Below are 68,131 nucleotides of genomic sequence, written 5' to 3'. Positions count from 1 at the left end.
TGCAGTTGTGCCGCCCGCGCGAAGCTCCCAGGCGGTGCGTGAACTTTTCTTAAACACTTTTTTCTTCAACAGTAGCCTATTCTTTACTCTTTCCGGGGGCCGTATTTTGTCATACAGCAGATTCCCATACGTGGCTGCTAATGGGCAATAGCTCACATCGATCAAGTAGAGTGTTTGGAACAGTGCGCTTCTTCCTACCCGCTAATGTGTACATCTATAGGTGGAGCTTGCTAAACAGGCTTGAGTAAGCTAAAATCTGCTTTCCGATTGCGACAATAGCTACGTGCTTCCTGAAGAAGCCGAATATCGTCTGCTCACGTTCGGCCGCGGCCGCCCGCGCAGGATTCGAACTTTGGTCACCCTTATCGTCGGTGTCACAGCCTTCGGTCTGCGCTGATTTCGAGTGGTTTTGAACACCCAACTAGCCTCGAACCACGCGGACCTTAAGGTCAGACCACACCCCCTGTTGCCAACACGCGATCACTCCTGGCCGCTCCTGGCCGCTCCTGGCTAGACACATAGGCACATTTGGCTTCGCACTGAGATAGCGCTTCAAAAATGATCAAGTCGTGTGCAGCTACTATCCGTCGGCCAAGCTATTGGAGGACAAAGCCTGTCCACACGACGTAGCACGGCACAAGAGCGCTAGCACGCACTCAAGCCCAGTCGTGCAGATGGAAAACGCGGCGCATGCGTGCTGCGTGCATGCGTGCATGCAAGTTGCAAGTAGCTGCCGTCTGCTGCGCAGCGTATACATACCGCGGCCGCCGCGGGGTGCCGCGACGAGTCCACTGGCTGAGTGCACTACGGCCCAGTGAGGGCAGCCTTGTTTGGCCCGTCGTAGGCGCCAAAATCAGAAATAGTGGCGTCTACGTGACTACGTAGACGCCACTAGTCTACGTGAAATCAAACTTAAAGTGCCCGCCACGGTGACTCTCAAGGCTGTGCGTTGTGCGCACGCCCCATTCTTCCGTAGCTTTCGCAGTGCAAGGCAGTGAAGAAGGAGCGGGAACACCGCGAAGGAGACCACAGGTGACCTCTTGATTGCGAATAACTGCGCTTCTGCTGAAAGCACTGTAGCACTTACTGCGGCAACATATTTCTTAGACTAAATTAACTTAAATGCATTACTCGATGTCGATAAAAAGCGGTTCAGGCCCTTTTAATATCTGCGACTAGAGCATGCGAAATTATTTTCGTTTCCTTATTTGCCATCTTTCACTAATAGCTGTGTTCAGCTTGTGCACCAGCGTAAGAGTTGGTAGAAAGATGCGCGAGACAATTCATCTCAATTATTGAAGAAAAGTACTGGACAAAAAAAAACCGCGTGCTCTCCGGGTCAGTGAACACCACTCAGAGCATGGTTACACAAACTTCCAGGGTAGATTCTTGGTATGTGTCTCGCAGATTCAGCTGTCCTTGTTTTTCTCATGTGTACTATGCAGTATTATCTTCTCTTGCATGACATCTCGTACAACAGTAATCGCCGCATGCACATGTATGTTTCGTTCATTTGTTTTGTAAGATGTGGAATATGTCTGTATTTCTCATTACGGGTGCTTCGTAGCATAATATCTTCCGTAATGTGAACTGCCCGTACGCCCAGCTCTCCCGTTTTCTAATTACGGAAATGAGGGTGCAATATTTTAGCGGCAGCTATCTCCGGAATCCACAGAAAAAATAGTTTTACCTTGTACGAAGGCACCTTTGGCCCTCAAGCAGGACAGAGACCTTAACGGAAGTTTCCTTCAGTAAGGCGCCTTTGTCGCTTATTGCTTACTTGAAGTAATAGTAGCACACTCACCGCGCCCCAGATGTTGGTGTTGTTATCACCGCTGTTGTTGTACGGCGTCGCTCCCGTTATCCAGCACGCGGGGTAATTGGCCTTAAACTCGTCCTCCGTGAAGTGCGTCCAGGGCACGAAGCCGTCAACTGGGAATTGCCTGGTAAACGGAGGCAGCAGAATAATCAGGCCAAAGGGTATTCCTTCATTTCTTCGCTCCCACCACACCGACCCACTGCAGTCTCATATTAGTTAACGAAATTTGATGGATTGACGCTCCGATTAGAAGATATGCGAAATTCTGCAATTGCGTTTCGCCGCACATCTCGGTCGATTCCCCACGTATTGGTGGACGCCACCCTAACGTTGGAAAAAGGTGGGGTCTGAATTGGTGCCCAAACAGCGGATTTCTCTGAGTACCAAAATCGGATCTCGAAGGCCTGCTCCGTGCACCGGAAGCTAATATCAGGACCGGAAAGACGTCATATACGCTAGGTTTGGACACCACCTATAAAGCAGGGGAACATTTGCTTGTGGCACCATCTTAGCCTCAACTCTTCCTGCCGAAGACCTCGCTGTTGGGATGCTTTGACCCAGTGGTACCGGAAGCAGGAGGGTGGTCATATTGTGTAATAATAATAATAATAATAATAATAATAAAGTTTTATTTTCATCAAAGCGATCGAGGGGCCGTAGGTAAAAGGTGCTGAACAGCTTGACTAGAGCCCACGGTCCACTCTACAAGGCAATACACGAGCATACATGAAACATACAGGAATTTACCAAGGGCAACGCAAAATTGGTTCAGTTTATTGCATTACAAGGAAATCAATATTAAAATAGTTTAAAGGCATAACATATCCCGTGACGCAGTTCGCGAACTGTAGTACGACCTAACTCAATTCCACATTTATTCAGATTATTAAGAAATTCAGGCAAAATATACGATTCTGTACCCATAGAATAGTTAGCACGGGCAGTGACCACCTTCCATAATTCAGAATGACGTATAGTACAGGATCTGGGCTTTATTTCCAGGTTGGCTAGGTTGCGAGAAAAATTTCGATTTTCTATTAATTCGCGCTTAAAGGCAACAATTAGTCTATAGCTGTATAATTTCCAGACAGGCGTTATATCTGCTTTAATGAAGAAATATGTGTATGAGCATTGTAGGGGACATAAAAAAGAAGCCTATCTTCTTTTGTAGGATGTACACCTTCGTTAAGTCAGTCACTGTGGTAGATCCCCATACTAAAAAGCAATAAGAGAGCTGAGACTAAAAAGGAGAATTATATATCAGCTTTTTTTACGCTGAACGGTAACATCGACTTTCATGTAAATAAAATACCAACGACACTTGACAGTTTAGTGCGAACAGAATCTACATGAATATCCCACAGTATATTTTGCGAAAACGTGACCCCAAAAATTTTATTACTTCTAACTATTTCTATTTTTCGGGTACCGTAAGTAAGATCTGTGTTCATATTTACCTGCATTCATTTCGGTCTAAATGATAGCACAGCCTTGGTTTTGTTGGTGTTAAACCGTAACTGATTTGCTGCAGACCATTCTCGCAGTTTTACAAGAGTGTAGTTTGCTATGTAGCTTATTTGCTCACAGTCTGTAGCTGAAAGAAAATATGCTGGCATCGTCGGCGTACAATATATATTTGCCTTCAGCGCATGTATTTGTAAGATCATTTATATAGATACTAAAAAGAAAAGCTCCAAGAATGCTGCCTTGAAGCAGACGTCTTGCAATCGGTTTTAGGTCGGAGCAGTGCTCACCTATTTGAACATACTGCCGCCGATAGCCACAGTAAGATTTGATGAGATTCCACCAATGGCGACGCACTCCATACAATTCGTTTTTGAATGAAATGGAATGAATAATTCAGTAAAATGCCTTCGTGAAGTCAATGTACAGGTCCAGTAAAACCATCTTACTTGAAAACAGTGATAAGCCCTTTTGTTTTATCAAGGCTAGTTCTGTAGACTTATGCTTTCTAAACCCAAATTGAGCTGGGTTAGGTCATATTTCTGGAAAATGATTGAAAGGCGATCAACGATAATCTTTTCTAAACCATTCGAAAATATTGGCAAAACTGAGATAGGGCGACAATTCTTGATGTCATTTGGATGGCCTTTCTTGATCAATACTGTAACCTTAGCCACCTGCATTATTTGTGGAAAAACGGCACTGGAGAAACAAAGGTTAAATATATGGGTAACAATCGGTGTGATGAGATCCATAATACATTTAAGAGGTCAAATTTGTGTACCGTCAACGTCACAACTAGAGCTGTTTTGAAGAGACATAAAAACAGAGTCTGTGGAGGAGTACGTTTACCTAGGTCAACCAATCACAAGGAACCCGGACCATGAGAAGAAAATGCACAAAAGAATAAAAGTGAGTTGGATCGCATACGGCAGACATCGTGAGCTCCTGACGGGGAGCTTACCGTTATCATTGAAAACGAAAGTATAAAATCAGTGCAATTTGTGGGTGCTAACATACGGCGCAGATACTTGGAGGCTGACAAAGAAGCTTGAGAAAAAGGTAGTGACCCCGCAATGAGCGATAGAACGAAGAATGCTCGGCATAATTTTAAAAGACAAAAAGAGAGCTGTTTGGATCAGGGAGGAAACGGGTGTAGACGATAGGATAGTAGACATTAAGAGGAAGAAATGGCACTGGACAGCTCATGTAATGCGCAGACTAGATAACCGCTGAACCATTAGGGTGACAGAATGGGTACCAAGAGAAGGGAAGCGTAGTAGAGGAGGGCAGAAGGCTAGACGGTGCAACAAAATTAGGAAATTTGCGGGTGCTAGTTGGAATCGGTTGGCGCTGGACAGGGGTGATTGGAGATCTCAGGGAGAGAGAGGCCTTCGTCCTGCAGTGGACATGAATAGGCTGATGATGATGATGAAAAACAGACCGAACTTGTTCTTCGCTAATGGCCTCAAGAAAAAAGTAGATTGGTTTCTAGGGGGCATGAATCCTGAAAATTCAGACATTGGAAAATAATCGCCACCACTGCACAAAATCGTTATTAAATATATTCGCCAAAGCGTCACCGGATATCTCGACTTCACCGATTTTAAGTTAATCTATTTTTGGGGACGAGTTACTATGATTTAAAACAGTGTTAAACATTTTCCACAAAAGATCAGGCTTACGAGAGTCGGCGTCAAGTTCAACATGAAAATAGTTTTGTCTGCTTAGCTTTATCTCTTCATTTAGCTGATTTTGGTACATCTTAAACCCCTTGAGTTTTGGTGGATTTTTAGTTTTTGTGAACTGGTGTTACGTAGCATTCTTGTCGTTGATCTTTCTAAGGAGTTCTGGCGTAAACCAAGGCTTACGTATTTTCCTACCAAGTTTCAGTTGCATAAGCGGAAAGTGCCGTTTATATATTCAGTGATGTGATCAACGAACTTGTTAGACGCCTTGTCAGTGCAATTAATCGCAAGAAGATATTCGAAGTCAGAATTTCTCACGTCATTCCTGAACGTATCCAGGCGAGTAGGAATTATTATTTGAGCGTTTATAAGTTATTTTTTGCTATGATGATTGTTTCTATCATTATATTATAAAGGTAGGAAGGTGGTCACTCAAGTCGCAGGTCATCACACCCACAATATTATTTTCACTGACCGAGTTAGTAATAATTAGGTCTAACAAAGTTACGCTATGTTCTGCGATCCTAGTAGGCGAATTGATTTGGTTTGAGCACCCATTTGAAGTAATGAGCATATGCACAGCATTTTTGGCTGTGGAATATCCTAGGAAATCAATATTATTGTCGCCAGCAGATAGAACAAAGTAGCCAGCCTCAGAAATAAACGATAAGACCTCTTCGTAGAGCGAAAAAAGTGTTCAACATTTCCGTCGGGCGGGCGATAACATGCAGAGAAAAGACAATTTTTCACTTTTTCTGTCAGAACTTCGTAATCACAGCAAGAAACACAGAAACGAGAAAGCAGTTCACAATTTAACCCTTCCTGTAGTAGCATCATTACGCCGCAGCCACGGTGATTGAGATTTAAAGGAAATGACTGATAAGGTGTAAATCTGAAGTGACCATGATTTTTTTACACCACGTTTCAGTGAGCATTATCACATAAACAGAACTGAAAAATTCGAAATAAAATACTCGATAGTATCTTCTTTGTTGCAAAGGAAACTAACATTCATGTGAAGGCATTTCAAAGCGATTGTCTGATAGCCCGAGACAACATCATTCACTTCATGTGGCAAGAGAAAGTTTTGACGTGTTGATTGCTAGTTGATTGACGTGTTGATTGCTATTCACACATAAAAAAATTAAAACAAGCAAGACGATCAAGATTGAGTGTTCCGATAGATCATGCCGGAAGGTCACGATCACTGCGCACGACGACTGAAGAATCGCTGTCTGCCTTACTCAGATAAATCTTGCCGTTTCTGAGCCAGACATATTTGTAGCCCCTTTACCTTGCCAACGCCTTTGCTGTTAGAAACAGTTGCCGGCATCGGGTTGTTGTCATATTCTCTAGCATAAAAGTACTGCTTGCATTGGCTGTCGGTTTCTGCCTATTTTCCAACCATTTATCCCTGGTGGCTTGCCGGGCATATCGAACGATTATTCCCGGGACCTTGGCAGCTTTTGCTTGCCGGAAGGCGGTGAACAGCATCAACATCCAGTTTGGTCAATTCTAGGGTTTCTAACAAACCTGCCACTCTGTTCACTTCATCAACAACTCTTCGTTCGGAGTAACCTGAGCAACCGAATAAGGTGAAAAGGGGTACTGCAGGTATTTCGCATATAACGCGTTGCATCAGCTCCAATTAATTTGCAACCATTGTATACTGAGGCCAAGGACGCCCCGCAACTGTGGCCTAGCTGAAATCGGCCGAGACAAGGTCGTCTACCACGTGACTCAAAAGAGATTGCTTCAGTGTTTCACGACAACGCTGTGACTCCCCTGACAATATGTGGCTGCTTCAAGTCTTGAAGCCTTTGTTGGTTTTCTTGCATTTTATTTCTGAGCCATTTTCTCTATGTATTATTATTATATGAATAGAAGTTAGAAAAGTGGTCTCAGAAGAAGCTTTCTGTGCTTCTTTCGCAGAATGTCCGGTCGAACTTAGGTGAACTGATATGTCTGTAACACACTTCGAAGCCATATAAAAAGCCCAGAAATAGTGTACTTAAGAAAACAATTTACAGAAAAAGCTAGTTCAGAATTTGCGAAATTATCTCTAAATAGTAGTGCAGCAGCACACGCTACAGCGTTTGGAAGTATTTGCATTTACAAGACATCATAATCATACGCTGGGTACTTATACTTACAAAAAAAGCTTTCGAATTTTTTTAGCTATAGTGAATGAACACGCAATACGCACGCAGGAATAGAGTACGAACAAAGAATTGCAGATACTGAAATGAACCTTTCCGATGATCCTAATATAATGCTCCTTGCACAAAATTTCGGACAGGTGTCTAATATCTCAGAGGGCACATACAGCCCACCCCCCCACCCCCTTTTCACTTGATACGTGAGCTTTAGTTGATAGACAAGCCGTAATACTATATTACTATCATGATAATGTTGGGCAATTGTTAATTTCAGTTAGCTGCCTAATTGAAACTATACCCACCCGAACATTGTATTTATTTATTTATTTATTTATTTATTTATTTATTTATTTATTTATTTATTTATTTATTTACTCGTTTATCTATAGAGTGCCGTAGACACAAATGCCGCCCTGAGCAGGAGGTGCAGACTGCATGACTCTACATTTGTACATATGCATCTACGTGTAAAAGAAAGACAAAAGCAATGCAACCTATAGAATGACCAGAAAAAAATTGAAGCCATTCCACTCAATGTTGACTACCAGCGGATCTGCAGAAAGGACAAAAGACATGACTGAGTGTTAAGGTTTACTTGTGTTGGTCCTTTTCCCTTCCGTGTTTGTAGAATACCCTGCGAACACGCACAATCGCTGCTAATAACGGCGCAACCTGTCGAGGCATGCAAATTGAAACGCGCCAAGCATCAAGCGTCTCGAGACATCTGGCTCGCCCGCAAGAAACTCACAAGGGCGTTCTATGCCGCTTGTCGATGCAGGCGTCCGTGGCGTAATGGTTCCAATGTCTCGCTTCCATGCTAATCTAAAGTAGAGTTTCCGCATTTCTCCTATGCTTCGAATCGCGGCCGCTAACGGCCAGAAACGATCCCCACACCTCGAGCTCAACAGGACAATGCCTAAGCCCCCAAAACTATCGCTGTCGGTGCAGCGGCCTTTCGCTGATATTTTCCGCGCTCATATTGGGAGATTTTATTTACCTTGTCATCGAGGATCAGCGGTTACGAAGACTCTACATGTGACTACCTCACACCTCTACGTAATCACGGACTTACGACACACTGATTCTTACTGTAGATTCTTGCCCACTTCCTCGAGAAACTCCTGGCTGTTCGCTGGCCAAATTCGGATGCCCAGGATGACGAGGCTGAGCGCGGGAGAAAGTGGCTGTGGATGGTCCTTCTGCAGCTGCTCTCCCCTTTTACGTAACTTCTGCACATGCGAAAGCATTATATGGGTTACATTTACATGCGCATGCGGCGAACTGTAGTTACAATTACGTAGCCTGCTAGAAACTTCTCGCGTCTCGTTAACCTCTTCGCTGCCTGAAAACTCGATTGTTTTACTACGATTAGGTAAAATCTTTATTCTTTCACCTCAGACCCGAATACAACTATCAGACACAATCGCTCATCGATATGGTTTTTATCGCCTTGTGGTATATGCACGCGAAGAACATTTTAAAATTTGTGCACCACGGTTAAATGGCAAAAGCAACATCTCTATGTACGTGGAAGTGGCCATCTCCTCTTGCTGAATATGGTAAAAACTTCAGTTCATATTGCCTAAGTGCAGAGATGTAGTTCGAACTAAATGTTCTACATTGCCACGTTGCTGATGCATCATGGTATTTCACTTAACCTAAAAGAAATCCAAACACACGTCACTGTTGCATTCCGCAGTTTGTGGCAACACAGAGGCCAAGCTCAATTTAGTGTCAAATTTTTCGAAAGCGCATGACAAGAATATGAGTTAACCAATTCTGTACAGTTCCAGATGCACCGCGGTACATATCCAGAATGAATATTTTGAATAACAGCTTCCGGCTAAGCACTCAGAAAAAGAATAGAAGGCAATGTACAATACATTGTAGAAAGGTTCCTAGGCGGATGTAGTCTTTGTAATTATGCTACATCGTGTACTCAGAGAAAATAGAGAACGTTCATTGCAAGCCGCCGTGCGCGACTTCTTTATAGGAATAAAGTAAGTTTGGACGTGTGGTTCTTAAGAAATATGTTTATGGCCAGTTTATTACGTTTCAGTGAAGTTTGGCGTGCTTGAAATATTTTCTCAGAATCTTTGAATTAGTGTTGTGGCCAACCACGGATGCAAGGCTGACGCGGGATGGTATACATTAGTTGATACGACCACACAAGAATCCAGGGCCAGGATAACGTAACAGGGCTATTCTCTTTCGCTTTCTCAGTGATATTGGCATTACTTCGCCCACTTTTTAGGAGGATCGGCTGGTCGGCTGATACTGCCCCCTACGTTTTAATTTCTACTTCAACGGCATTGCAGTGATACTACTGATACTGAATATGTAATATATACTGGTGATGATTTTTGTCATTTATTGGTGATCCATGGGAATTCATGGGGACATTGTTACAGCACGTTAAAATATTTTCCTCAGGAACACAATAAATTCAGTATAGTAACTCTAATGAAACCAAAATTACCCTTTTTGCGTGTACTTAGTGAGCAAACACATTCACACGCTTTTACACTCATTCAGTTTTCCATACAATTAGCAGGGACAGGTGAATTCCTTGGTGTTCATTTTCCATAAATACGCAAAAGGGTTGTGGCAAGTCAAGCGTGTAATTAAGTGATATCAAGATCCCTTGACATACTGTTAAGTTTAAGCTCTTTTGGAAATGAGCCGCTAAGCTTCATACAAATATTACACTTTTATCTCACTTTAACAACTGCTTTCAAATATGGGGAAAACCTAAACTAAACAATCTAATTTAAATGGATGTGCTACGAAATGAAGCACCTCACCGGAAACCTCATCCGATATTTTCAAACGGCCAAACGTCATTTAAATTCATATGATTATCTCAGGAAAGATATCTAAGCGTTATACACATGGAAAACAGAGCTCTCGAAACGTTAAAATCCCTCGAAACGCTGGCACAGAATGCGCATGTACCGCATGTTGGATGTAATTGGCACCAATCAATAAAACTAGAGTGGTGCGCCTCACTAAAGTAAGGCCAGCATTATATTTGTCGTAGTAGAATTTAGTTAATGAAGTTGTGCTGTTACTGAAGTTGTTCGATGATGTTAGTCCGTGCTTGTGTGTCTGCATTACAGCGCTCTCAATTTTGTATTTGAAGAACAGCGCCTTCTTTACAACTTTTTATAGTTTCTCTCAGAAATCGTTGATTAAGCGTTAAAATTTCCCTTTTGGCCCGTAAGTTTGTTCTAGGAATGAATCTTGGTGCCGAGTTTACTTCCGTCAGAAAACCTGAAAACTCAAGCAGCCTTCGGTGTAAGGGGAAGAAGACAAGTATTAGTGAAGCGTGATTACGCAAAGCTACAATAATGCTATGCACGTTCAAATTTGCACATCATAAGTAATGTGAGCCCTCTTGCACCACCACCTCTCGAAAGAGTAAGGTGATAGCCAGTGATAGCCAGTGATAAGTCAGGCCAGAAATACAAAAGACCTTCATAAGAAAGTGAGCTGCACATACTGCCCAGCCCTCGACGCTTTAAAAAAGAGCTCCCTTAGAGATACCACCTCCGCAGCATGGACGAACCCCAGCTGTTCAGCAACAAAGGGCGCGCCGTAATGACGCGCCACAGTCCCAAAGAGGCAAAACAGCCTAGTGTAAGGATGAAGTAGCCTTCCAGAACAACTTTGTGAAATGGCTCCGGAAAGGCATTAATGAGGGTATAGTCTTTCCTTATAAAACCTCAGCTGCCCTTCATATATAGTAATCCTTTCAGAATGAGGCGCTTGCTTTGGGTCTCACGAACAACCCGTTACACTGACCATGGTGAATGACGCAATCCCTGAGAGAAACAGACTGGTGGTCAGAAGAAATAATGCGCTGAGGATGCACGAACTTTCCTTTGAGTGTGATTTGCGGTTACATTCGTGATCTGCCGCTGACGCTCTAGCGGCTGGGCCGAGCTGCCCGCCTTAAAGCTTCAGTTTGCCTCCGTAACTTACCTTGAGCATATCGAACACTGCCGCCACTTCACTCTTGATATCTGCTTTTATCCATGGCTTGCATTCGAGGTCCAGGACAGCATAGTGGTAGATCTTCCGAACTGTCCAGTATTCAACCATTTTGGCTTTCCCCGCATTGTCTTCCATGTCTTGTTTCGCCTTCGAGATGTTTCTGGGAATTGAATAGGGCGTGAAAAACCAGGATAATTTATGTGTAGGCAGCGGAAAAAGTTTTACATCCTAGTATTCTTGTTTCCTGCGGACAGTGAATATTCCCAAGAAAATCCAGGAGAGTTAGCGCCAGAATTTTTCATATTTGAGTACGCCATTCTTGTTCGCTAAAGAAGAGTTTTGTTCGTGTTGTTATTTTTTCGGAAAAGAGGGGGGGGGAGGCATAAGCGCTTACCCATACCAACCTTCTTTATTTAACTACTCTTATAGTAAAATCAAGGAAAGTGCACTCCGATATGATATAAAGATGCTGATATCGTTTGCTCTACGCAACACGAATGACTCGAGCAACATCGCGCATGTCGCACACAGCGCGAGGTAGCTCATATCGCTAAGTTCAATTAACAGTTATTTATATGGATTAAATGGCACATTTAACTGTGATGGCAATTATGCGGAAACTCCAGGCGCACTTATGCCGTCGCCATTTCTGCCTATGTTTAGCAGGAAGTCCGAGGGCGGTACCATTGTCCCCGCATGCCGTATGCTGTATGTGCGAGTGAAAGTGCGAGGATGACCCGACGATGGCGGCTCAATCTGGCCCGCGCAACGGAGCAAGCGCGCCATCTTCCGTCGCACGCAAGGTAATGCGGGGAGGCGTTCTATAACGGCAGCTGCTGCGTATGACACGACCGCGCGGGACCTATATCTTGAAAGCGATCTGCGTCGGAGGCTGAGTGTAGGTGTCTAGGTGCACTAAGGACCGATATCTGTGTGTACGGTGTGGCCACAACTTGAGAGCCAAAGTTCTGCGTGGAACCAAGGATCGACATCGTCGACAGGTTAGCACTCGCAAGGGACGTTGCCAGGTGTGCACCAGAGAAAGAAAAAGAACGATGTGTGGTGGAGTGTGTGGACGTGGTGGCCGAAGCTTCGGTATGCGATAGATCCAGACCCAATGTTGATAGGACTGCTAAGTATTTGGTTGAGAACAATCTGCGTGTTGTTCAAGCAGGCAAGGAAGGCTTTCTGATTGTTGCACCAAATGATTGTTACTTAGAAAAGGCTTTCCTAGCCGTGAACAAGTGCTTTAAGAAATATTATGTGAATGTAGAAAACGTAAAAAAGAATGCGGTTGAGCTATTGAAAAAATGTGACCAAGATAAGCTTGCGTCACGTGTAAAGAACTCAAAAGGAATGAAATTGGAGATATTTTTTACGGCAAAAACCCACAAGCGAGAAATTCCGTTTAGGCCAATTGTGTCTGAGCGAGGGTGTTGGCAGGTTCTGGTCGCGGAGTTCCCGCAAAAAATGTTGAATTCCCTAGAATTACGGGATCCGTACTTATTGAAAAACTCTGAAGGCCTTGTGAATTGTCTGGCATCAGATACTACAAGCTGTAGCTGGGGATTCAGCATAGATGTTCACGATCTTTACTATTCCTTACCGCATGGGCCCCTAATGTGCAGTGTTACAGATTGCATAACAAATGAGAATGACGAAGTGTCATTCCGCAATACGGGCGGCATGGCCGTTGAATCCTTTCTTGAACTTCTGCATTTTTATTTAGTGAATACACATGTAGGATTCTGTGGTGAAACGTATATACAGGCAAAGGATGTGTGCATCGGGTCAAAGGTAGCTCCCATCCTAAATAGCAGTTTTTTGGGAAGCATAGACAGAGAGTTCGCCAAAGATTTAGAAGGTGTAGTAAGTAAGGTATATAGATATGTCGATGACTACTTCATTTTAGGACGTCATGTAGACAAGGGTGCTTTCAGGCATATGGTTGTAGAAGCCTTCAATTCTCTGGGCAAGGGCTTAACATTTACTTCGGAAGTACCGGTAAATAATAAGCTACAGTTTCTTGATGTCAATTTAAAATTCCTACCGGAACATGTGTGTTCGTCATTCTCACCCGAGCTGGAAAACCGCTAATGAACTATGCCTCAAGCCATTCCAGGCTTGTGTAGAAGGGGATAGTCATTTCGTGTTTCCGGTCAGCGTTGTTGAAGTCATGTCACCACACTGTAAAGATTGCATTTTTTGAGCGAGTTAATAGGTACAGAAAGGCTGGGTACCCGCTCGCTGTGATGCTGGCATCGTGCGCTAAACTAATGAAAGAACTTAAAAAGGATAAAGGACAATGCACAAAGAATCAAAGGCAGAAGGATGTAGCTTCCAAGGTTTCAGTGATTCCATATGTGCATGGCCTTTCACGCAGGCTTAAAAAGGTGGCTGGTAGTTATGCAGTAAAAGTGGTAATTTCGGCAAAAAACAAAATAGGTAGTGTGGGTTTTAAGGTTAAAAAGAAGTTCGAAAGTAAGGATGATGTAAAGAACGAATGTAGTGTTAAACATCCGCGCAAGAACCAATTTGTTGATTGCGCGAAGAACGTTGTTTACCAGATTCCTATGACGTGTGGTCATGTGTACATAGGCCATACTGCGAGACGCATTAACACGACCTTAAGGGAGCTCTTGTCTAGTCTGAAAGGTCACCCTAGTACGCATTTGACAATGCATTGCCAAGAACATGATTGCTCCGCTTGTCTTTGTAGCACAGACATTTTGTATAGGCATAGAAATCAAATCGCTAGGGAAATTGTGGAAGCACACTGGATTGAAAAACAAAAAAAATGCATCAGCCAGCCCTCTGTTTCATTGTTGGATAAAGAAAATTCGCTTCTATCATCACATCGTTAGCGCATTTTATTGTAAGTGGTTGGTTTATGCACCTTGCTGTTTTTATGTTGACCGGGTGGCTTTGGTCCACGTCTTGTTATCACAAGTGTTATATGTACTATTGACGCGCTCTCTTGACTTGATCGCGCAGATCTGCGTGCATCATATGCGCTATAGGCGTGCTCTGTTGACTAGATCGCGCAGGTCTGTGGGTATTTAAGCAGGTGGTTCTTCAAAAAGAAAACCAGTTGTTAGAACGCGTTCGTCCTTGTGTTGCCCCTATTCTTCGTTCCTGTTTGTTTGCGCCAAAAAAGTGTTAAGAGGTATAAGCCCTTATCGCCTTTTAACACCTTAGCCATCCACGTGGAATCATTATCAACCGTAATGAGACCCACACAAATCCTAATCAATCCTTATCATCATTATGGACTCACTGATTGCTTATATCTTTGTATTGCGCCGCGCGAAACGCATGACCGCTCTGAAACCGGCAGCATGTCGGTCAGTCAAGGAACGAGCTAAAGGAACGCGCGTCCCGCGACCACCAAAACGCATCGGGAATGTGTCGTGTTTCGCAATAAATTTAGTCAAAACAAGAACTTTTCTGCGCCTACAAGGTTCTATGGCGGCTATTCATCTGTTCCTAGAGATGTCACCAATTGTTTCAGCAAAGCCTTTATTGAAACCTTCTTGCTTCAAAATTTGATGTGCACCGCCGGTATAACATATTCGTATTGTTAAAACATATTCACCTTATGTAAGCCTGCCTGTTTGGTCCAGGAGGGCAAATATTCGGCTCCTGAGCCACGTGGAATGGTAGGCTCGAAACTCACCACCGCCAGCTTTCTTTTTTTGGATCTTGTTTTTTTTTATGAAGCGCATCGTGTAACGCATTACGGACGAACGGACAGACAGACCGAAGAACGGGCAGATTTCCTTGGTGAGTAGTCGGTTAAATACTGCGCAGTCTCTTATTTTCCCTCAGTCGATTTTTCCACGGACTTGACGCATTTTTCAGAGCTCATGAGCTCACGAACAGTTTTGATCCAGATCACATTGCATTTCATACTTTAGCCGATGCAAATCGCCGACTCCATCAACCAAACCATGCTTTAGGTACCTATCTTCTATGCACTCAGGGCATTATGCAATTGTCAATTATGTTAAGCGTCACAAGAATACACAGTCATGGTTAAGGTCTGTAGGTTAAATCATACAACCAATGATTATTTAATCTGCACCCAAACCTCTGTACGAAATATGTTCTCCTGGGGCGCCATGGTGATGTGGCATCCACGTAAGCAAATTGAACTAGCAATCTTGTACTCGGCAGAAGGATATCATCGCCGCACTCGTCCACTCTGCACAAGTGGACGAGCATGAAAGGACGTGTAAACTAAACGCAAAGTGATAAGCATCAGTCACCGGTGGGACAGGTGGATGGCGTAGCTCGTCCTGTTCGCTTTCTGCGCGTTGCCGAGCAGCTTCTGCACGATCGGGTTGCTGTCGTCCACGAAGGTGTCCTGTCCCCGCGTGTAGAACGGTATAAAGGCGTAGTCGCAGAACGGGTCCAGGTCGATTTTCTCGTGGGGATAGTCGGTGTTGAAGGTTCCGAAAGCACACCAGACCAAATTGCGCTTCATACGTCGCGGCCCGATGGTTGCTGCGGTGGTAGAAACATAACAGCTGCCTTTGCATTCTTTCTTTTTTCAGCGCATATTTCTTTCAGCATTCATGTTACTGTAAAATGAGTTTAAACACTGCGTTGTCGAGTGTGGGCCAGGGCGCGCACAAAACTAAATATTTCACCGATTTTACGATACTCTCTATGCGAAATTTGAGCGCCGCTCTATACGGGCTTTTATTTCACGTGTCAATATTTTGTACTCTGATTATATAGCTACAAGGTTTTTACTAGGAAGAGAACGCCGAAAGTAGCGTAGCTGACGTGGGCATTCTGTCTCGTGCGGCACATTGCAAACGAAGCGAAGTGTGGCGCGCGACTGCCTCGCTAATCGGGAGATCGCGAGAGGCAGCGCGTGGGTGACGCGTGGGCACGATTTACAGCAGCGATCGCAGACAGACCCCCGCTCATGCAGCGCTTTGTTTCCATACAGACGATGAGCGCTACTGTAATGCCATATCATAGCCGTCGTCGCCGCACAGCCCGTATTGCGCAGCACTACGCTTTTCTCGCGCTTTCGTTTCACCAATCACGAGAGCGGGCGTTGGTCTTGGGGAAGTCGTGCCACAAGCGTCAGTGGCTACGACACCCGAAAGAGTGTAACATCAAGCCTTACTCGTAACCGCTCGCCATCGTCCCTTGCAGGAATAGCAATCCCCGTCACACACGGTGGTACCGCAGACTGACCTAAGTTGCTGACGTCGCGGAGGAGAGTTGCCCTCCCCACGTCACTGCGCCCTGGCACCGCCCCCCCCCCCCCCCCCTCCTCCCGGGAGCGCAGGTCAGATCACCCACGCAGCTGCGGATGCTGTCGCCACCGGTAACTGAGCGCATGCGCAGGCCGTCTCCCTGCCAGTCCTCCACCACTTTCCGCCTCGAGCTTTCACTGTAGTCTCCTCCTCCGCTTTTTCCTAGCGTAGTCTTTGCTCTCGCCCCCGCGAGAGCGTAGAGATTTCTTGCGGGGGTGAGAGGTTACTTTAGAGCGGAACTCTGAGATGAGGCACCTGTTCCTGCGTTGGGCGTCGGCGTGCCTCGTCGTGCATCGGTGTCATACCTCGTAACCGAGCGAACGAGAACAACGAAAGATGAAAGCTACCGCGGATAGCAGTGGGACGTGAAAAAAGAAGTCATATATGCCATGAGGTAAGTAATTTAAAAAAGTAATAAGTGATTTTTTATTATTTGATTAAGTATTTTTTCGCAAGTTATGTCCACCTCTTGGAGTACACGAGCCCCTGGGATATATAGAATTTTGCTATCTGTGACAGTCAATATAAAACAATTTCGAAATGTTCGCTAAAACACCCGGTTTACTAGTAATCCAGTAATCTTAGGCAACTCAGGAGCACAGTGCGTAGAAATAAAAAGTGTCTACTCACTTGATGTGGTTGTGGTGGTAGTTGTAGTTGTGGTTGTGGTGGTAGTAGTTGTGGTTGTGGTGGTAGTTGTAGTGGTTGTCGTAGTTGTGGTGGTAGTTGTAGTGGAAGTTGTAGTGGTCGTTGTGGTGGTTGTGGTCGTGGTAGTAGTAGTGGTGGTTGTGGTGGTAGTAGTTGTAGTTGTGGTAGTAGTTGTGGTTGTGGTGGTAGTAGTTGTAGTGGTGGTAGTAGTAGTGGTCGTGGTTGTGGTAGTAGTAGTAGTAGAGGTCGTGGTAGTAGTAGTGGTGGTTGTAGTCGTAGTGGTCGTGGTTGTAGTAGTGGTGGTTGTGGTGGTTGTAGTAGTAGTGGTTGTGGTAGTAGTAGTGGTGGTTGTAGTAGTAGAGGTCGTGGTAGTAGTAGTGGTGGTTGTAGTCGTAGTGGTCGTGGTTGTAGTAGTGGTGGTTGTGGTGGTTGTAGTAGTAGTGGTTGTGGTAGTAGTAGTGGTGGTTGTAGTAGTAGTGGTTGTGGTAGTAGTAGTGGTGGTTGTAGTAGTAGTGGTCGTTGTAGTAGTTGTGCTGGTAGTGGTGGTAGTAGTTGTGGTGGTAGTGGTCGTGGTCGTGGTGGTAGTAGTAGTAGTAGTGGTCGTGGTGGTAGTAGTGGTGGTTGTGGTGGTAGTAGTTGTAGTGGCTGGGGTGGTACTAGTTGTGGTTCTGTTGGTAGTAGTGGTTGTTGCCTTCGTAGTCGGTGTTGTAATGGCTGGGCTTTGCGCTGAAACCAGAAATAGACAGAAAAATAAAATAAACAGCTGTTCTGATTTCTGCCAACTTCAGCGTGGTTGCATTGGGCGATTACATACTCCACAAAATAAGGCCACTTATGACGGGCCAAGTATAATCACCTTAATGCATCACATTTCTTGCCAACTGCAATGCCCTTAACAATAGTAGAATATTCGGCCATTTCCGCCTTTTTAAACGAGAATATATAGCATTGTTCACAAATTCGGCTGCAATTGCTAAGCATTCATAACGCTTTGCCGGTGCTGGCCTATTGTCGACGACTCAACATTGACCTTCCGCCACATAACAGACACCTGTTTGCACTGAAAATTGAGTCGAAATCGAAACAGTTACTGTCAGAATCAGAAAGTGAGCAGAATGCACAGGCACATAACAGCAATATTGGTGTGCAGCAATATTGATGTAGCCACCCCGTCTCTTAGGTGCCATCCTTTCCCCACATTCATAAGAGACCTTTGGTGCCTTTTCGCTGAATATAAACTTTATGGTGTTTACCAATTAAGGTGATGCCCTAACCATAGATTGACACATTATTACACAGTTTCTTATTACTTCGATATAGGACTTCGTACTTATCGTACTCGTCATAGCTACTCTGACCACCTCTCAACACGCGCAGGCATCCACCTCATGGGGGCCTGTGTGTACTGCACACGAATCACAACAAGTCACCTGTAGTATAGAATGAGCAAGCGAATAGGTATTGAGGCAATTCCCGATAACAAATTTGTGTCGTCCTTACGGCGAAATTGTGATGCAAGAAAAAAAGTACATAGAATTTCCTAACGGCCAGATTCGAACCGAGGAAATAGAGCACAGAAGCCTGATACTGTTACGATCACACCACGGTCCCACTTCCCCTAAAAACGGCGTGCCTCACAATGAAGCGCGCCGTTTTCTCTTTCTTTTTTAGACAAGTTAAATACCAGATGTTTGGGTCACTCCGGAGAATGGTGCAGTAAAAGAAAATTTACAGTCCGATGCTCCTCCTTCTCCCTTCACACGAAGAATGGGGCAATAAAGGCCGGTGCACTTTGACTCCACCCCCAAGTCGCTCATGAAACGTTTTTCTTTCATCAACTTCTACTGGATGTGCCATGGCCATTCAACTTTTTTATCTACCGCGAAGAGCCATATTGCTTCCTGATCGATACCAAACAGCTGAAGCCTGCCGGCCTCTCCAACATGCCTGCTTACAGGCCGCCTGCCAAACCAAGTTTGTGACTTTAGCTCGGGCATGTGACACGAAATTCCGCATGTAACAAAAATAATTTTATGACACCTATCCTTCTACTACTTTAGTACCTAAAGCTCAACAAAGAAAAATGAACTCCCTGCTAACTGAGATTTAACCGTTCAACTTTAGCGATGTTAAGTTACGCAAAACACAAGATTGAGTCATAGATTGCCAATAAATATTACCTAGTATTCTAACGGCGGGCTCACTATAATATCTTGTTCGAATAGCTGGGAGGGGAGGAGGGGATACAGCATTAGCGAAAACAGACGTACTTTCAAGTTTCATTGGTATAAACACAGTGTGATACGAGCAGCATGGATTCCACAATATTCAGCACTGCATAAGTTTAAACAGCCTTGCTTTTCACAAAACCAGTTTTACAAGAGCTTTGAATTATACTCCGGAGAAAACAAGGTCACAGTAAGTAAAAGGAGTCTCGCTTGTCTAAGGCTTATCTAAAACCTAAGGCGACTGAGTAGAGACCGGGTAGGTAAACTCACTTTCATCAACGTTTAGCAATCTGAAATACAGCAATGAGACAGGTACTTATTGTTCACGCAGGGACATGAGTAGGAGGAAACGTTCAGTCACATAGCTGACGGGCAACAGCTGTCAGGCAGAGTCCACACCTTGGGCTCCTCTACTAAAGCGTCCCGCGTTACCGCTGTTTTTATTTTTTTTTACTAAACGTATTGAGCAAAGCCGACGATTCATTGTTGTCTTCTGGACAGGCGTTTCTTTATCAACGCACATGCCACACTTCGCGTATCTCAGTATCTCGCAAGGCACGGACCAATTAGTGACTTGTGTCTCTCCGTCTGGGGACGTATTTCCGGGCGAACACTTGCCGAGATATGGCTTTCAGTGTGCGCCGATTGGCTGGTCGAGCAATACCGGTTGAGTTTATTGGGTGGTGGAGTAAAACCGCTCGCGCCATTGAAGGCGCTGTGTACTACGCCACGCGAAGTTGATCTAGTCTAGCCAGAAGTGACCGCCCGAGATTACACTTCTTGCAAGCGTAAACTCATTGCACAACAATTAAGCGAAGCGTTCGATGAACTTTATGCGAAGACCGTCGCACATCCTGCACAGTGCTTGCCTGTCGTGCAGGTTTCCTCGTAGCGATTCGCGTTACTGTAAGAGTACAGAAAACGCGCATTCAGCGTGGTAAATTTTTTTTAAAGTATTAAGAAATTTGATGCTTCGGAGTCTTACTTGTAAGCAAAACGAACAGGAGATAGCAAAGTGACAGCAGTACAACAATGAGGAATGCGAAGACTGTTGCCAGGATGCATTTGCCTCGCCTGCGATGGGGAAAAAGTGGAGAAAAAGGAAAGTCGATAAACCACTGATTTGAATGCGTGAACTGTAGCGACATGTTCGGTCTCAGCGAGCCGTAAGTAAGCCGGGCATTTAGAGATTGACAAGAGGTTATAGCCTTCATCAGCATTTTGCGTTAGACTGTACCGATGGCAGCATTCGTATGTCGGCAGCATGCTTGAACTTTCGCTCCAAAGCATGCCTTTAGCATACCTTTTATTTCTCAGATAGTGTGCCAACCTGTCTCCAGATACGAGCAAACAGGCGTGGACGGCATACCATTGCGCCATCATCTGGCATGCGGTTAGATAATAATGGTCGTGCAGAAATGTTTTGCAAACTAAAGCTGTTTCTAAATCATGCTATCTCAACTGGCCCCATTGTGAGCCATAATAAAGTACGCTGCGGTGGGCACAATTAGAAAGCAAGAAACAAAAATAGATATTTCGGCGCAACATCACCTTCTCATTTACACTAATTAAGGAATGGAACATCCGCAATCGAATATACCACATAGGTACTCAACACACATTCACCTACCCAAACTAAAATAACTAGGCCTTAAATATCGATACCGAAGCACTTAAATAATATCAGCCATTAAAGAAATAACCTTGGCAAAAGACAATAGCTTAAATGAAGCTCGCTATTATCCCTTGACATATATGTATCCAAAAGAAAAGGGAAGGAAACGCAATTCTCTGGTGTATTCTCACACCCTTTGAAAAGATATATGTTCAAGCACACCTTTGCCTAAATGGTGCCTGGCCATATGTATATATTTGGTTGTGTGTTTCTCGCTGACATGACTCTTCGTCATGTATCATTTGGCGGTAGCCGGTTGGTGACCTTTAAATAACGAAGCGAAACTTGCGTACCAATCGTGGGCCTCAGATGAGCGTTCACTTGGGTAGTATGACGTCGGCGGGCTGTAAAAGGTGTAGTGCAAACTTTATTATAAGGAACAAGCAATACCATAGTGGGGCTTAAATTTTAGTCGGACGCAAGATATAGTAAAGCATACATAGTGCTTTTTTCCCCATGGTATCAACGTAATAGTTAAATATTTCCTGCGAATGATTACTCAGGCAAGCTACTCGAGGACGAGGGTAATAAGTTTATGACAAAGTAAATACTGAACTGCTTAGCCAAGTTTATTTTTAGGGTATCACTGCGAATACTCTAACTAGCGACTTGAAGCCCGCAAGTTAGGACGGCCCATCTACATGAGAGAGATTTTCACATGAACCTAATTTTTCATAAAGGAATTTCAAATAGTCAAATTTTCTTTGGAACTGGGTGCAAAGATTCGAGACAAATAGACTAAGAACAAGGATAATTCTGCCGTCAAGACTGGGATTAAAATCAACACTGCACAAGCGTCTACTTGGCTGAATAGATTTAGGAGACGTTTCTCTACGACAATGTCGCCGGTGAATCACAATTGCAAGTGAAGGTGTCATCACAGACGTTTGTTCTTTGCTTGTCTCACTTAGCACGTGATACAACCACGACGCTGACTTAAAGGTTCAAGCTTTTGTCATTCATTGTCTTTTTCAATCGAGCCATCGACATTTACTTGATGGTTTTCCATGCGCTTGTTACGTTCTGCCACATGGGTTCTGGTCGGTGGGCTTCAAGCTCTCTAAAAAACGAATATATATTCAGCGCCAAACAAAAGTTTTTCGAATATTTGTATTCGGATTTGGATGCAGCTCAAATGCAATATGCAATTAAAGTAAACCGACTATTGACACGAACATCGCACAGCCTTAGGGGAGGGTCGTGAAAGGGTGCGGCCTGAATAACTTATCGCGGGAACGGCCGTGAACAAAAAAAAGGGGGAGGGGGTAAACACCATTTTCGTCAATGTCGTCCTCGTGGAAAAAGTTATGCTGGTCGTACCTGTCGATATGCGCCCACAAGCACAACGTAATGCTATGTTAAGAGAATTAAGTTTGAAGTCATCAGTGCTTACACTCGAGCTGAAAAAAATAGAACAAAAAAGACGCCACAGGGGCAGCTAGGTTAGTTTTCGGAAGAGGAATTGTTCTAAATAGTACAGTGTGGACTTTCTCATTCATAGTTTAAGGACCCATATGACGTAGTGAGGAATACTCCGCCCATCTAGAGTGAACACGGGGAGCAATGCGCTCTATATGAGCAAGTAGAACTGAAAGTACCCATTAAATGCAAAGGCCTCAAGCGCCACACTTCATAGAGACCTAACCAGGTGAACAGCCGAAATTTCGGGGCAGAAACACTGTCTAGCGTCGCAACCCCTAGATCTGAAGGGGCATATCTCAGAGTAAAAAAAAGGAGAAAGCTTCATGCGGACAGCACTTCATCATAATAAATTTCATATCGTAGCTATGCGTATATTTAGGGCTCAAGGAATGTCTCATGCAATAATTATTACTATAGAATTCCAATATTTATCATCCGTCGCTCCGACTTCCCATTTGCATGGCATTGCGTGCTCACCGCTATGAGCACAAAGAAAAACTGTGACTGAGAACTGTGGCACAAGTGGTAAAGAGTCCTTAACTGTATCTATATATGTGTCCTACTTCTTTACTTTGCCTACAACTGTCATATCCATTCATTCCACGACAAGCAATGTCATACAGCGGCTTTGCTTTCACGACATGTCTAGGTGGACGTCTCAAACTCTGCGTCCGCCTAGTTTGGTGTTTACATTTCTGCAGGCCATGTGAACGGTCTGGTGTCTAAAGATGAATAAGATAAAAGTCGTGACGTGCGTGACAAATCAACATGAACTTTATATGAGATTCCAAATTAAATAGTACGGAAACAAGGAAAATAGTGCACATATGTATGTCATATATCATTCAGTTAACCACTTCCCTAAAGCTTCGTCTCCCAAGGAATCTGACCAGTCTCTTTGATCTGCACAAGTGTTTTTCCATCACTTGTTACGAGTGAACGGTTCCATGATAGGCGATTTAGGAGGGTGTAAAATTTAGAACTCCTTTACGGTGGGTGATTTTTTGCAATGGTGTTTCTCGAGGCGTTTACGCTGTACAACATTTGCAATTTATGTGATGACATGCATGGAGTAGCAGGCAGCTGCAGGTGAAAAAAATATTTGAACACAAATTTTGAACGTTTATGCCTAGTCGTTCCTTTTCATACAGCCGAAAGTAAATCTGTGCAAATTTCCGATTAACGTAAGAAACATGTTTTGACTTACGTGTTAGAAACGCCTGGGAAGATTCATACGTCGACTTCCCCTCTGCAAGCAAGTTATCAAAAATAAATTTTGCCTTTATTCTAACAGCCGTTGAAAGTTACTCCACTGCGCAGTAATTCGTGCACAGTCGTTGTGACAGGTAGGCATATATGTTTAAGTACGGTAATCTAAAGCACGTCCATCGACATCTAACTTGCTTCAAAAGCTGCTTCAAACCTCCACAACAATTGTACAGTAAATATTTTTTTCTATACCATAATGTCATCTCAGTGTCTGTTTGCACCTTTTGTAACAACCTTAAATTAGAGAAACTAAGCAGGCATCTAAGTATTGCATGATTGAACGTGCCACAATATTTGAGCTTAACAATACTACTGCTTCATACTGCCTCAATACGGCGCTTTATCATTGCCATGCTTACTTTAAATGGAACCCGATGTGCAGAGATGCGGAGCCCATTAGACAGCAGGTTATAATTATGCGGGTTTTCTCTGTTCGAAACCAGCGACCATCTGGCATTTCTGCAGTTGCGCTAGCCTAAAGTTTCAAAGAACATGCCGTAGAATGTTTTTGGGGAGAGTGCAGTGAGGTACAGTACATAATGTTTAATGTAGTTGAACAGTTAAAATGTGAATAAATGAAAGCTCGTAAGAGGAAGCTTCCCCTTTGGGACACAGTTCAAACGGACATGTAGCGTAGGAGTGCTTTGCCCAACTACCGCGTAATCAACTTTAATTGCAGAGGACGCAGTTGAACAATACTCGTGCGGGTTAAGACCCACAGCTTATTTTCTTCTTTAGGTCTTCAGCCGCTTCCAATATTACCTCACATCGAAACATTGCAACATATTGCGGATCATTATTAAGTGCGACTTGAATTGTCGGTTAGGTAGACATTTGGGCCAATAAACGTAAAGCGAATGCAACCTATTTCGCTTTCATTTCTACGACTAGCCATGAACGATTGGTTAAACAAAATATCGGGGCACTGCCATTTCACCTACCTTTCATTCAACGCAAACCGCGAGACCTCTCCGTCTCATGTGACGTGTACACACTGATTCTGCACGGTTGGACCAAACAAAACATCATTATGATTTAGTTTTTACAATTATAAGCTTTTTTTGCAATGGGGCCTCCGCTGTAGTTCCAAATGTTTGGGGTTGCGTCTACCTCACCTGTCTGTCATGTGACGTCGCAAAACCGCGCAAATTCACCACTTAATAGGAAAGTGTGCGCAATAAAGATGCATTATTATCCCAGACAAAACTGACAAACTGGCATAACGGGTGAGACAAAGACCGAGACCCATATGAAAGGACTAAAAAAATGACTGCCTATCAATCCCTCTAAATCTGGCTAGACGGAGCGGCCGTCAATGATGTCTTTCTCTGTATATAGTAAGCATTTTTGGGTAGCAGTATAACGTTGTGTTGCCCTATCGTCATATACAGGACATCGCTATGGCAACTTCGCTGAGGATACCTTTTAGCGGCATTTTTATGCTTCGGTTGCAGGCCACTATAATTTCCGACCAGCTACCACAAGCTAAGCAAGGGGAAGCGAACCAATCACAGACGCCGGTACCGTCTTCCTCATCCAGTTATCTACTTTCACTGCGCTAGCTGAGGTCCATCGAAACCTTCTCAACTTGGGTGCGTTCCTCGCCTGTTCTCAGGCAATTACACAAGAGAAACTGGCCAAAGTAGGCAAGGCTATTTGCTTTCAAAGCAAACAGTAGTGTCCGCCCATAAACGAGAACAACGTTTCATTTTGCTGTTCCATCAACGCTGCGATACTTGCCTCAGCGATAACGTAAATTTGCTGTCGTCAAAGTGGTATGAAATCAGTCAAACAGTTTCACGTGCGATGCTTTTATTTGTAAAAAAGCTGAGTATATTTTTTTGGTGGGCGGGAGGGAGCGTTGGTGCTTTTATAAAGCTCACGTAAGCCGAGGCAAAGTTTTCTGTGAGCTTGCACTTTGCACGTCACATCAGTCCGTTTTAAAGCAGAACAAGTTTCTGTATAAATAATCGTGATATTTGTTTCTGCTGTGAAAGTGCGGCGCTGCAAACTTGGTTCTTCAATAAGAAAGACGTTTTCATCAATAATGTATACAGTTACACATACAAAAACAAATATCAGGTTGCGAATAAAACATGTTACCGCCACTCATTAGAACTTGTTTCCTTTAATGCAATGTTCTGCCCACGCTTTCTGGGAACGGGTCTATGAAATGTTTTTCTGCCGTTCTTGTATATTCGAGCACGGAGGTTTCACGCTAAAACTAGTTAGAAAAGGTGCTTATTTTGTCGCAGCAATGTAAGCATCCCAGTGTCTGCCTCAAACGTTGCTGCCGGGTAGACTGTAAGGTCCTTCAGCTTAGTTCCTTAAGCTAATAAGTGAAATTGTAGTTTTCGCTGACATTCTCGCCATTTTTCTGTGGTATCGTTTATCTAGGCACAAACAGCAGCTGAAGAGTACTAACATCCTGCTTACCTCTAGATTGTGTCGAAGGTAGCGTTGACGCAGAGGACGCGGCTACGAAGTGATAAAGAGATAAACCAATTAGTGTAGTACCACCCTTTCCACTCAATAATCTTGCCAACGGCAAATGTCTTGCGACTTTAACCTTAGAGATAGATTGACTGCAACAAGATGGCGAAGCGAGCTAGGTGGTAGACGTTCATCGAAAACAAATAGTTGAAGCGTGACAGCGCATATACAAGAAGAGGGGTGTTAGATATGGGGCTGTTTCCTGCGCCTACTTCGAGTTCCCCAGACCACATCGAATCGCAGCACAGCTAATTAAGGAGCGCAGAAGCTCGGATACCACATTCCCGAAGCGCGGCACGAGCAAACAAGTTGAAGGCCCCCACTTCGTACGCCGCCGGTGGAGCTATTCAATGCTTGGCTCTTCTAGAACGCGAGGGGATAGCCCGGCACTGTTCCAGGTAACGTGAGTCCCGAAGCCAGACGGCTGTGATGTACCGGGAAGGCCGGCAGCGTCGGACCGTCGGACCGGTCAATGGGGCCCAAGCGTCCCCCCTTGTCCGCCTTTGAAGAGCGCATTGCAAGTCAGCAAGGCAAGACCGCAGGGAGCCGCCGGGTGTGACACCGCCGCACGGGCGCCTACCATTGGCCTAAAATGGCGTCATCTGAGCGGACTCTCCCATTGGCCGAACATGACGCGACTTCCAGTCCTCGCAGGGTTTAAAAGAAGCATTCCAGAGCATACCAGAGCATTCCCTGATTGACCTCTCTCGAACTTCTTGCCGCTGGCCGCAGCGTCCGAGTTACTACCGGCCCGAAATTACTGTACGACTGTTAATTGACTCCCTCTGTACATAATGTAAAATAATCCCTCCCAAGTTTGTGTTTTCATCCCTTATCTTCAAGGGGAGTATGGTAGCGCGATTCAAAGACGGGACAAGAGAAGACACAAAGAGACACACACAGCGCTGTGTGTAGCGCTGTGTGTGTCTCTTAGTGTCTTCTCTTGTCCCGTCTTTGAATCGCGCTACCATAATCCCCTTGAAGATGCATTACCAACAGGCCCACATTGCAACCCTCGTCATCCCTTAGTCCGTCCTCAACCCCTACAGGGGTAAGAAATTAGGGTATCATGTTAATAATCTCTGTATTACCTGTGATGAGCAATTCGAGTGCAAAAGTGTAACCATTTTTCCTCGGTTTTCCTAAATACAGCGCATGCTCCTAGCTTGGGGGACTGGCAGGATAGCTTAAGAGGAAGAGCGCGTCGCGTTCACAAACCAACCTCCTCTGAAGTCACTCGTTTGTCCTTACCCGCTCAATGTTCAGCGCGTTGCGTATTGTGAATTTTAACTAGCCGGAGATTTGAAAAGACGACAGCTGAAAAACTCGAACCCGCGTGATCGCAGCTGACAGGCGCCCGTCGATTCCGGACGTGTGGCATACCGCTTGCCTATCATGCTACCCGATCACGTGATTACGATACGATTCTCGGCATCCCCTAGGATTCTGCGCACTCTCCCCTCCTTCCCCTTTCTCTCCATATCTGTTTATTCCGCTCGGCTTCAAGGTCATCCCCTGACGGTTGCTCCTATTTTTTTTTTTCTTTGCTTCATATTCGCAGGTGACAAAATGGCCAAACGGCTCAACGCACAGTGAGTTGAGTCGGTTTCTTCAAATTGCTTTTGGAGCATTGGTGCCGCCGCGCGCTTCATACTTGAACCGTTCTAAGTGCGAAGAAAAGAGTCAGCCCAGACATAGCTTGATCAAACGACTTAATGGGTTGCTTTGGAACGCAATGGGCAGTTCCAGTTTTCTCGTGGGAAACCACGCCTTGAAATTAAATGGGGAAAACAATTAATTGTTCTTGTGTAATGAGCCGTATAATTAAACACATGTTGTCCTGGTTGCGTAATAGGACTGACCACCAAGCCCCGTAGGTCTCAATTGTATAATGTACCCATATTTTTTTAACGGATCGACTCAATTTAGATGCCACGCCCTGTCTGCGGGTGTTTTCTTTTTCTGAAGAAGCAATGTCCTATCGTTTATTTATCACCTATTTTTCTTCGTATCTTACCTGTGTTTGCCTATCAGCTCTCGCGCTTCAAAACAATATCTCGCGATGTTACGATGCATTTCTAAAATTTCATAACAGCATGGTTTACATGTAGGGCGTAGGTTACGTACGCAGTGACGACAAGCGCAACGAGGAGTTCAACGAGCCCTGGGCCCTCAAGACCATGAGCGTGGGACGGCCACCAGTGTTTGAAGGAGCGTGGTTAACATTCGGAATTCGCCTCAGAGCTTACATCTAAGCGCAAAACATCATGGACGTGACGAAGCGGCGAGCGATCCCAGTGGCCTCGCTACCGGGCAGTGCGATTCGAGTTCTCAAAGAACGTTGTCGCCCGAGGCAGATCAACGTACTCAACGACAACGAAGCCGCAGGGTACCTCCAGGAGTACTGTGCTTCGTAAGTCAACGAAATAGCGGCAAGCTATGTTTTTCAACCCGATCGCGAAGCGTAATACAGATCGTATTCGAATTTATTGCGGAAATAAGGCATCTGGCAGAAAAATTCCATTTTGGAACGTCTCTCGCACGCATGCTGCGACACCGGACCATGTGCGGCGTATCGGATGAGGACGCAAGACGACACTTACTGACATTGCGGAAGTTTACGCTGACTGGAGCAAAGGATTTTGTCATCTCGGTTCAAAATGCTGCCACGAATGTGCGAAGCGTGCAGCACACGGATCAAAGTAGCATCCGATTCATGTGGCTGCAGACGCGACCAGGACAACCGCGACCGAAGCCTGGAAACACGACACTTCACCGTAGGGGAGGGGCAGGGATGCTTATCCGGTGAAACAGTGCCAGCACTTCCGTAATTTTCTGTCTCAGAACCAAGTAACACCACTACCTCGCCCTATCGCCTGCCATCAAATGGTTTAGTGGAGAGGGCCGTAAGAACCCTCAAACAAGCGTTGAAGAAAAGCGAAGGATTCCGGCTACAAACATGGATTTCAAGATTCTCGTTCTGTTATTGTCACACATCCATGAAAGAAGGCAGGACACCGACAGCGCTCTTGCATATCAAGTAAGGGCAAATCTCGACTGCCTAATGCCGACCGCCGGGGCAGCAAACGCAGACCCGTCCACCGAACGTAAGAAGCGATGACAAGTTGGACAGTGCGTGTGCACTCGGACGTTCCGGCCACGGAAAAAAGTGAATACCAGGTATCGTACGTGGTCAACAAGGAAAGCGCATGGTCAGACTGGGCACGGCTCGAGGAACACGGCGGCATCCTGACTAACTGCGACGTCGGGACGCTTCGGCCACGAAACCGTACGTAACCGACAGGGTAACGCCCCGTTGAGGACTTCGCTGCGGGAATGCAGAAGAAACCCGACTCCGTCAATTGCAGCTTTGCGGCGCTCAACGAAACAGCGCCGTCCTACAGGGCGTTTGAACTAGGAAGAATAGAATCTGTGACGTCATCACCAGCAGGAAGCGGGGTTCGCGCGCCTCGCGAGGCACGCGCTATGAGCGACCTTGGTTTCTTGTGGTTTCGTGGGGACGTAGAATAAGATAACGTTCACAAATGTTACACTGATTTCGTGTTTAACGCAGCATTGGATATGTCGCCATTCCGGACCGTAATCTCACTTTCCTCGGTGACGCCCAACGATAGCTTGTCATACAGAACACTTGCCCACATCACTTAATCTAAACACACTCACGAGAATTATTATTGCGGTAGATTTTATGAGGGTCATCCGACTCACATGATGCACTCGCAGACGATGACGCTGTCGTGGGTTCGTAACTTCCCGTAGTCGTGGTGACTTCGCTGGCGGTGAGGGACGAAACCGCCCTGGTGTTCTCACTGGTACCCCTCGACTTAGGCGTAGTAGTTTTCTGGGACGTGGCTGCTACCGTGGTGCCAACGAACGTGCAAAGAAACAAGAAGTGCGCTTAGAAGCGAGAAGTTTGAACCGAGAAGACAGAAGGTTGTATGAAGAGAATATCAGCAGCATAGTATGGTTCGCGTGGTACTCTGATGTGACCTCACCGGACGTGCTGTAATGGGTCCGATGTTGATCCCCTCCGTGACGGCTACCCGGTTCTATATTTTAAGGAGGGACGGTATGAAAATTTGGTCGTCTCGATTTTAAAGGTTTATCTTAAAGACTATTGCATGTATTATTGCGAATTTTCTGTGTGCAAAATGCGATCTGCTGCAAACCTCTAGCGAACTCAAACATGCCACTTATGCTCGAAACTAAAGCAGCCGAAAAACGACAAATGAAAGGCTGCTTACGCATGGCGTCGTCGAAACGTCAGCACACAGCCCAGCTGTCCCACTGGGAGACCCGTAGGCGAAGTCACCAGCGACGGTGAGGAGCTAAAGCCTGCGAGAGGACGCAACGTGATGCAGGACCAGGGGGCTCAAATCTTCTTCTGCTTCTTCTCTGTGTGCACCACGTGCCACGTCGCGTGCCATGGTCGTCCTCTGCGTTAAGCCGCTGGGAATGATCGCAAGTTCATTAAAGAATTTTTATATCGTGAAGCAATCAAGTAATGTCAGCCGACTTTCCAGTGATTCTTTCATTACACGACTCATTTTTCAAAGCGACGAATTGACATCCACCCGAATGTAGCACGCAGCTACAAAGGAAGCCCATACGGGTTTCTCAGAACGCTTCACAGTTGAGGAAAGATTCGTCCAGGTCCGGCACAAGGATCAATTTCCCCTCAACTTCGAAGCGTTATTTTCTGAGACCCGTGCGGGCTTCCTTTGTAGCTCCGTGATACATTCGGGTGGATGACAATTCTTTTCTTTTCACGCTACTTCCTCCACCTTTCTGGATTCCGCAGAACTGATTTGACAGAACTCATTTTTCTTGCATTCACTTCGCCACCTGTACCCCGATTTATTCAGACTTGTTTAAAGCTATAGTCGCATACAACTTTAGAAAAAAGGGGGCGTTTACTCCTCCGAGGCGGAGGCGCACGAGCACCCACCAATGGGCGCGCACTCTGGACATACGTCATCAGCCGGACGGCCGGTGAGCCCGCCGACGGAGAAGATGGCCACCTGCGCTTCGAACTGGGCGAGGTCGCGTCAGCTGTGTGCTTCAGCCCCTCGTCAGAGTGAATTCCAGAAATGGTTGTGATGGTCTATCATGCCGGAAATATTACTACGAGCTTACGATGCGGCATTTGTGCCGCGTGCGTTTATTCTGAGCCGTAATCCGGTGAAGAAACATTGCAGCGACCATCGCAGGCTCTGCGCTACGCTTTGCCTGAAAACAGGATCCCGCCGGGACCGCTACGAACAAACATCCTGCGTGTTTGTACCATGTTGTTTTATTTCGCTCCCGAGTGACGTTACGACGAGAAAAGTTTTCCAAAGACTGGTGCCTACGGTTAGCGGCGGGTGTGTTCGTATACTGTGTCGCTGGGTTTTTCGTCGGACGGGGTGAAGTGATGGAGCAAAACCATTCTCAGGAGAAATCAGAAAAGTGCGCGCATGAAACAAACCTACGAGTGTCTCATCAGAAAATATTTGCAGAAGAAGCCTTCAACGCAAAGATTTGTCACTTAGCGTGAACGATCATTGTCGGCAGTGACACAGCCGACCGTCTAGCGACGGTGTTGGACCGTCGATTGATTACTGTCCACCAGTGATCACTGCACGCGCAAGCTGTAGAATACGTGCTGTGAAATTGCGAAAACACAAAAGCAAAAAAATATAAATTTTATGCTATTTAAAGCCAAGAGTACTTATTTAAAACGATGAACGAAGCATTTTTGGGCCTTCCTGCCTGGACCGTATTCTCGCCCCAGGTTTGTAATGGTTGCGATAAATGCATTGTTTTATGTAAGTACTTTTTCAAGAGCAACTGATTCGTTTTAAGCTTAAAAAACGAGCAGTAGATACACCGTGTACATGTAAACAAGCGCAAAAGCCATGCAGAGCTGCTCATTCGACTTTTGTCACTTGCAATTAAGCTAAAAAGCAGGCGAAGGGCAGCGTTGTAGAAGGCCCGGGGTTATTCTTCTCTCGCTATCCGGCATGTGCTGTAGCACATGAGAGCTCTACCAAACCAGTTATCGAAATACAAAAGTCTTTATTTATAACGAGGATTACGCGTTTCAGGGGCACGATTTTTCAAGCGGGACTATTTTGGTCGCGTAGGCAATCGGCTCTCGCGCTTCGGTCATCTGGGCGGGGCCTCCCCTTTTTTCTTAAGTTGTATCTGACTATAGTGCAGTGCAACTCATTCAAATTGTCTGTATAGAATTAACATAATGTCCTGGCATGGCAAAATATTTCACACGACGATGACGAAAACGGCCTTTCAATTACACGATGAACACGTGCCACAGGCTACAACAACAACAACAACTCCGACACGCAGAGGACGTTATTCTAAGCCACCGGATTTTTGGCCAATCCCCCAGAGTGGGTACGTGTCAGTAGATCACAAGGTTCTACATCTACGTCTGCATAACGGTGGCACAGGTGAGTGATACCTCACACAGCGAAGCTGACTGCGGTAGCAAACCAACCAATATGACAGTTACGCTCTCCTATGAAAAAAGAATTAGGCTGTCTGTACAATTCTCAAAGACTGTTTCGTCTTTCTATTAAATTTTATTTGAGATGGATTAGAGAGTCTACAGGTGAAAGGGTTCAAGTTGATCATTTCTTTTAGTTGATGCCTAGTCTGCAGACTGCCAATAGGCAGTGTTTAAAATATTTTATATCTTTTATTCGTTTCTAAGTCACAGACTACACATAGAAAAAAGTTTATACTGTGTTTATTCCATTTAGTGAACTGCCAGTCTATAGAATGTCTGCGTACACAAGTTTCTATAGACAGTCTATATACATAAGGGTGACAAGTTGTCTTTCTTTCGTTTAATTAATTCACCGTCTATAGACCAGCATTTGTAGCACCCGTAGGCGGCCACCATGTTCTTCTTATGATGATGGTAATGATGATGATCATGACGATGATGACGACGATGACGATGATGATCATGATGATCATGATGATCATGGCACTGCAGTAAACGCGCAGGCGACAGCGGGCCAGATTGCGTCAGCTGTTATCAGTCGCCTGCGATGGCTTGTTCCCAAAGCGTCTGCTCCACCGGAACTCGAGCCTCGTCTGCTTCAGTGCAGTTGCAACGCCAGCACTCACGGCCAGAATCAGCAGTCGTGGCCGGACACCCCCTACCATCTATATTCTTCGCGTCTTCACGCCCAGCTAAATGTCCTTAGTATCAGTGTGAAAGCGAACGTGCCTCAAGTTGAGCTCCTAAAAATTTCCGTGAATGGCGTCATCCTGCATTACTTTTATATGACCTGCATCTTTACTAATGGTAGCTCGAAGCTTCATATCGGTGCTTGCGGCGTTTCATATCATGGTTGTTTATATAGAAGACGTTGTGTTCTGCAAATTATTTTAGAATATTGTGTATTCACGCTTGCTCAACGAGCACGTCTTGCACTATGCTGTTGTACCTGCCACGGTAAAAACTCGCTTAAAGGAATTTATATACTCTCGCGAAAGATGAAGACCTTTAGGTTTGATCTTCTAATTATTCAGAATTACACTGTCGACACACAACCTTTAGGTTATGTAACGCCACCAGTAAATTAGCGTGAAGCAGTGAAGCAAAAAATCGCTCTCAATAATGCATGCCTTTCAAAGCTTCCGTAACACACATAAGATTACCCAGACTTGGATCCCTTCAGTAAAAAACATTACTATTTTTCGCTAATAACTCGCGCAAATAGTTACTGATACAAGTAAGTGATGTTAACCTTGAAGCTCGATAGCCTCGAATAAAAAATGCGAGCGAGATGTAGTTTGGTAAGAATGCTGGGAACCATATGGCTGGCGTGCATGGTAAGTTGAATGTTGTGGGCATTATGTGGCCTTCGCATAGAGTTTGCTAAGCAAGCGCTCGAAAGCGTTATTTCAGGGTAATGTTTCAAATGGCGACTCAAATCCGAGCAACGTTCTACAGGCAACTGGAATTTGAAATTGCTTGAAAGGAGCACTTTTAATAGAAATGAAAGGAAGATTCTGCAAGGTTGCTTTTATTTATATTAAAGGCAGAGCGAAGTATAGGTTCAAATAACCGAAATCGTGATCTTAACCTCACCCAATTGGTCCTCCTCTTCGAATACTTTCTTCACTTTTTTTTATCTTTCGGGGGTGTCTGTCTTTGTGGGCTGTATGCTTGCGTGCCGTGTGTGAGTGCTTTACTTGCGAAGTAGCTTCCGCGCACAAATAATTGTTTTGGACAGACGTAGTGTTAAGCAGTTGAGAGACTCCTAGAAAGTTATTGCTTCAAAGCATGTGGCTTGAAAGTCCTTACACGTTTTGACACATGTGGAATACAAAAGGAGAGACTCGGCCCGTAGTCAAAGACTGTGTTGAGACCTCCGGTCAAGGTTAGGCGGTGATAGGAATGACTATATGACAGCAAAATGAAGCAATATCATGGCATTACCGTACAGGTCGAAGAGTAAAACAAACATAACTGAACAAATTGAGCAGAAATATATAAAGAAATCAGAAAAAAAATCAAGCAAAAATGACAATGGCCCAGTTTGTACAGTTGTATATTAAACGTTACCTACACAGAAATAACATGAACAAACAGATAAAGGACACAGACGAACACCAATACAATTGAAAACGGAAAACTGAAAACTGAAAACAATTCAAATATCAAACTAACCATAAATGAAATGGCTAGGTAAATAGAGCTGCATCTACGCGACAAATAACAAAATGTTTAATTCTACAAGTCTGTATCATAGGTGCATTTCTATTTCTGAGCTGCACTACCTACCTCCTTCTTTACACAGGTGAAGAGTGTATGCTTTATGCAGTTATATTTAAACCAGGAAAAAAGTGAGACAGAACTATACCGTAAGACAAACGATGCCCTGAAGATGCTCTCAATGCACTTAAAGGGTCTTGAAACTGCTGGGTAGCATCACCAAGAGACTCTGCATAGTATTTGCCCCAAAAAAACACAAGACAACCTGATTACACTTATGTACTACTAAACGATAACGTGCAGCAAAGAGCACCAGAGTATAAATACCGTGGCGTCCGCTTTGATTCACAGTGTTCGAAATTAAACAAGAACTGTAGAAAGAAAGAAATCAGCCATAGATGGTGACAGTTTTTTGTCGACGTTAACCTACAAAGAAATCCTGCATGTTAGCCATAGACTGTAGCTTCACCGTAAAAGGCATGAAGGAAGAGCAAGAGAAGGACAAACACTAGCGCTCGTGTTTGTCCTTCTCGTGCTATTCCTTAGTCATTTTTTATCTTTGTTTCCAAGGCTCAGCGCTTCGCGCTCCGGAAATTACACGATGAACCTTCACCAGCTCGCCCACATCGCTATTCATATTCTGCATCTAGATCATCAGCGTACCAAGGAGTGACATTTATTTCATTTAAGTAATATGCACACATGATTTGGAAAATAGTTTGTTCTGTTCTGTTTAGTAATATTGACATCTTTTCGAATTCTTTTTCCCGTGTGTTGGACTGTCAACTGGCAGTGTATGCAGCGCAGAAAGCTGTCAAAAATATTTTTATGGCGGAACTGGCTCTATATTAACACGAAAAATTTCTCATCATCTACGAATATATTGCTGCTCTTATTTACCGTACAATGGCTCATTTCATAATATTGACCACATAATGGCGGTCATCACATTTCGCTTGCACCAGTGGTAATAGGGAAGGTACGCTTGGAAGAAAATTGTTTACCCAGATGCCAGACCAAAATTTTCTATTCGTGCCTTCGGCATAATTGGTTCCAGTAAAAACATATTCGCAGCAAATATTTCGGTAATCGAAAATGAAAAAGGCGGCAAGTGTTACCAAGCTGCCAGAACGTCTGTATAAAATATTAGATACGCGACATTTCACAGTGATAGGCAAGCTGAAATGTTGGCCGCCTTCTGCGTCAACCCATGGGCGTAATTCGAGACTTCTCTCAGCCTCTTCGTTCCGTTCAGTGTACCGTAGCCGGCCTGGTTACATTTGACGCCCCAGTCTTCGCACTCCAAATCGAACAGCGCGGCGCTGATCTCAAATTCGGTGTAGCGCACTTTCAGCCAGCACAACTGAAAAAAAAAATGTGCGTACCCAGATGAAAAGAACGAGAGATGCTCTGACAAATATACACGAGATTGTGTTAGTGCTATGCCAGCAACTGCAGAAGCTTTGTTTTTTTCACGTGAAACTCCTTTAGCACGTTCTCACCTATGCGCGTCAAAAACACATCCAATAATAAGGAATAAATTTTTAACACAAACATTGAAAGAAGTTCTTTTTTTTTGCATTAGAATTTAAAACCGAGATAGCTCGTGCAAATTGAACTGCTGGATCGTAAAATTCTCACAAAAGGAGGACTACATTCACGTATTATACCACGCACATCTTGTGCATTTGTGATTTCTGCGCGCTTTTCTTTACGCTGCGCTATCCGCAAGATGAGAAAATTCCATGTATACAACGCTAACGAAATTTCATGCTTGAAACGTTACATCAACGTGAAATAATGTACCCGGCATAGTAAACAATACAGATTAGAAAACATACGTGACAGCATTAAAGCACGGCGTGATCATTTCCAAGTTTTGCGAAATTTATCAAAATAGCCTGCTCATGGGGGTGACCTAATTTCCAGACTTCGAGCTGGATTATTCATAGAGGTCGACGTTACTTACACGAGAAATTGGAACACATGTTCAACCAGTTAACAAAATATCCTTAATTATCTTCCTAACGTATTACTTTACTCAACATATTGTAATTTAGGAATTGTAGCCGGTGAATTTGCACGGCGCATCCACTCGGAATGAAATTCCCAGAATGACGCCAGTTATGCCGCATCAAACTCGCTGTAAAATTGCACTGTTGTTTCGCTTTTTAAACAAAACGATTTTTTCCGCATAGAAGCGTAAATGTAACTGGAGCAGCCATGTATTTCGTCCCGCACTGTGAGAAATATCTCCAAAGTGTCGTGATCCACGAGATTCATTTCAACTGCATACATCTTGCAACTTCACTGGCTACACTTCCATTTCGTTAATAGCAGTATGTGCCGTAATGTAAATAATTTAGAAGTGATGAGCGATTCATAGAGATTTTTTTGAATAAGTGTTTTGATTTCTCGAGCTGTTATTGTCCGCCTCTTCGAATACTGCATACTGTGGTATGCCATCTACCACAGACGATTTCTAAATATTACGTAAAAGTTAAACGTTGTCACCACGTATACACCAAAGAGGAATTTGAGGTTTTAGTGAAGATGGCAGAAATTTGTACTCCTGGACAAGCTGTGCAACGACAATGCTAATTGGGCTTAACCGTCGTTATTATTTCTCTCTTACACACGAAAAAAAGAAACATTGTTTTTTGCGCTTAGCGTCCTTAAGCAGAACGGGAAATGTAAATACCGTATAGAGACGTGCAAGGGCTGCACATATTTTATGATTTTGATGAGCTGCGTCCCCTACACATGAGCGAACCGTGTTCTCAAAATGGCGCCCGCCCAACCAGCGACTTGCGCACACCCCGGGTCTTGTGCAAATACTGGCTCTCGTCACCTAGTAGCACCATGCGGGAGTAGGCATCCTGCGAAAGTTCGTCGATGGTCGCGCCCGGCATCGGGATACCAAACGCGATTGCTTCTCCGTTGGAAATGTTTTTTCTACATATTTTGGGCTGCCATGTTGAAGGTGCGAGCCTTACAAGGATGCGGCCCTTACACTGGTGCGGCCCTTGCCCTTGAATATGCGGTATTCAATAATACATCCCTCTACTGAAAAGTCAACTGTCCTGCACTGCAAGGCACATGCCAGCTATGTTTGTCGCATCGCTGTGCGTTTTACATCACTATTCGAAGTACAGCACAGGGCTTATGAGTAGTACATCTGCTTTCAAAGCCAATGAAGGCAATCTTGGCGTTAAGCTAAAAAGATAAAGTCTTTAAACGGCCCTTGTACGTTTCGTTTGGGTTACTTCTAGCTTTGTCATGGTTAAATCGGAATCATTCATTTATTCCAGATAATTACTCAACTGCCTGAATTTTTATTGGAAACTCATCAGTGTGGCCAACTGGGCATGTGTTTGGTTAGCCTCCTTACATTTCCCTCTTCGTTTCTCTCTCTCATGAGTGTTTGTCTTGGGAAATATCGCTTTGGGCTACCAGTTTCTATCTGTGAATGAAGTTTAATTTTGTTTAAACCTAATAAATTTACATCAGAGCAGTTCAGGGTTTACGTAATGAACGTTAACCTTCTTGCGGATTCATGGATGTGCGGATTTGACCGAATCCACATAGACCTTTCGCCATCCAAGATATCGGACACCACGTAGCGATACGCTAATTCAAGACATTCCTATGACAGCCTAACATAACAGACGCAAAGTCAGTAACAAATATGCTGCAAGCGTGCAGAAAAACGGCAGTTACCTTTTTCTTCATATGCTTCGCAATTTCGTAAACGGCTATGTCGCCTCTGTTGATGGTGTATGGCGTTAAGCGCTTCTGGTCTAATCGGGTGTCGTGGCCGAAACCCTCAACATTCTTGAATATGTTCTGGAGGCATCCCTGTGGAAGAGAGGCACGAAAAAAGATTACGCACGAGAAAAGGACACATGGGTCCCCAATAATGAGTTTAAGAGTTTCAAGGAAATCGTTATGAAACCTGTATGAGAGCGACGTGGCATTCTTTCTTTCTCTCTCTTTGGCGTTGCAAAGCTGTGCGATAGAAGGACAGAAAGACAAAGGCGCAGCACCGCTCTCGTGCATCGCATCGCAACAATGCCAAAGCAGTAGCTCTGGCACTGCCAGCACAAACATGCATCATCACCACAGTGAGCTACACTTGCAGGATTTCTGTCAGAGATGAATGGGTGGCTCGGAAGTCCGTACAGATATTTCGTGCTTGGTCCACGCTACAAACCGAAACAAAAATGTAACATCAATCATTCTAGTTGTCTAGCTTACCAACGGAAGTTTACGTCAGCAGTTAAATTTATAATAAGCAAACGGAGCATGCATACTACGGTACTTTGCTACTCACGGGTGCCTGTACTCGGCGAATTATTAGGTACTGAATAAAGGCAAAACGTGCCAAGGCGTACGTCACCCAAACGCCGCTCCAAGTAACTGCTAGGTCTGTCGAAGTAACACGATCTAGCGGCTATTACAAAGAGTAGGATTATTTTTGCCACCACAGTGAACACGGACAGATACGCGTGTCGGAACTCATATGCTGCGTTCCTTATTGGCGCGGAAAACCTTTTGCTATGGAACTCTAACTGAGCCGCTTAGCTCAATACCTCACGCACGCTCACATATATATATATATATATATATATATATATATATATATATATATACTAGGAACTGTACCTTTTGTCTCTTTTGTATGCTTTAATTGTTCTATTTTTTTAAGAACAGCAGGATGGCCAAGCACGCTGCCTGCTGTCTTCAGCATCAGTGCAGCAGTGCCACTATTTTTTTTTTTTTGTAAACTCTGATGATGATGGCCATTCTCTCGAAACTGTGAACAGGCAACGAAGCCAAGGAAACCATAGTGTTATGATTGACCTGCCAATCGTACAAGCGGGCGCCCCCTTATCGAGATAATTGCCCTCTTGTCCTAACCAGCGTCACCCCTTTTATTCCCCGAGCTAACACAAAGGCAGAGACGAAGGGAAGGAAACACGAAGGGGACGAGGTCGTCGACGGCAGAGCCTGCTTCCAATGATCCACAGGCTTCCCCAAGAAGATAGCGACGACCACAAGACCGCAAGGGGGTATTTGAGGCATTACAGGGCCCCGTGTTAATCAGAACCGCTCGAGACTCGGCTGAGAGTCACAACCATGCACCATTAAATTTAATGCAATCTTTTCTACTTTTATATTCATTATCATGATGGCCGGCTTCATCGTTGTTTCCCAATTCTTGCAGTGGAGGCACCTCACCCGGTCGATATCGTAAATAACGGTAATTAACTGTGGTTGAAATTGAAATCCTGAATATATACAGGAAAATAGCCAACGGAAGTGGACGAAAAGATTACTTGTTTCTGGTGGGAGAGGAATCCACAGCTTTAACATCGCGGGCGCATTGCGCTACCAATCGCGCTGTGGCGAAGGCCATCAATTAGCCCATTATTTTGGGTATATGTTTACTGCAGCCAGTCTAGGGAGTGTTAGCCAGTGTCATTCAGGGCCAAGGCGGGCAGATGCGGAACATAGTTTTTTCTGCCTGATGGACTAACGTAACCGGCCATTTTAAATAAGTAGGCACGTAGCTTGTATGCTAGCCATGGACCTCGACTATACTACCTATTGGCATCAAGGTTGCCAGATTCGGGAACCTTTCTATGAATGATCAAGAAGAAGAGAAGCGGAGGGTGCTAATCGCGACCATAAAGGTGTAGCAGGCACTGAAACGAAGCCAAGCATAGGAGTAATTATCTCTGCATGAAATTGAAATAAAGAAAATAATAAGTGGAGGGCAGGGAAAATGAAAGTGGATGAGCAGATAACTTGTCGCCGTTTGGGAACGAACCCACTACCTCCGCGTTACGCGTGCATTGCACGACCATTTGTGCGACGGTGACGACCATCATCGCGTCCGCTACCATGGGGTTTTATGTTTACTAGAGCCTGCACTGGGAGTGTTGGCCAGCACCACTCCAGGCCCTTTTGATGCACTTGTTAGCTATAACGGTGGCAGAGTCAACAAAGCTTTTGTTTTTCTTTTTTGAAAGTGCTCTTTGTCATTGGCCGCCGTTGTTCCTAATATCCAACATCGCCATTATCTGTTGTCTGTGCTTACGAGCAGCCTAAGCGTAAACCCATTTTTGTGAATACGGCTCAGTCTAGAATGGTGACTTGTCGGCCATGTCTGGCCTTTCCCAAGCCAAACCTATACTATGTATTGTTTTAGGAAAGATCGGGCTCCATCCGGAACAACGGCATAAGAAACAGTTGTTTTTACGAAATGCATAAACTTTTCAAGCACATTATGATTGTATGATATATAGAAGGGCTTCTAAAGTGCAATACATATACATATGTGTGTCTATCGCCTTCCTCGAAGTTTTTCATGCAGATGGCCACAGTGTATGGGATTAAGACGTCGTTATTTCAAGTCCAGTTTCGTCCTTTGATCACTGTTCGCGTTTTTTTTTTTTCGCACCGGTTTCGTGATTGCAGAGGGCGCTGCGAAAGTCATTCACCAACGTCGTGTTTTCGTCGTGGGACTAACTAGCTGCTCACGATTGTAGGCACATTTTGCTGTAATCCTTAGCGAACACGAATCTGTTTCACTAGGCGTTTTGCGAGCTTCCCTGCTAACGAGCTTTTCCACGTACAGGGTCCTGAATATGTGGCTGCGCGCATTCAGAAAAAGATTTTGAGCTCACTGCTTCACTGTTCTTGCTCAAGTTTTGCAGAACGGTCACATTTTGGCCTCGACTTCGTAACACTTGGCACAGTTAATTTCCTAGTTTCTAAGAAAAAAAAGTTAAAATGTGCTTCCGCTTATGGGGATGACAGCTGCTGCCGCGACGGCGCAAGCATAAACTTGTGTCGCCACCTGTCGTATTCCGTAGAAAGCAGTTTCAGGGGGTGGAAGGGCGCAGTCGCCTGTTCCTGGAGCGGGCAACACGCGCCAGTCCTCCCTGAAACGCTGCTTTCTACAGATGACCGTAGGTGGCGACACAAGCCTGTGCCAGGGCCGACTTTTCAGACGCCATTTTCCCCATAGACGAAAACAGTGTCTCATTTCTGTCTTAAAAAGTAGGTGTTATAGTAAACGAAGTCGATTCCAAAATGCGATCGTTCTGCCGAATTTGAGGAAGAACAGTGCAGCGGTGAGCGCAAAATCTTTTTTTGAACACGCGCAGCCAAATATTCAGGACACTGTACGCTATTGTAGTGCGTGACTTGCATATACGTAGCATCATCGCAGCGCTCCGCCGCTTACAAAAGATGTGTATTTCCTCTTATTCGGAATTCGTACTAACGAAAGTATTGCACATACCAACGCGCACATCATTTCCCGCATCGTGGTCTGTCAGGCCACCCATTAATAATAGCGATACACTGTATAACGCGGGACGTCAAGTTGGTCCAGCTGCTCACATCGCTCGATGAGGTCGGAATCGTGAACTTCGTTTGTTTACACGGGTTGTCGAGTTCCTCCGCACCGGCTGCCTCATACACACGTGAACACAACGAGAACGACACGGAGATGGAAGGCTGCTTGTTCCACGCAGTGCTCTTGTTCACCCAGTCCAACACCTGAACCTGAAATGGAAGAGGTCCACGTGAAGAAGCACTATCCAAGGGGGAACCGCACGGGAATTCGAAAGACGTGAAGGAACTGTGACGTAGATATAAAGCGCGCACACATTTCGCACCCGTGTCTCCGAATTGAAGCACTGTAGCGCGCATGCGCAGTGTTTGTCTTGCGCTTGACAGGGATTGAGTGCGCGCTCGTGTTCACAAGCTCCAGTCTGTCCGTGTTCCACAGTTGCAAGTAGCCGCCGTCCGCTACGGATCGTAGATACCGTGGCCGCCGCGAGGTGCCGCGACGTGTCCTCTGGCTCACTGCACTGTGGGTCCGTGAGGACAGCCTTGTTTGGCACGTAGTAGGTGCCAAAATCAGTAATACAAGCGTCCATATACGTGAACATCCCAAATCAAACTTGGAACTGCCCACTACGTTGAAGTTAACTAGGCGGTGTGTTGTGGACACGCGCCATTCCGCCGTAGCCTTGGCAGTGCAAGGCAGTGAAGAAGGAGCGGGAACACAGCGAAAGGGATCATAGGCAACTTGATTTCTGATTGACCGTGCTCCTGCTGAACGGATTGTAGCACTTTCTCCGCCAACACATTTCTTAAGTAGCCTAAGTCAGCTTTAAATGCATTACTCCACTTCGATAAAGAGTGGTTCAGGGCCTCTTTCTTATCTGCGAGTACACCATGCGAAATTATTTTCGTTTCCTTCTTCACCAACCTTAAATAATAGTTGTGTGCAATTTCAACGCCAATGTAAGAGTAAGTAGACAGATGCCTGAGGCAATTCATCTCAATTATTGAGGAAAGTTGTGGGAACAAAAAAAAGTACGCGTGCTCTCTGGATCAGTGAACACTCAGAGAATGGTTATACAGCCTTGCAAGTTAAATTCTTTGTATGGGTCTCAATGTATCAGGTGTCCTCGTATTTCTCATGTGTACTATATGTAGCGTTGTTAACTTCGCTTGCGTGACATCTCCTACAACAGCATTCGTCGCCCGATCATGTTTGTTACGTTCATCTGTTCTTTTGCAAGATATTGGATATGTCTACATTTCTCATTGCGAGTGCTTTGTGACATAATAGACTTCCCGTTATATGAAATGCCCGTACGCCCAGCTCTCCCGTTTTCTAATTACGGAAACGAGGGTGACAATATTTTAACTGCAGGTTTCTCCGGAATCCACAGAAAAATAGCTTTACCTTATACGAAGGTACCTTTGGTCCTCAAGCAGGACAGATATATTAACAGAAGTTTGCTTCAGTAAGGCCGTTGTCACTTATTGCTCACTTGAAGTAAAAGCAGCACACTCACCATGCCCCAGATGTTGGTGTTGTTATCACCACTGTTGTTATACGGCGTCGCTCCCGTTATCCAGCACTCAGGGTAATCGGCCTTAAACTCGTCCTCCGTGAAGTGTGTCCAGGGCACGAAGCCGTCAACTGGGAATCGCCTGGTAAACGGAAGCATCCAAACACGCACGCCAAAGAGCATTCCTTCATTTTTCACTCCCACCACACTGAACCACTGCAGCCTTACATTAGTTAACAAAATTTGATAGAATGAAGCTCCGATTAGAAGATATTCGAAATTCTGCAAGTCTATTTCGCCGCACATCTCGGTGCGGCGAAATAGACTTTATGCGTCCACCATTATGCGACTCACCGCATAATGGTGGACGGCGTCCTAACATTGAAAATCGACGGTGTCTAAATTCATGCCCAAGCAACGGATTTCTCTAAGTAACAACATCGGAACTCCGAAGGTGAGCTCCGTGCACCGGAAGCTATTTAAGGACCGGAAAGACGTCATATACGCCAGTTTTGAACGCCATCTATAAAGCAGGGGTACATAAGCTTGTGTCACTACCTTAGCCACAAACTCTTCCTGCTGAAGACTTCGCTGTTGGGAAGCTTCTACCCAGTGGTACCGGAAGCACGGGGTCGGTCATGTTGTGTAAGACAACCGAATAAGGTGAAAAAGGGTACTGCCAGTATTTCGCATATAACGCGTTGCCTCTGCTCCAATTAATTTTTTAACCATTGTATACCGAGGCCAAGAACGCCATGCAACGGCAGCCTACCTGAAATCAGCCGAGACAAGGTCTTCTACCACGTGACTCAAATGAGATTGGTCCGGTGTTTTACAGTAATGCTGTGACTCTCCTGACAATATGTGGCTGCTTCAAGTCTTTAAGCCTTTATTGATTTTGTTGCATTTTGTTTCTGAGCCATTTTATATATGTATTATTATCATATGAATATAAGTTACGAAAGCCTCTCAGAAGAAGCTTTCTGCGCTTCTCTCGCAGAATATGCGGTGGAACTTAGGTGAACTAATATATCTTTAACACACTTCTAATCCATATAAAAAGCCCGGAAGTAGTGCACTTAAGAAAACAATTACAGAAAAAGTTTGTTCAGATTATGAAAAAAGTATCTGTAAATGGTGGTGCAGTAGCGCGCGCTCACATGATTTGCAACTATTTACATCCAAAAGGTATCATAATCATACGCTGGATAGTTATATTTAAAGAAAGCTTTCGAAATGTTATAGCTATAGTGAATGAACACGCAATACGCACGCAGGAATAGAGTACGAACAAAGAAGTGCAGATACCGAAATAAACGCTTCCATTGCTCCGAATACAATGTTCCTTATACAAAATTTCGGACTGGTGTCTATTATCTTCGAGGGCACATACAGCCCTCCCTCCCCCCCTTCACTTCATACGTGAGCTTTACTTGATAGACAAGCCGTACTACTCTATTTCTCTCACGAAAATGTTGAGCAGTTGTTACCTTCAGTTAGTTGCCTAATAAAAGCTATACCCAGCCGAGCGTTGTATTTATTTATTTATTTATTTATTTATTTAATATTTATTTATTCATTTATTTATTCGTTTACTTATTGAGGGCTGTGGACAGAAATGAGGGCTCGATCAGGAGCTGCAGAATACATGAATCGAAATGCGACCGCCGTGGCAAGGATTCGATCCCGCCACCTCCTGCTTAGGAGCCAAACACCACAGCCACTAAGCAACCACGGCGGGTATGCGTGCTTCTCTGGAGCCGATGTCGCTCCTTGAAACGTCCGGCACCGTGCGTCACTTCCCAGTCCCTCGCATTCTTCCCTCGTGGCAGCCAGCGCTTTGAAACCCAGTGCTAGACCGCAGTGCTTTTAGAATCGGTTGCTATTTTGCGTCAGACCGACACCCCCAAATTGTGCGATGTCCGGCGGCTATTATAACCTTCGGTGAAACAAATTGAAATTTCGATGTTTCGACATTTTTTCCAAACCTCAAGTGCTATGTCCTCTGAGTAACAATTCTACAAGCAAGCATACCGTTCAACAAAAAGAAACCTTGACATTTCTGTGTTGCAGTGTAATGGTACTTCTAGACGTCTGTGGTAGCATTATAATAGCGACAATTTAATGCATTTTCACCTGATTCCGCTAACGCTTGAGCGGTCCTCCGTCATCGCTTTATTGACACGGAGAAAGAAATTCATTCGCCCCTTCGCATGTGATGCCCTGTGCTTGATCAACAAAGCTGAGCAAGAATGAAATCTCTACATGCAAGTCAAGGACACAAGTAGCACCATCGGCTGGACCTATTGCAGAACTCCTTAATGACGCACCAGACTGCGGCAATAAACAACGAACACCCGTTGTGTAGTTTTACTCCTCTAAAATTTTACCCGCTCATCAGAAGAACGGTGCACCAAAAATTCTGCAATATACATTCGAAGGCGCCTACGATTAGGCACATAGTAAAGTCGGCTCAAGGTGATCTAAGCGCGGCTTTATATTGTCAAAATGCAATGAATTGATGTATGTTCTGTCGGTCAATGGGTATTAGCATTTCACAATTATTTTATTATTTACCCTAAAAAAAGTGTCCGAGAATTACGATACTTCCCTAAAGCTAAATTTTAGCGTCGCTGGATACGTGTTTTCATTTCGCGATGTATTGAGGCGCAAAATTTCAGACCAAAATCACCACGCCGACCGGCAGTGGGCCAGTGCCATCAGTGTCTTCGCAGAGGGAAGGGCGATCTGGGAAGGCTGGCATTATGAGCGGCAGGAGAGCCCAATGTGGAGGGAGACGATGACGAAGGGTGCGATCAGTGGCACGAGCGCATTGGCGAGGTTACACCGAGGGGCGCCGACGCTCAACGCGGGAACGGGTGCCTTATGAGCTGAGCTCTAAATCATAATGCAGGTTTTGGTGCGTCGGGGAAGTGAAAAATATCGTTGAGGACAAGACCAAACTGCATATTGCAAAGCACGTGGAAGCAAACGTCCTTTACTTGTTCTTGAAATGTACTACAGCTCAGTGCTCATAAATGTACCTATGTGAAACGTCCGAGGCCGTAGTTTGTGACAGGCGACCGTTTTTGTAATATACCTAAGCGGTTCTGATATTATCGTCGCCAAATCTAGGAAGCTGTGTTTGGCAACTTCAAGAAGATCGAAACTAACAAAATTATCGTTCCACTAATTTTTATAGCTTTACCTCCCTTCCGATGGAAGATGGGTCGTTACTAAACATCACTATTAAATTCTACGTCTCTAAACTTAGAGGCAATCGCATAAAGTACAAATCGCCATGCTTCTTACTCTAGATGGTCGCTCACTTCTTCTAGGAACTTGTCGCTGTTCGCCGGCCAAATTCTAATACCCAAGATGACGAGGCTAGCGTCGGGCGCAGGTGGCTGCGGATGGTCCTTCTTCAGCTTGTCTCCCGTGTCACGTAATTTCTGCATGGGCGAACAAGTTGTGTTGATTACACTCACATCATGCATGGCGCTACGTAGTTTTTACCTAAACTGCTAGCGCCAAGTAGCTTTGCTTTAGCCTTTTGATACCCGAATGTCTGGGCTATGATTCATCAGGCCTAAATATTTCTTTAAAGCTATTGTACTATGGACCAATGGAAAATCCGCGAGACAATGCTGAACGTCTATCGGAACCCGTCGGACAGGTGCTCGTCATATGTGCACAAAAGGAAATAATATTCCACGTGCGAATATGTAAACAACTTTGACATGCGTGTAAATGAAAAAGCTCAAGGGAAATATCGCATGCTTATAAAATGCCTTTCTTTTTACTTTGTTTTGCATAAGTATTTTTTTTTCCTTCCATGGATTCAAGGTTTGGTGTACGTCCGGACTGGTTTCTATAGGATGAGACAAGAATGCCGGTCGCTACACATTATCGTTATACAAGTCGCTTATATAAGAATGCAGGGAGTCACTACTGTGCTTCATTCCTAAAACCTTTGCTGCTCGTCTTCGCGAGAAGAATGCCAAACATCTTCCGGTCCTCTACGAAGTATAAAGAGGTACTCCTCCATTTTTGTAGCTCTTGAGCAGCAGAATGTGAACGTCATATAAGTTACCCTAGATTGCAGACCGTGCTCACAGTGTAGTGAATTCGCTCAATTTGTTCTATATGTTCTATGTTTTTTGTTTCAGCTTCTCTATTTGGTATTGATTTCCTATTCGGTTCTCCGTCCGCAATATAATTCAATTATGTACGTATACGGCAACGCACAATTGCAGATCAATTTTCAGAGACGCCGGTCCTTTCCGGCAGAGTTATTGATTCTCTTGCGCCGGTGAATAGAGCACACTTTTTCGAACATCGTTATCATGAAGGCAATAAAAGTTCCCCAAATATATGCAATCTTTGTGCAACATTTCATTTTCCGGAAACAGCGAAAAATAGACACATGATTCCTTCGAGCAGTGAAATGAGTAATTTTCTTCAAAGCTCCCCAGTGAACAATCTATGCTCATCTTGGGTACCAGGAGCGAACACACACAGAAATAAGGAAGGAGACGGGAAAGAGCGCCACTTACAACTGCTTTAATCGGAGGCACATCACACACTTATATAGGCGTCTTTGACGCAAGGAACACAATTAAATGAAGACTGATATGGAAGTGAACGAATTAAATATTTCTTTTCAGCCATATAAAAAATATTGGTGGGTCGCTGACGCACATGCTTCCTTTTTTTCCGATAATGAAAGCCTCAATTACTTCCCGAGCTTTTGCGTCTTTACTCTTTGATAGAATCCACACCCCTGCTAAACATGGCTCACAAGAGCGTGACGGGCAGGACTTAATGTGCTTGGGTATGTTTCGCCTTTTCCCATCTTGCTCTACATTTCTTTCATGTTCCCTAATTCGGTCGTTAACTCAGCGCCCAGTTTACCCTATGTTGGTTCGGTCGGATGAGAGGCAGATTTCGTACACGACACCTTCGGCGCACTTCATAAACGGTCACCGATGCTTGGTGCCGCATCCATTTTTATCTTCACGTATTCATTCGGTACGAGGACAAAGACTTCCGAGCTTTTGGGGGGCGGAAAACACAAGCGGCACCCCATGTCTTCTAGCAACCTTGTTTAAATTGCGGGCCATCTTGTGTACATAGGGCACCACCACAGGTCTCACCACCTCTTCTTGAGGGGGATCTTCCCCAGCTCTCACAGCCACACTCTTCATTTTTTGTAGTAGGCTTTAAGCGACTGCCATCAAAATCGAATCAGGGAATCCAGCTGGAGACAGCCTGGCCAATGGGTTCTGCCAGCTAACCTGTATCCTGTGAGGGCACGATTTTACGAGGGCAGATTTCAGGAGAAGTGAAGCGATTCCCCTTTTTTATTAATTTCGAATGACGGGAGTCGTATGGCAGGAGCCCCCTTTTTTTTTTTTGCACGAGGTGCATGTGCCCAACAAATCTGATCCGCACAAAACTCAACATTTATACCTAGAAACTGTAGGCAGTTACCCTCAGGCACTTCAATGGTGAATTGCAAGCCATTTCCATGCTGTCGGAATATGGGTAAAATATCTTGCACACTCTCTTCGAAGTTTAAACTTCCGTCCTTATCAAAAAATATCAGAAACACATCCACATATCTCAAGATTTTAAAAACGTGCCTAGCCTTAACACCCCACTTATTTACATCAATTATGAGCTCAATGCCAAATTTGCTGCCGGCTCCTCATACCGCCTCAAAAAAAAAAAAAACCGAATATTCCCGCAATCTAATAAATACCGCAATTGGCATACAAGCAATAAGCATCGTTCGCGCGTCAGCCATTTCAAGTCACCATCCCTCTCCTCTCCCGCTTTCCATAATATGTTGACTCGGTGTGGCACGGAGTCCTCCCAGCGCACCGGTATGAATTGCAATTACCATCCACGTATTTCTTTTAGGCTCTTTATTGCTATATATTTCAAAAGGCTATAATTAACTGGTGATTTTAGACTTCGATCCCACTTCATCTATAACATATGCCCCGAATTCATATGTAAGTTCCATAAAGTGCACGTTTCGATCATCGACGAAGAGGTGAAAACAAAGCACGCTTTTTGCGTACCGTCTTTAAAGTGTAAGAAAGGGAGCTGACTAATTGCAAAGCTCCTAATTAATCAATACTCTTCAGCGTTTTCGTACGTATCACCATATATATGCCGCGATCCAGCTGCCCCCCCCCCCAACCCACTCTCCTCCACCCCAACAGTCTCTTTACTTACTCTAAACGTCAAAATTGCATTGTTCCATTACAAATGTATATTTCATAAGTCAGTTTTATGCTGGCGAATCCAGGTTATAGAATCTTATTCGAATTTAGTCGAGGGACGATTGACTTCCCACTGATTACAGTGACTGACAAGCGAAGATAGCTCAGTAATGCAGGAGAAGCGTCTCCTAAGAAATCGTCCTGCTCGCTTTATCCGTACACTCCGCGATTTAAAAATATTGTTTCCAGCACAAGCGTCACCAGTGAGAGAAGAGTAAGCCCCATACTTCAGCAACAATCAGTAAGCCGGTTTCACACACGCCGCGCGCACGTAATAATATTGCTTAGTGTGGGAAAAAATTTTCTGTCATAGCAAAATGATATTTGCTGAACTCAGAGAAAGCATTAGGGGGGTGGCGTGGACGGGGGATAGCTCGCTGATAGGTCTTTGCCTAACGTCCACTTGTAAAAGCTCTTGAAAATGGCGTATTCTTTGGGTCTCGCGAACGGTTGCATTGTCCGGTATCTTATAACCTGGTTGCATTGCTTTATAGAGTACATGGCAATGCAACCGTTGAGAGAAGACGGGGCGCTCTGTCGTTCTCCTTAAATAGCAAAGAGCAAGACCGAAAATTAGATGTGGTGACACACATGGCCACATTTGTTAGAATCACACTTCTCTTGACATGCTCATCTTGTCATTGAACCCCGGTGGCTGGACAAGAAAATTCGGAACGAAGCTTAACTGCACCTCCATGGCTTACCTTGAGCATATCGAACACCGCCGCCACTTCACCCTTAATATTTGGTTTCAGCCAAGGCTTGCATTCCAGGTCGAGGACGGCGTAGTGGTAGACTTTCCTGACTGTCCAGTATTCAACCATTTTGGCATGCCCCGCGCTGTTGTCCATGTCTTGCATCGCCTGTGAATTGTTCCTAAGAATGGAATAGGGTGTCAAAAGGGCGATCATTGTTGCTTAAGTACTAGAAAACATTTTACACCCTGAGAGTTTCTTTTAATCAGTACATTACGCCAGCGTTGAGTTAGAAAGCGGTGTTCGTCATGGAGTGACATTTGTTGATGTTCCCCTGTGCCAACGTGACGCCATATTTCTTCGTTTAAATATTAAGCGAATGTTCATTGCAGTATACTCGGCCAAAAGATGAAGATTACGAAAATTACCTGGTTTAGTTGTCTAATGTTTCGCTATCTCTATCAATATTTCGCCTGTGAGGCGAAACAGCGACTGTTGAGTTTCTGTTCATTGGTCGCTAAGAAGAGTGCCACCAGTAACCATGCAGTGGAAAGCGGTCAAACATGAAAAGACGGGTAGACTAAGTGTACAGTGCAGCTTCAGTCACCGGTGGGGCAGGTGGATCGCGTAGCTCGTCCTGGTCGCCTTCTGCGCATTGCCGAGCAACATCTGCACGATGGGGTTGCTGTCGTCCAGGAAGGTGTCCTGTCCCCTCGTGTAGAACGGTATGAAGGCGTAGTCGCAGAACGGGTCCAGGTCCATCTTGTCGTGCGTATAGCTGGTGGACATGGTTCCGAAAGCGCACCACACCAAATTGCGCTTCATATGTCGTGGCCCTATTGTTGCTGCGGGGATAGAAACAAAAGCAGCTTTCTTTCTATTCTGAGTATATTTATGTCTACATTCGTGTTACTGTACTGTAAACTGCGTTACACGCTGGGTTGCCCTGTTTGTCTATTGGCATGCAATAAATGTAAAGTCCAACGAAAAGGTACTCGATGTGTCGATTCTTTATGGGAACACATTCGTGCTTGTATGTTAAATGTGAAACAACATGGCTTCAGCCGTGATCGTAAGCAAAGCTAGATGCGCTGCCCAATCTCGTCAAAGACAGCGGACATTTTCTATAATATCCCAATAATTGCACATGTGAGGGTCACTGAATGCTGTCCGACACTTCCATACCATGTTGCTAGCATCGAGGCAGGCATAAAATATGCGTAACAAGCGTAACAACGAATCCGTCTCCTGAACTGCCACTTTGTGTAATGCGGTCATGCCAACATTTTATAAAGAAATTTGCTTTTTAGCTACAGTTTGCTTAGCTGCAAAAAGACAATGAAAAGCAACTTAACTATGTCCGCCCCGAAATCAGTGAACGTTTCGTGGTTTCCAAGCCTACAAATCTGGAAGCTGTCTTGGGCTGTTTCATGACGTGCCGTGTCAGCGAGTGCATACGGGAACTCATGTTTATATTTAGCGCGTCTTTAGATAAAGAACGATTGCGGCATGCTCGTATTTCAAGTTCTTGCGTGTTGACTCAGCATCGAACTAAACGATGTTGATCAAATCAAAGCTAGCTTTGCTGAATGTTTCTGTCGTCTTGCTTGCGCGACAAGGGAACAAATAGAACATACTCTAAAGTTATTTGTTGTATGAGAGACAGCCAGATATTGCAGGCGGGGCCTTTTTGCTCTAAGACATCTCTGAACAATGTGAAAACTTGCCATCATGTTAGCTTGAAGCTTTCCGCACCCCTAACGGAGCATTGATGGCACTATGAAACGACCACAACGGCAAGCAAATCGGAAAGTTATCTAGTTTGGCTTCTATGAAACTTTCAAATGGAACGGCGTAACTTAAATGCAAACTACTTATTGCTATCGCAGTTCGTCACTTTGACCTTGACAGCGAGCAAAACGAGTTTTACTTCTTCAACTTCTTCAAAACGAAACACACCGCGTAAAAATAAAGGCGCCAACCTACTTGTTGTAGGGGTGGTGGGCGTAGTCGCAGCGGGGGTGGTTGTGGGGGTAGTACTTGTGGGGGTAGTACTTGTGGGGGTAGTACTTGTGGGGGTGGTAGTTGAGGTTGGAGTGGTAGGTTTTGGGGTTGGGGTGGTAGTGGTAGTAGTGGTGGTTGAGGTGGTAGTGGTAGTTGTCGTCGTAGCAGATGCGGTGGCTGGGCTTGGCACTGAAACAAGAGACACGCAGAAAGGATAACAAATGGCCATGTAAGTTTCTGGCAATTTCCGCACGGTTGCATGAGACTTCCTTAGGCACGTTGCCGGGATAGTTGGTTTTATTTACTTTTATTTATGATTTACATAAACGACATTGTAAGCTGTACAGATAACGCTACATTCGTTTCATATGCCGATCACACAACCGTTTTTATTACAGGCAACGTGGAAACAGATAAAGAAATAAAGGCTAATAAGACGCTGTCTGGCTTGGAGTGCTGATCGCGATAACCTGCTTAAAAAATTAACCCTAAGAAAAAAAAAGGTAATCTTGTACGCGCCTAGAGGAAAGTTGTTGACAACTAATATGAATTTGTGTCTGGGCAGTGAGCAATTAGAAATAGTGGATTCCGTTAATATCCTTGGGGTGCGTTTTACAAAGCACCTTACCTGGAAAGAGCATGCTGATCATCTCCAATCAAAATTGCCATATGCCATTGGTGCTATTGCTCGTCTGCATCGCAAACTCCCGACCAAGGTAAAAATAATGCTATACAATGCTCTGGTGGTATCTGTCATGCAGTACTGCGTCATGGCGTGGGACACAACTGGTGTGACAAACTTGCACAAAACTACATTTGCTACAAAAAATGAGTTGTGCGTTACATAGCTGATGTCCATTATGCGCACTCCGCAGAACCACTTTTTTTAAAAAATGAAATTATTCCTGCGTTTTGTTTTTACAATTATAGGTTGGTGTTGTGATTCAAAGGTTTCGTAAAATTTGGCATTGATGATACAATTCATCTGGCAAAACTTCGAAAGAATACAAATATTCGTAGACCCGACAAAGAAATGTGGTTCGTACCCATCCCGAGAACCTCCTATGATGAGCAATCTTTATCTTATGCATTACCTTCTCTATTAAACTTACTAGACCGACAAAATTTTAATCCCTCCAGAAACCGAAGCACTCGCATAAAACGTTTTTGTCAACTTATTTATTTGCAAGACTACACCCTGCCTTGTTATTCTCCTAATTTTGTTCCCTACTGTTGTTTATGTGTGTTGATTACTGTTGCCGTCTTGTTTCACTCTGTATTACCCGTTGCTTTGTGATGCTTTTTTTTTCATTTCTTATGTATGACTGGCTGTCATCTTGCTGTTCTGCCAACTTACAAGGGGTCGGGACCCCGTCAAGCTGTCCAAGCTTTTAGTCCTGTACTCCTCCTTGTTTAGGGAAATAAAACGATTGATTGAAAGGATTGATTGATTCATAGTAAACATAGAGAAGCGCTATACGACAGCGACCAAGAATGAGAAGAAACATAAACAATGCTCTGTATGTGTCTTTTCATTCTTGGTCCCTGTTGTATCGCGCTGCTACGTGTCTACTATGCATGAGACTACTTTGCATGAGAAACTATAGCGCTAGTCACAAGTTTAGCTGTTATTTCTGGAGGTTTCATATTCTTCGACGACCATGACTCCGCGCGTGCTTTCAGCGCTGCAACATTTCAAACACAGAAATTTATTTCAGGATTCAAAGAGTTAACGTACAGATTAGGATATCACTCAAGTGAGCAGAATACATGAAGGCAAAGGTAAATCAGTCAGAAGTGAGGAGACGTGCAATCATGTTGATGCCACTGCTCCAACTTTAAGGCATGATCCCCGCCTCAGAGACGTAGGAATTAACATATGTGTGGTGTGTTCCCGCCGAAGCTGATTTTGATGATGTTTACATCCCAACACTAAAACTCAGGCATATGAAGGGCCCATTAGTTTATGTTGTTCCGCAAGAGTTTATAAAATTTCATAGTAATCGTATTCGCAGTAACCTTGTATATGAGCATGCACACAGATCCGTCTCTGACACCAATCGCAATTCATCACCACCAGAGAAGGAACACACAAATTAGCTTTCAGGAGTAATTCGCCGTGGCAGCTTTGCTTTATAGCGACATCACAATAAATACGGGCCTCGCAAACAACTTTTTTAAAATTTTTCTTGCGTTTTAATATTCTGCTTTATTTGACCGCAATTCTTCCTTACCGTGACCCAGCTTCGGCATCCTAATCGTCACGAACAGACTGAGCCGTAATATTACGACCACTGTAATCTAATTATTTTTCACTCAGTGCAGTTATCATAACAAAGTCTGGTTAATTTGGGCCTTGGATGATAAAGAAAGTGAACTGAATGAAAAATATTGTTATATTATACTGCACTGAATTTTTTTCTCAATTTCGCTCAAGTCTTCGTTTCTACAGGGCGGCTGCCATAGCTGTCCATGCCTCCGGATCACATTCGTTATCTGTAATTTCCTATATCCAAAAAATAGGTTCTGTGAATCACTGCCTATTATGAATTATCAATTTATAGCCATTGAAGTAAATTCATTCGCTCTCCTAGTTAGTGCTAGCTTCATGATGTTATAGATCTTAAATTACACAAACATGCAATCCCATTAATTCTTGCCATCAAAACTTTATGGCGTGTAAAGTCGATACCACATTCGTGTTATGGCCCAAGATGTGGTTAAGCCAGTACAACCCAACTACTGGTAATGCTATCATATTAAAACCTTCTATTATCATGTGAAAAACTTCCTGCACAACACTATGTTTGGAGAGTCAGTGCTGTAGTAACGTAAACACCGAATAAGAAGCTCTGGATTCTGTGAGGCTAATTGCGTAAAAGATCTGAATCTCCAAGAGAATGTGACCGCGGTGGTCTAAATAGAACCCCTCCATATGCTCTGCAGCGAAAACCTAAATCCAGCATGGGGGAAGAACAACTTCGGTACATTACGATCAAAGAAATCATTTCGCAAAGAAAATCACAACGCACACTAATAGAGACATTACAAGGACAGTCTGTCTGTTAATTTAGAAATATTCTTTGAGCGCTTTGCGGCATAAAACGTAGCCATGTGAGCGTAATTTAAAAGCTAACTGCAACCAAACTGCTGACCTAATTGGTTTTAAATCAGTGGTATGTACTATTGAAGCACTATAGTGCCATAGTTCTGGGCTGGTAGTCGTCTCAGTGTCTTATTGACATCATTTAAATAGCACTTTCAGCGGACGGCGTGGTCACCTGCCGGTTGACCGAAGTGACGGAAATTTCAGCATGTCCCCTCGGAGATCTCCAGTATGCCCCCTGATCTCGGAGGTCGTGCCGAACAGCGGCACACTTTGCCAATGTTCCATGGTCTGCATCAGTTCCAACAAGCGGTTATGACGGGGTTCCTTTAAAGCGAAGCTTTTTTCACGAACCATTCCAGCTTTGCTGCCCGTGGCTGCTGGGTTTCTTGCAAAATAGGTCACACGCAGGACAACACTACCATGTCTATCGCCCTTAGAGGTGTCCTGGTTGCTGGCCTTGTTATTTGCAGAATTCTTAAGTGAGTAAATAAAAGATAGCCAAATATCCTGATTGCAACAAATACACATTTAAAGCATGAATCGCTTAATGAAATAGACATTTCTTTGTCTACTTTCCTAGGGTTTCGAGTTTGGCGCATCTGACTGGTCGGACTTTCGCAGAGTACAGTGCACTGTCCAATTGTATCTTCTTCGGGATCGGCCTGCTCTGGTCGGCGCGCAGACCCTGGACACAGTGTCACAGCAAAGGAAACCAAATCCGGAAACAGTCTCATGCGTGGTCACGTGGGTATTTACCGTCTTCACTGGCAGTAAGGTAATCGCTATGGTGAAAAATGCTGTGCACAATATCATGCGTTGCATGGCATTTGTTTAACCGCTTCACGGGCAAGTATATATCTACGTGTATTAGAGCTATGCCGAAAGCGGTTATTGTGGCTCGGTAGTCTGCCGCAGTGAACTAACAAGTAAGCTAAAGTAAACAAGAAGAGACTTAAGAATGACAACTCACAGCCCCGTGCATTGTCGTTCTTAGGTCCGTCTTTGTCTTTCTTAGCACCATTTCGTATCTCAGATGAAACTATGGCTTTTGTACGAGGCCGAAAATTATGGCCTCATACAGGCCACATGTTTAACAGGAGCACCGCAAAGAAGGAACACGGGTGTAGTGATGTGCACTTTCCAGGCTGCAGGTGACAGGAAAGTTCGACTCCCTCGATAACTTCCTGAAGGCCGCGGACATTCAAGAGGAGATACTTATCACTTTTCCCAATTACACGTGTGCGCTAGCTCTCTACAACAAATGTTTTCTCCAGTAACTCGCACATCGGGGCACAATGGTAACCTTCTTAGACGCTGCGCTAAAAGGTCTTGATCAGCAAACTGGGGCTCGTGGCTAAGACCAACGGCTCCTCTTTTTGCCGCTGACACAGCTAAGTGTCTAGCTCGAGCACGATGAAAGTGCGGCGACTTTCTTTTTAACAGCGCCAGCATTACATAGAACTTCCCGTTCTACAGTGCACCAATAGGCCAAGGTCACTAAATCCGCAAAGCTTCCACTTACGCAAAGCTCCTCTTTTTCATCTGTATCATACTCCACCCATACGCCATCCCCGCCAAATTTTCCACGCTCCCTCTACTCAACTTTCATCACGATATAGTGCAGGTTCCCGAGAGGTAGGTGATGAATTACGCTAACCGCAGCCAGGAGCCTTTCCCTTGCGTATTTGTATTATATTGTCCTTCTAATATTCTCTGTTCTAATAAACAATCAAACACCTCTTCTACAGAATTACACCGAACGGCAGCTGTTAGTGAGTAGACTAAAGTCCCAGCTTAGTGCGTTTCTTTTTAGCCATAGAGGAGGTGACATATTAAGGTATCGTGAACGGGCGTTTGTCACTCATGTGCCACTCTCCGCGTGTGTCAACTACTGGTATCTCAGCCAGTAGGTACTAACAAATATGTTGTTTTATTTGGTGCCGGCTGCAACTATTCCCTTTTTTTTTTTTTGCTGTAGGCCTGCGCATGTACCCTTTAACGCTTGCTTGTTGATTCATTTGAGAAGTAATTTGTGTTACTGTGAGATAATGCAGAAAATATACACGCAAAGAGATAAAGCTTTTAACGGCTTCATTGTATGCCTTGGAGCCTTACGTGTTAGGAGACGGAACACGAGATAGCAAATCTGCGCCAGCACAAGGACGAGGAATGAGAAGGCAAACGCCAGCATGCACCTGCGACGCCTGCAAGTGGAAAGACAGAAAAAGTTAAATACGGGCCATTCAGCACGGATTTCTATAACACGAACTGCCAAACGCAATGTCATAGTTAAAACTTAGCAGTTCGAAAATTAGGCAAATGTTTACAGATGGGCAAAAGGTTATGCATCTATTGAGCTGGCATGACAAATAATATACCTATAGGGAGGCATTTGCATGTGTGGACTAGGCGTGCCGTTTGCTTCTAAAACAACCTTTAGGGTGTCTTTAATTCGTCTAGTCATTCCGCAACCTGTTACCAGGTTAGTGTGTGCATAGCCGTGCTGACACCAGCGCTTATGCATCTGTCATGTGTGTCAACACTAGCTGTCATGCAGACATTGGCAAAGTAAGAATCGAAACTATGTGAAGCAGTGCAACAACAGCTTTTAATTCAGTGTTATTTAAAAATATAACTTCCAAAACTGAATGTCGCAGATATTCAGCTGCAGAATAATAGACATTTTAATAGTGGCAACAAAGCTGCCTTTAAGAAACAAATTTTGTTTATCAATAAAAAACGTGCATGGCAACGACGCGATAACGTAAAGTCAATAGCTGCATGTTACGTTCACGGTTATAATTCACAGAAGATAAAAAGGGAAAAAGAAAGAACGTGAATTTTAGGCTGTGGTATTTCAACACTTGGAAATAATGACAATATCTTCAACCTCATATGCTGGACAAGAATCAATGCGACCTTCTGCTTTTCTTGTTTCACGCCTCTAACACTTCGCCATAGTCGCCTAAACTTTCAGGGAATGCCTTCGTGACAACGCGTCATAACAGCGAACTTCGCGTACCATGGATTGGTCGCAGTCGGGCGGGGACTTGGGTAGTACGACGTCGACGGGCTGGAAAAGGTGAGTTGGAAAGTTATTCTTAAATGTTTCAGGGCACTAGTGCTCAGACGTTTTCGTTTACCGCAAGATACGGCTAACTATAACGGGAAATTTTTCTCTTAGTCAGAATTTGTCAGCTTGTCTTAGTCAAATGTTCAATCTTATGTGAATCAATCAATCAGTAACATTGAAACATCGCTCGAGGCAGTATACTGTGATAGATTATTCTAGGACATGCATAATAATCTCATGATAACTAACTGCTGATCGGATGAGCTAATTATTATATTTAAATATATACATATTCACTGTAGTGCACATGATGCAACTGGCGATTGGACGCCATGCGAAAACCGGAAACTGCGCTTCTGGGTACACCTAGTTGCCGCAACCAAAATGGCCGACATCAGGCTAAAATTGTAAATATAACGGGCCAGCTTCCAATCCTACTGCCCTTCGTTCCTCACAACATCCGAACCTCGAAAACGTATCTCTTAGCCTCAAGAGTGCTTATTAGCGGAAGGTTGGCCAGCATGGTTAGGGCCACTTAGGCGCGTGGGAAATCGATATATTTGCAGTGTGTTGGTTGGCTCATCTTTAGAATAAAGACAGAAACAGCGCGACACAGGACGAGCGAGTAAAAAGCACAGGACAGAGTGCTGGTAACGGCCTGAGTGCTCTGTCTTGTGCTCTTTAGTCGCTCGTCATGTGTCGCGCTGTTTCTGTTATTATTCTAGAGACGTCCTTACCTGCGCGTTAGACAAGGACGACAGCGAAATGACACATACACCCCCAGAAACCTGCATGGGAATGCCTGCCTATTAATACGAGCAGACATATGATTTTGGCAAATTCTCATCGACGATAAAACGCACTCTCGTTTCACCTGCTATTTTGCTCAGAATAGCTCTTGGACAGTAGAGTAAGAACTGAAACGGCAATACAAAAGGCTTTTTATCGCACATTTTGTCAATGCTTATGTCGAAAGTGAAGTCAGATTCAGAATTCATTTTCAGAGGCGCAGAAATACGCACCATGCTGCTTTCAAGCACACTTTCACAAGGGTAGAGTATGCGATATGCATGGCTGCGCAAGTTATTGCACAAGCTCCTCCCGAAAGTGGTCTGCACGACGCACCAGGGGAAGGGCTGGGCTTCTCCGCCAAATGTCGATCAAGCACCCATTGCCAAGCGGAAATAAAGCTCGTCCTTATTCCGGCACCCTGGCGCATGCTACACTTAGAAATGGCAGCAGCCAGGAAAATTCGCTACTGTGAAAATGACTTGCCTCAGCTAAAGCAAATACTTACAATGTAATTAGCGAAGCTGGTTAATAACCCACCCGTTTGGTTACCCATGAGAGTGGTGCTTGCCCCTTCGTTTCTATCTATCTATCTATCTATCTATCTATCTATCTATCTATCTATCTATCTATCTATCTATCTATCTATCTATCTATCTATCTATCTATCTATCTATCTATCTATCTATCTATCTATCTATCTATCTGTCTGTCTATCTATCTATCTATCTATCTATCTATCTATCTATCTATCTATCTATCTATCTATCTATCTATCTATCTATCTATCTATCTATCTATCTATCTATCTATCTCTGTGTGCACAATCGACGCGCCACATGCCATTTTAAAAATTGTGTTGAAATTTAAAAATAAGACACTGATATTGATACTGCATATGTTAAGGTATTTGCTTCCCTTACACAGTGCCTTTTCGAACGCCTGTAAAGTACTTGTAAATAAAAATATAAAGAATATACACTTGTCAAACTCTGGAAAGCACACGAGACAGGAAGTTGAGAAACGTGTTCAGAGCAGACTGCTGCTTGCGGTCAGCGTACAGCTGAGCTTGGTGTGCCTTTACGTTACTTGCGGTTAAAGGAGGATTCGCCCTCAGCGGCTCTAGGGAAAACATAATTAATTGTTGTTATATCTGTGGAGCGCTCTCTGAAGGGAGGGTGAAAATACATAAAGGAGACGTCTGAAAGCCGGTGCTATAAAGAATTCCTTATTAAGTGTCTCCCGCACTTGAAATTGTTCAAGGTCTTAATACATCGTTTAAGCTTCAAGTAACCCATCAAAAGAACTTTCAATTTGTGTGTACATTCACAGTGTGGAACAATTTGTACTTTCAATGGAATTCCCGCTTTCGTTTATTGCCCATGCTCGCTTTGCTTGCATGATAGCACACGATTCTCTCCGTGCGTACTTTGGGTTCTTTATCAAATCATTAAGCTCCACGCCGGACACAAGCCTTGAAAAAGTTTTCTTTAACATGCAGAATTTGTCTCCGCATTGGGCATCAATTACAATTTTAGATTGAAATTAAAGCTTAGCCTCATATATCGAGGTTTGCTAAATACAATATCATGCAAGAAAAAATATGTTCAGGTCTTCAATGCTTACACTGCCCCTGAAAGAGGAAAAAGACCACCACAAGGGGCATAAATGTCAGTTGCATGAATATTGTTTTAACGATTATTGCATGGCTGTCTCATACATGTTCAGTGGTAGATAAAAGTGCTCACTAGAAAAAGAAAGCTCCGTCTTTTTCAAGAGAAGGTGAGCATAAATGTTCAACATGAGAAACTAGGCCACATAGCAACCATAAATTTGAAAATAATGAAAAGCCATATTCAATAGTATCTAACCACGTGAACAACTGTATTTCACGTAGCCATTATGGCATGACGATAATGATGGCATGGCGAATATTCAGCCAGAAATTAGCAGCTAGCATGTTAGAGCAGCTGAATTATTTTTGATGTAGCAGTTTTTGTTAAGCGGATTGATGATAATGATATCACGTCTGACCTTGGAGGCCAGAGCACAACAAAAGCAAATATCTTTATTACTTTGTTGTTGTTTGTTGGCGTTTGACGTTGACAGTGAGCCGCCTGGTTCAGTGTAGGCCTATAGCCCCCTCGGCTCAAATCTCTGAGTCCGAAAAAATGCATATACCTTGTTCTCTCTTACATGCATGCAAACGCTCGGCTGACCTAATGGTGAGCTTTCGCTCTGTCAAAAAAATAAAAATAACCAAAAGCTTGCTGCGCCTTTGCACTATAAGTATATATATATATATATATATATATATATATATATATATATATATATATATATATATATATATATGAGTGTCTATGCGGCTATAGTGCAACTGGTGCAAAATCGTTATGAGTGTGGCATGCATAAACACACGAAAAGCTCCTGAACAGGACAAACTTCCTGCTTACCGTCAGTTTGCGTTGGTGGCACTATTGACGTCGACGACGAGGCTGCAAAGTGCGAATGAGAAAACAAAGTACCACAGTACGCGTGTTTTTTACTTCAGCGTTAAATTTCAGCAAATTACGAGCTTCGCGGCGAACCTGGTATGGTTAGTTCCAAAACGCTTTTCCTTAAGAAAGGAGCAGCTGGTGGTGACGGTGGCCGCCGTTAACATGCTAGGGAATAGCCAGAAATGTCACTTGCGTAGGTTGTTGATCGTTAATAAAAACCCAATTTTTTCGTTAGGACCGCAACAACCGTACACTAAAGCATTTTCAGCTTGCCCATAGGAGCAGCGACGCGACCGTATAAGTGCGTATATAGGAAGGCGCAGCCAGGTAGCAACGTTGTTAGAAGAGCTGGAGCGTACATACAGAAGCATGCCTGCGGTATAGTGGACAATATAGAGGTACTATGATGGAATATTGTGAAGTGTTTGAAATGACGTGGGTATAGCGAATCATGAACTGCACCATTTGCATAGTTATGAGTAGTTTTCAGGCAGTGGTAAACCAGACCCCGAGGTCATCTGAAAGGTGAGAGGACTCTTAAAGCTATCACTGTCTTTCATGCATGAGCCACTCGGATATTCCCAGTCTCTGCGAAGTTATTTGCGTATTCGAAAACTATTTCATTGCTGCAGGCGGCAATGCGTTCTTTGGTGAGCTGAGTATGCTGACACACAGCTAGCACCGTCATGACTGCAAGCTACTGAGGCACTTTTTTTCCGACGGCAATCAACGATAGTTTTTTCCTAGCACTCTTACACATAGCGACTGTCGCGAAGGCGCACAGACGAATTTCAATTCTATGTAGTCTAGCTGGGTTCATCCGACTCACATGATCCCCTCGCCAAGCTAGTGAGTGTCGTTCGGCTGTGGGTAGCTTCTGAAGCTGCGGCAGCTTCACTCGCGGTGCTGGCCGAAGCCTTCCCGGTGCTCGTACGATTCGTGCCAGATGTAATGGTCCTCTCGGACTTTGCTGTTCTCAAGGAACCAGCGATTAACACAAGAACTGCGCTTACAAGTCCAGAATTTAGAGCAATAGTGAGCTGCGTGCGCCATGAGAGGGTGTTGCGACTTTCTCCATGCCATGACTTCGTGCAGATACGTGCATACACTTTTGCCGACCATGCACATGCTGGTTCTGATAGGCGTGCGGGATTTTCTTGGATGGTCCTAGAAGAATACCTAATCCACCGATTCTGGCGGCTGTGAGTCGATGTCGCTGGATTATAAATGGCAAGAAAGTAAGTTACGGCGCAGTCACCCGCTCATGAGCAAAGCCATATTTCCATATCAAGAACCGTGATTATCGTCACAGTATCTATAAACCATTGAATTAAATATCATCCTCGTTTTTAAACATCAACTTTGTCGATAGCGCAACCTATTTGTAAGGTTCATATATCAGTGGTTTACTATCAAGTGCCTACGAAACTTGGGCGAAAAACTTCTTTCTTGGAGGAGAGATAAGTCTGAAAACGGAAGCAGCTAACAAATATGGCCCGCATATGAGATAAAGAAAAGAGTAGAATGCTCAAGCACAAATCCTCTTAATGCTACGAGCACTCAAACCATGCAACCACCTGCCGTGGTTGCTTAGTGGCCATGGTGTTGGGCTGCTGAGCACGAGGTTGCGTGGTCGAATCCAGGTTACGGCGGCCACACTTTCATGGGGGCGAAATGCGAAAACACCCCTGTACTTACGTTCACGTTAAAGAACCCCAGATGGTCCCAAATTTCCGGAGACCCTCCCTACAGCGCGCCTGATAATGAGATCGTGGTTCTGGCTCGTGAATCGCCATAATGTAGTTTTTTTAAACAAGTCTACTGTATATTATACACGCGATTGCTTCTGCGGACTAAAGAGGCCAACAGTAGCATTGTCGTAGGACGTATTGCGCTTCATCGAACACTGACGTACACGGTAAAAAAGCTTGTGTTGCAAAAATAACCTAAAGCGATATACTCTTTCCCATGTAGCGCATACCAGATAAAAAAAAGTTTAGGACTCCGATTTCCCGAGAGGAAAAGGCGTTTTATAGAAACCGCGAAGTATTCGTCGAGACCACCAGACCTTCAGATAAATGTCCAATACTTTTTCTAATATCTGGCGAATAAGGTCTACCAAGAAAGTAAAATATAGCTCCTTAAAACGACGGAAATATACTAAGGACGGAATTTCGGAAAAGCCGAAGGCTTTTTCAGGTTGATAATTTTAAAGCATTTTTAATACTGCGCAAACAGACTTTTTATGCCGGTTTAGGAGAGGATTCTTGTAACCGAACCATGGCTTTCATATTTAAATGTTATGCGGATCCTACGCACTCTTGGAATCGATGTAAGCGAAGCCTTTTGTGCTTTTGCCTTGATTGACGATAATTTGCAGTGCCGTGTGGGGCGAACGTTTAAGGTCATCGACGTTTAGTGTAATACTAGACTGGCGAGTTGATGCTAAACTGTACTTGCGTGTTGTGTTTCCCAGTTGTGTTTCTCTAACCAGTACACGGAATACACAGCGAGACGCATTTGCTTGAGGCGTTGTTGTGCGTCTATGTGCATAGCGCGTGAGAAACGTGGCCCTGTCATTGCCTCAAACCGAGCATCGAATGGCAGCATAAGTGTTATTCTTTGCTTAAAATAACGGAGCTGTACGTTCCAAGCCTACAATCTGACTATGAGGCACATAGCAGTGGGGGACTCAAGATTAAATTTAACCACCTGGGATTATTTAATGGGCACCTATATCTGAGTACATTAGCGTTTTTCGATTTAAGCGCCATCGAAATGCGGCTGCGGCAGTCCGGACCAAACCTGCATTCTCATGCCACTTTAGCCACAAAGCTACCGTGACGGGTACAGAAGCGTTGATTTGATGGGCGAGCGCTTCCGTAGTGTCCTCGAAACGCTGCTGTGCTTTAATGTTGCTTTACGCCCACACGATTTACGTCAGTTGTCGGACTGACAAATTTGCATGGTATTAGTTATATGCCGGTGCACTCGTTTCGTGACTGCGTCGGTTTTACACTCTCTCTGCCTCCTCTTGCTACCTCCTCTCTGCAATTACATCTACCTCCATTTCTTACCAGTACACGTTAATACAAAGGTAAGCGCTGCAGTTTCTGCAATTAGTTTGCCGCGGATGACGAATAATTACATCAGTTAAGAGGGTATTGCGGCAATGCGATGGAAACGTCCAAACGAGTTTCTCCTGTCTATTTTCCTCTCTGACGCGCTCCGGCCATGTATATACGCGCTCTGAACCACCTCCCGATGCAGCGTGCAAGACAGCGCAAGCAGCCCAGCACCAGCCGCTGTTTAAAAGTAGGAGGAAGTGGCAAAGAACGTTTTGCCTTAAAAATTAACATTTTGTGCATTGCCCACTCAACAGCTTAGGTTCTCTAGCCCAATAGTAAAATTTAAGGCTGCTATCTGCTGCAAATATCATGCACTCTTCATGCATCCTCATTCATTCCACCCAGCTAAAATAGCTGAAAAGCAACCAAATGAAGGGCTCTTTACTCATGCCAGCGTCGGAACGTCAGCACTTGGTCCGGGTACGCCACTGGGAGACCAGGTGAGGAAGTCGGCCGCTGCGTTGACGAGTCAAGACCGTGGAGAGGACTCAGCGTGCGGCCAAACGAGGCGGCTCACATCTTCTTCTACTTCTTCTCTTTGTTCAGGCTTCTATTTGCGCACGCGGCACATGACACACCGCGTGCCGTGGCTGCCCTCCGCGTTAGACATCGATGTCATTGTGGCGATCTAATGAGTTTCAACTTGCGAATAAATCGAGTAAGAAGGAGAGCAGCTGACTTTAGTTATTCCTCCGGGGCCGAACCCATTTGCTACATCAACAGTCTCCTCCCCTAGTTGGTGTGCAAGCCTCCCCCCTCTTCGTTTAAAGGTCACATTGCTTTGTCCTCTGCAAACTACACGAGGTGTATGCAGAGAAGACGGCTGCGACAAAGGTTGAAGTACAATAACGACAAAGCCACGACAACGAAACAACGGCAAATACTACGGTGACTCTAAGGCGATGACGATGACTATGGCCGCGGTCGTTGCGAGATAGTACAGTATTAGAGGAGTTTGTGCGAGATGAACGCTGAGCAAAAAACACCGTGCATGCCACTCTGCGAACGACTGTTGTATCGGCCATGAGCAATGCGGCGTGAGCGTTTCACGTCCCCAAACAGTGTCTCCGCTCCGTGACAGCATGGTTATACACAGGGTGTTATTCTTAAACCATAGCGATTTTGTTTTCATAGAGAAGCTACAAGCGTAGCGAACGTGCCGTTCTTTGCGGATACGTTATTTAGTGAGGCGGAATTCCTTGCCGCTAATAACGTGAGCATCAGACCTTTAATTATTAAAAAAAAGATGTTAATTAACTTGTTTTTTTTGTTAGCTCCTTGGAGGCAGTCGTTTATAGGGCCGATTTCGAGGCAGTCACATATTATGGAACTCCTATTTTTCTTTAAACCCTAAATGTCGCGCTACGTTTGAGATATCTATCATCGTATTTCGACGCTGAAACCCAGGACAATGCTATTTACCCTATGGTTGATATAAGGAAAAAAGAAACTATTCATACGCCATTACATGGGCGGTGGTCCAGTGTACTGTTGAACATAACAAAGAGAGTGCGAATTTCGCACGCTCATTTCTTTTTATGATTCAACTTAAGACATCATTTCATCACCTTCTGTACTTATACCAACTGAAACAATAGAATTTTATTAATATGCTTGTTTACCTACGACACGGTGTCGTTATAATGGTCAGCCTTGTACGCCAACAACGTTGCAACAGTGTGGTTACACGTTGGCTACATGACAGCGTGTTTCCACTGTCACTATAACCACGCCTCACTGAGAGCGATAGTTCAAGTTGCTTCTCTGCAGCTTGCCTTTCGTCTCCTGCCTCCTTGAGGCACTGCGCGCTGAACTTTAAAATTGAGGGCTATGCATTATCATTAAAATTCGTGTTTTAAGTGCAACTGCTAATGTTGCTGTTTTATCAGGTTGGAGAGGAGGAGCAGAGCGGCCTCACTGTGCGTAATAATTTTTTAGGAAACGGCCGTACAACAATGGAAAAATAAAAAGAACAATTAATTTTGCAAGACGTGCTTGTTGTTGAGCTAGTTGGGTCATAACTTAAATACAAAGGTTACGCCGTTAAGCAGACGAGGATGAAGCGGGACACGAACGACACATACGGGCGCCCCTGTATGTCGTTTGTGTCTTACTTCGTCCTCATCTACTTAGTGCCGTAACCTTTGTTTTTAAGTAATGAGTTTTGGTTTGTTCGAGTGCAAAACTTGACGATTGCTCTCACCTAAGCATAGTAACGCAACCGCGTGGACTTAAGAGGAAGCACTAGCTCGGGCCCAACCCCGATGTCGCCGTTTCAAATGCATGCAAAACGGAGAAACGCTTTTCTGAGATAACCACTGGGTCGAGTTTAATGAAATTTACTGCATTTGAGTGAGAGTATCACATTATAATCACTGTTCGAAGCGGAATACTTCTTTATAGTCTGAAAGTATTAAAAGGTATTTTCAAGAAGTTGAAAAAAAGCAGGAGGTTTACAAATTCGTAGCTCTGCACCTAGAAGAGATGTCCCAGTTCTGTAAACTGTATCCTTACAGCATCCAAAGAGGACAAATTTGATGCGTCAATTTCTGTTATATGTGAGTTGTTACAGTGTTTACAAGGATTTTCCGAAAGTTCTACTTACAAATAGTGGTTCATATGATAGCTTTGACCCGCCGTGGTTGATCAGTGGCTATGGTGTTAGGCTGCTGAGCACGTGGTAGCGGGATCGAATCCCGGCCATGGCGGCCGCATATCGATGGGGGTGAGATGCGAAAACACCCGTGTACTTAGATTTGGGTGCA

The 68,131-nt window shown here is 44.4% G+C and overlaps 2 protein-coding genes across 3 annotated transcripts in view; both read right to left on the bottom strand.

Moving 5' to 3' along the window:
- Positions 1–30,745, bottom strand: part of LOC139056088 (uncharacterized) — a 36,974-nt gene extending 6,229 nt beyond the window's left edge. The window contains exons 1-10 of the mRNA XM_070533947.1: positions 30,403–30,745; positions 29,867–30,013; positions 26,081–26,122; positions 23,583–23,624; positions 21,247–21,297; positions 17,033–17,776; positions 15,395–15,632; positions 11,115–11,286; positions 8,220–8,359; positions 1,805–1,943 (exon numbers count right to left, since the gene is read on the bottom strand). Of these exons, the coding sequence (XP_070390048.1) occupies positions 1,805–1,943; positions 8,220–8,359; positions 11,115–11,286; positions 15,395–15,632; positions 17,033–17,776; positions 21,247–21,297; positions 23,583–23,624; positions 26,081–26,122; positions 29,867–30,013; positions 30,403–30,406 (1,719 nt within the window). The 5' untranslated portion in view covers positions 30,407–30,745. The remainder of the gene's footprint in view (positions 1–1,804; positions 1,944–8,219; positions 8,360–11,114; positions 11,287–15,394; positions 15,633–17,032; positions 17,777–21,246; positions 21,298–23,582; positions 23,625–26,080; positions 26,123–29,866; positions 30,014–30,402) is intronic.
- A 5,156-nt stretch (positions 30,746–35,901) lies between these two features.
- On the bottom strand, positions 35,902–65,884 carry LOC139056087 (uncharacterized). 2 transcript variants are annotated; one of them, XM_070533945.1, is made up of 12 exons: positions 65,752–65,884; positions 62,194–62,235; positions 58,898–58,948; positions 57,991–58,079; positions 52,749–52,955; positions 51,370–51,607; positions 50,772–50,943; positions 47,087–47,226; positions 43,778–43,916; positions 42,306–42,470; positions 38,613–38,750; positions 35,902–36,255 (listed from the first exon to the last, which is right to left on the bottom strand). In XM_070533945.1, exons 4-12 carry the CDS (start codon positions 58,064–58,066, stop codon positions 36,055–36,057), a joined length of 1,476 nt encoding a protein of 491 aa, XP_070390046.1. In that variant the 5' UTR covers positions 58,067–58,079; positions 58,898–58,948; positions 62,194–62,235; positions 65,752–65,884; the 3' UTR covers positions 35,902–36,054. The 2 variants fall into 2 exon arrangements, with proteins under 2 accessions (XP_070390046.1, XP_070390047.1); XM_070533946.1 differs by lacking the exon at positions 42,306–42,470.
- Positions 65,885–68,131: the final 2,247 nt, after the last annotated feature.

The sequence above is a fragment of the Dermacentor albipictus genome, chromosome 2 (genome assembly GCF_038994185.2).
Source record: "Dermacentor albipictus isolate Rhodes 1998 colony chromosome 2, USDA_Dalb.pri_finalv2, whole genome shotgun sequence".
Classification (NCBI taxonomy): domain Eukaryota; kingdom Metazoa; phylum Arthropoda; class Arachnida; order Ixodida; family Ixodidae; genus Dermacentor; species Dermacentor albipictus.
This window is presented reverse-complemented; position numbering and strand designations above follow the sequence as displayed.

Excerpts from the sequence above, each read along its gene's own strand:
- LOC139056087 (XM_070533945.1), bottom strand. The coding sequence starts at position 58,066 with ATGCTGGCGTTTGCCTTCTCATTCCTCGTCCTTGTGCTGGCGCAGATT. Across the intron at positions 42,471-43,777 it reads ACACCAACATCTGGGGCATG|GTTCAGGTGTTGGACTGGGT; the intron begins GTGAGTGTGCTG and ends CTTCCATTTCAG. Across the intron at positions 36,256-38,612 it reads CGAAGCATATGAAGAAAAAG|TTGTGCTGGCTGAAAGTGCG; the intron begins GTAACTGCCGTT and ends TTTTTTTTTCAG.